Raw genomic sequence first — 64,693 nt, 5'->3', positions numbered from 1 at the left:
TATGGTACAAATATAACTCAACCCTGAGTGTTTCAGTGTGAAGCTCCTTCATAGCCACGAATCCCAAATAATAGTTTTGATAATAGCAACGTTTTATAATCTAAGCTTATTGTCTTTTGTAATTATGACATGATTCAAGAGCCTACAATGCCCAATAAAAAGAGGACTGGCTTAACTGAAAGTTTAAAAAGTCATACTTATAATTAGGATTTGAACCAACTTGTAATTCTGATGCAATAAGTCCACTCTGCAACATATGAGGCCACTTCTTCAACCTGATCACTAGAAAGAACTATTAGCAAATCTCACAAATATAATTTAGAAAAGACCAATATGGTACAGCCGACACAGAATAGCAATTTAAATCTCAGTGAAAAGCGTTTTTTTTTGTTTTGGTGACTGCTAATTATTTACCTGTTTTTTGGAAGTAAGCTTTATGCCAAGTATCAGACAGGAAATTGGCAAAGATGAGTGAGAAGAAATGAACAAATGTTACTAACAGTTGAGAATCCAAAAAAAGTATGATTCTCCATGGACTAATAGTCTATGCTCTGCCATGTGAAGGACCATGTGAATTCTTAGGAAAGGTATGGTTCAAATCAGTTGACAGGTTTGTCTTTCAGCTTGCATAATTGTTATTCGCATTGAAGAAACTGCAGAAGACATTGATTTACAGTTGATGTAAAGGACTAACGAGCCATTGTTTTGTGTAATGAATGTTTGAGAAGGATGCATAAGGGCCTACACATGCACAGCCACTAATGGGTGACAGGGGGTGGGGCAGAGCTGGTTCCTTAATATTTATGGATATTTTTATTCAACTGAAAAAAATTTACTCTTTGTAAGCAGCCAAAATTTAGTTTGAAGTCAAAAGTCCATAAGGCTTGAAAGTCACTAAAGTGAAAGTCGGACTGCCTGCAGCTTTCAGCCATGTCACTTCCTTAATGCTCTGCCTCTGTTCTACAGGGCTTCCTAAAGGCTAAATGGCTTGCTTTTAAGCATTAGAAGTGTCTCAGTCCTTTCCTTGCCAAATCCTTGCAACTAGGGCATAACCTGACAACCTTCAGCTCCAGTTTAATGACACTTTGTTTCCACCTTAATCAGACCACTTTTTTAAATAATCAAAATTAGAGACTAGCCTACTGCTTTGATCTAAACCCTCGAATAATCCATGGCAACCTCATAAATATACGTGTCGGGAGTTGGCCTTTCACAAAACAAGCTTTACTTATTTCTCTTTTTGACCCTAACAATTGTGTTTGTTGATATTGGTAAGAAACTGAGCTGGCAAAACCTATCTTAAAAAAATATGAGGTAAAATTAAGTTCTGTAGAAAGTTTTTTAATTCTTATACTTTTACTACCATTGACTTTTCTCAACTCACAGTAAATAGCATTTACTAAAGCCCCCCAAAAATAGTTAATTCTGCATTAAATTTGTTATATATTACAATTAATTCCCAGACATATATGAGAAAATCTAAGATCAAATAACCAGAACAACAAGTTAAAGCACATCATAAAAATACTTCAAATAACCCCAAAATGATTCCATGGGCCAAACCAAGTACTGTGGTCTCCAGTAATAAGTTAGCACACTAAAATTAGAATGAAAATAGCTGGCAAGCTTGTGACTGTTGGAAACCTTATATTACTGAAAAGATTTAAGCTCAGATCAGCTTCATCCCACACACCACTTTAGATCATTTAAGTACAGGCCTCTTCATTTAACATCCATGGACAATATTGGAAGGCTGTAAAACAAGGAGTAACTGTGAAATCCTCTAAAGACACTAAGATGTGTTTTTAGTTTAGCTCCAATTATATTGTCTGCTTTTAGATATGTTTAAATAAATGCACATAAATCATACCACCTTGTCCCTATACTGTACATCCTTCACAAATGTTTAAATAGTTTTGTCAGATTTGATCTATGGCACCTTCTACAATTGATGGTTTGATCAACTCGTCCCAAAGGAGGGAAACAGTGAAGCATCTGTTTACACTTGTTTGCTTAGTACTTCTATGTGTCACAGGTATGGAAATAACTGATTTTCCTTCCAGCATTTATCAGTTTTGCAATGTTCTATTGTTCTATATAGCATGTATATTTATAATTTTTTGTTCCAAGGACTAGTGGCGTTATTGATTAGTAGAAAGTGACATTTTTAACCAGCTCTTTAATGTAATACAGTGCAGTCAGAACTGGACAGAATTGCTTTTAACTTGAGTCTGCATGAAAAACAAAGACATTTCTTAAGTAGCTTTCATCTCATCCTTAGTATATTTTTAAGCGTTTTTTTAGCTATGTATTTTATTTTTCTTAAGTGGTGCTTTTTTTTTTTTTTTACAGAAAATAGTGTTTCACATATAAGAAGTCATTATACCTAAAGAATCAAAACGAGAGTAACTAAAGAACCTTGTGTTTTACTTTTATATTCATATTATATAACATCTATTGTTTGGAAAGGATTTGCTGTATATTTAGTTGAACAGAAATTATTCATAAACATTTATATACCATCCGTTAACGAAACTCTTATAATGTCACACTTTAAACCAACCTTAAATGCTCTTTAATTATATTTCCAGATGAGATTGATAAAACAGCTTGTGTGCTGTTAAAGACAAACAGAAGGAAGGTTGGGAGGGGTTTGGCCTGTTTAATTGGTAGGCATGTTACCGATTTTAAAGATGGATGGAAGAAGGAAATGCTCTGTGTCAACCTTGGCTCTTGAAGTGTTCATTGTTGCTATATGTGCAGAATAAGTCTATGGTATTTGGTGATCTTGCCACAACTTGACCTCTGATGTCACAGATGTGGAAAGGGACGCACAGTTAGTAGGGTGTGTTGAAATGTTACCATAGAGACCAAAACCCACGGAAGGCACAAGATAAAATGTGATTTTTTTTTAAATATTGACTTAGAGGAAAGGTTCACTGGTACATCTATTGTTCTCAGCAGCTGAGGGGAAATAGCCAACTCTCATGTAAGGACATTTATGTGGGTGAGACATAAAAGATTTTTGTCTTTTCTGATCTTTATCAGATTAAAGCTGGCTTTTAAATGCTTTCTTACTTTATAAAGCTAACAATAAAAAAAACAAAAAACATACATGTTTTCAATTATCTGAATAAAAGGAAATAAATGTGTTGTTTAAGCTTTTTTTTTTTTTTTATTAACATGAGCTATTTTTATCACACGCTTTTAAAATACTGCTAAAATGGCCCTAAGTGTGAATAACCATCTTGTTAGGTTGAATTTTAAATGTGTGATTTTTTTTTATTAACAACACTATCTATTATGAAACTGGTAGCAATTAAAAATTTCATAAAATAATATATAATGGAATTTTTTTTTTTGTCTTTCTTGTTTGTTTTTAGTTCTTTCAGGATGACAAAATCTGCTGTAGGGTCTGCCTTAATGCTGTTTGCAACTCATCTTTGAATTCAGAAATATTTTACTTCCAACTGAGTTATATCTTAGGATACTGAGTAACGGTATCACCTTCTAAGAACCCAACTTTACAAAAAGAAGGATTAGGAAATGAGTTAGCAAACCCAGCAAAGTCAAATTCTTCTTATGCTAGTCCTGATTAACTATCAGGTGTCTGTTTCCTCAAACCTGTTTATGTGCTGGTTGGAAAAATTGCATTATTACAACTGGTTATTGTGCTAGTGGCTATAGTAGACTCAATAATGGTGTTGTACGATTCAACCTTATATAACTTGTAAGCTTGTATCTGTGTTGTCTTTCAATAGGCTTGTCTAAGGTACGGTACTATGCCTGACCAGATTACGGCACCAATTCAGCTCATGTAGAATGTTTTATTCCTATTGATATAAGCGTTTTATTCCTAACCTGATTCGCACCCATCCAAATCTGAATTCTGATTGTTTCTTTGGATTAGGGCAAATTGAGCTGACTATGGAGAACATGACACCAGCGCTGGACAAAACAGATTTTTTAGGTTAATTTCACTCCGTTCTCTAATCCTGTAATGTATGAACAGCATTGAGTTCAAACATTGCTGAACCCGTAGCTCTATCCTGGAAATAATAATGCATAAAGCACTCTGAAACAAAAGCCTGCATGTCCTTGTTTCTTTTTTTGTCTCTTTCTGTAGTTGAGTCGTGTCTTACTGTATAATTTTTTCAGGGAAATTCAACAACTCTGCACATGTCAGAGTTATTCCCTTCTAAAAAAAAAATGATCCAAACGATTATATCAACAATAGTAGAAATGCTTTTAACTGACATCTGAAGGCTTAGATGAGCCATAAAGGTTTGCCATAAATAACTACACAATGCCATTTTTGAACAAAATTATTTAATTGCAAGAAAGTTATAATCTTTCCACTTCCCTAACTGAACAATCCAGGATCTTGCCTATTTGCCAGAGCAGTGTATTTTGGACAGGTATATGATATAAACTGGCTTTTATTCTGAATGTGTATCATTTAACTGCCTAATCCAACCTTTTTTAGATTAGGCATTTAAAAAAATAAGATAGGCCATTTCTCAATATGAATACTTGTGCGTTCTCATGTTCTCTTGAAACATCATCAGGCTTAGCTCCAGCGCTGTTCCAGTTCACAAGAATACAAGACCAAGAACGGACCTGATGTTGGATTCAGCCTCACTCTTTACAAAGCATGCATCGAAGCAGACTTTTGTGTTCTCCAGAGTGGCAAATGTCCCAGCATGCACCTTGGTTCAAGTAGCTTCCAGTGGAGATCTCACAGAGTATTAAGTCAAAAGTCAATTTTTTTTAACTGTTGTTCTACAAAATTACTTAAGATTAATAAAGGTGAGAACATTATACTTTTAAGCTTCACTATATGGCCCATTTACTGATTTAGTGCAAAATTATATTTTTTTTAAGTTCCAATATTTAAAGGACCGTGGCTACCAGCGGAGCCACGGTCCTCTAAATGTTGGAACTTAGAAAAAAAAACCTAACCGCAGCCATGGCTAACGTTAGCCCTTCTACTACAGCCCTCCCTTGGCATACTGTAGCCACTTGTGAACTACCACCGGCTCTCAAAGCGTTTTTTTTTTGTGATTAACATTAATTTGATTTGTATTTATCAGACTGTAATAATCATTATTCATCCGTTACATTAAGAAGTAATAATTTATTATTATCTAGAGACCATTTATAACAGGAGGTGAAATGCAGGTCCAGAAGAGTCTAGTTCCAATGACACAGATTGGCTCTGTGTCTTCCCATTCTACTCGAGTCTGTACTTTCTTATGTCAATATCAAGAACCTATCTTGCGAGAACACGAGTGCATAGTGAGTGCATAGTGAGAAACAGCCATAGTGTTTTATAAAGGTGGTCTATTCCATTCTGTAACAATATTTGCCTTAAAATGTACTTTCTTTTTAAATAAAGGACTGTGTTCCACTCTCTCATCTGGCCTTCTTCCATTTATATATTTATATGCAGTAAAAGTCTGAGCCTAAAAGCAGGATAAAAGCTGCAGCTGTGAGAGAGGCAGACTGTCAAACAAAAGTGAATGGAGTCATTCTCCAAATCATGGCCACCTCACTGGACTTTTGCAGTTGTAACCCAATTACTACCAGGCCACATGTTTCCAAAGCTGGAACATCAGGCAAAAGAGGGAAGCCCTCCTTATTTTCTCTGCAGTCACCCTATAAAACACAAATACACACAGAGCAGGGTGAGAGAACCAGAGTGTGAAAGAGAGAAGGTTAAAACGTGCCATTCCTCATGACTTCAGTTCAAACTCAGCTTGAACTATTTTGGCCTGACATATTGCAATTTGACCCACATGGAAAGATGGCTAAAAGGTGATTCTGCTTTTTTTTATTAGGTTGTTTAATGAATTATAAAATTTAATTATTAATTTCATTATTTGATAAGATTCTTGAAATTTTCTGATGAAAATTATGTAATACTAATAGTAAAGCAAGCAAAAGGGAAAAAGAACCATAAAATATGACGCACAATTTAAACTAAATGAGACTCCAGCCCTAACATCAATAAAGACGACTGCTTTATAGAAGAAGGATGTGGTTTGCTGTTGGGGTTTTTTGTGGGATAACTAATGATGTGAGGTTGAGGTCTTATTCCACGGATGTGTGTGGGTAAGTTTATAGCCCTTGTTTATTAAACCACCCCTGTCCATCTTACACAGTTACTCTATGAGCTGAAGGAATGACAGACAGTATTTATCACTAAAGGTCAATGGAAATGTAACTATTTAAATGTGGTGAGATGGAATTCTGGGTTTAATTAATGCAAGAGATTACATTCTCTGAAAGGACAATGGAAACTGAACAAAGGAGTGTTTCTATTTACTTCTTAATGCAGTTGGGGGCAGCTGTTAGTTTTATCAAATTTGGTTATTTGCAGTTGGTAAAAAAACACTTTTAATGCAATTGACCAGTAATTGCTCAAGCTAAGATACATTTCAAACTGCTGTCTTGTTTTCAAACATCGTTGAAAAATAGACTAAAGCAAATTTCAAGCTTAATTCTTTAAGAATTGTCATGTTTGAAGCAAGGCCCACATGCAGAGAACACACAAGGAGAAGGATGAATTCATATCAAAAGGTTTTATTTTCCATTTGAAACTGATAGCAAAAAACAGAGAAGGAATAAATATTGTTATGGAGGAGCCACTGGAGCTGCATCATCCTTACACTGAAGGCAGAGAAGGGGAGAGGTTAGAGGATGGCTTAGACTCAAACTGGGAACCTAATTCAGATAGGAGCTTATTGAATAAGCGGGGTGTTTCCGCCAGGGAGGACTGGAGTAGGGAGCTGGAGGTTTGCTTGGTGATCCCAGGTGGGCGAGTTGTTGGAGGGCAGGCAGGTCTTTCCAGGTTGGTGGCAGAGAGAGTGGTACCTTTCTGGATAAGGAGGTTTTTCCAAGAGTTTCTTCATCAGAGGTTTTGTTTGGGTACGTGCTTTTCTCAAAATTACAAGAGCAGGAGAGGTAACCTGTTAAAATGCATACAGGGCAGGTTCAGGTTCAAATAACTCATGAGATCTTTAGCTCAGGGGAGGGCTATGAATACCAGTAGTGATTAACACACAAGTGCTGGAGATCGGGCCGACCGCTACTCTTATACTGGAAAAGATGGGGCTGATTGCACGCAGGTGTGCAGAAACGTCCCTCCAAGCCGATCGCAGCCTAATGGCTCAACCTACAGGGAAAAGCAGACTCCAGCACCCAACACGAATATTATACAATATATTGTTCTGAGACAAGACAACTCATGTATTTTTGGCCCATCTACTGATAGGTATTCCAAGTTCAATGCCTCAAAGTTACTCAATCAAAGTTACTAAATCAATTCTTCTAGTTTATTTTTTTAAGAGTTTAACCTCCTTATATATCTTTTCATTTTTTATATGCAGGCAGCTCTGCAGAAGCAATAACAGCATTTAGCATCTACTGTATCTCCCCCCCAAAAAACTCCCTGATCAGCTTTTCTGATTTGTTGACAACCTGGCATCCAGCGGCAAAAGTTCAATTTTCTGAACTCCAGTCGAACACTCGGATGCTTGGACGCTCTGACGCCCAAAACGCGTTCGGTGTAAACGCACATTTAGAGACATTTAAAACTTTGACTATTAAGTTGTTACAGTTAAGAATACAAAACATTTCCTTTGTAATCATGACTGCAGAGTTATCTGCATGGGTGTTAAGATCTCCAACAACAATAACAAAATCAGAATTAGTACAGAAACACAGAAGCAGTCCAATAAAAACCAATAAGTGAAGCTGCAACAGGATAACAGACAACTTTTATTTTACAACTAATTTTCCAAATAATACCATTGAGGATCTGAGGAACAATAGTAAATAGATCATAGAAACATTAGCAGATTTTTTATTTTTTTTGTCTCTTTGAAAGCTTGGATATATGCATTTGCACTGCAGGGGCCTGTTTCAATAAGGAAGTTCAACCAACTCTGAGTTAAAATTTGAACTCTGAGTTGAGTTATCCTGAGATTGGAAACTCTGAGTTTTGGGTTTCAGAACAGCTGAAATGAGTTAGTTCAATCAACTCTAAATTGACTGACTCTGAATTAAGCGCGTGCACCACAACTATAAAAAGCCATTATCAATGGAGCACAGATATTACGAGTCACCATGGCAACAGCGTCAGACAAAAAAAGGTGTGCATATTTCTCACCAGCAGAACTGGATGTGCTTATGCAAGCATATGCAGAATTTGAACATGTATTTTTTTTTAAAAGCAACACGGCTGCAGCGGCGAAGGAGAGAGAGTTAGCTTGGGTGAAAATAGCTGCTAGAGTCAATGCGTAAGTTTACATTTTAATTACTTTTATACAGTGTTGGGTGTAATGAATTAAGTTACTTAAGTCATATAAATACTGTAATTAAATTAAAGACTATAAAACAATAGTGGATTTAATATTAAATTTTAAAAGGTATATTTTGATTTGAACTTTCTCCCTCTAGTTACACACTTTGGTCAATTTAAGATTAATTCATGCAATTGAATATTGTTTATTTGAAAGCATTAGAGGTGCATTTTCTTGTCTCTCCTTGTATTGTTCAAGTTGTTGAGGTTGATTTGGGATTTAGAAAGTAATTAATAAGTAAGTAAAACAAATTAGTAATTAGACCAATACTTTCTAGAGACAGTAATTAATACATTAATCTAATTAGACTTGTTGAAGATCAAATTTGTAGTTAGTAATTAAGAACTATTTTAGAGTAACTTACCCAACTGTTATAATATCAGAGGTGAAACTGGAGGAACAGTATTTTATTAAACCTAATTTAGTTTTCATGGATAGGTGCATCCCAGCAGGCATCAAAAGAACATGGCAGCAGCTGAAAATGAAATATAAAAACATACTTCAAGCAGGTAAGCCTTGAGCACATCATGGGAGTAGAGTAGCTACCTGGCTTTACAAACAGGATCATCCATAAAAGGACATGCCATTTCATTCCCTTTGATGCGCTCTACGTGACTGAAATGTGTGCAATGAATACTGTATGTCCCCAAAGAATCAAGGTGTTTAAACACCACTTCCTCTTTAAAAAAGGGGAGGAGACCAAAATAAACTCCGGATTTTCTGAAGAAAACCTGCTCCCGACCAGGTTAGGTTCACAGAGTAAATTGCCATGGTAACTGACTCTGAGTATAAGTAACCTCTCTTTCAGAAACGGGCTTGACTTACTCTTCTTTCTCAGGTTTAACTTACCTCCCTTTCTGAAACAGACAACCCAGAGTTTCCCTCATTTCAGGGTTAACAAACTCAGAGTTTTCACTTAACCTCCTTTCTGAAACAGGCACCAGTACTATATTCTATTTGTAAACAGATTATATGATGTATATATATCATGTATAATATAATAATATGTTTTTAAACACAAGTGTGCTGGAAAAAACAAAACAATTATTGATTAGGCTTTACAAATATGGCTTGCTTTACAGAATTAGTACAGTATAATGTTAAACCTAAAACCCTGAAATGAGCAGACAGTGTTTACTCCCTCCAATCGGGACTGAAACTGTTTTGCTTTCAGTCATGAAATCTCATTAATGAACTATTTGCATGGTCAGTGATTACTGATAAATGATGAAAAAGTGGGATTAAAGGTTAGAACTTTCTTTTGTGCCTCTCAAAGCTTAGGGACTTATTTTTATATTTTCCCTCAGATTTTATTTTTTTCCTCTGATATTGAGTAAATCACTTTTGATTGCTTTGAGGATCAATGGATATATACAGATGTACTAATTTGGTTAATAAAAAAACCTTAAAAAGTTTCAATAAGTAAAACATTTTCAAATATAATCCCAAAACAATTTTTTTTCGTGACTTAACATTACATACAGCTGCTGCATATAGATTTAATTGTCTTTATGTTCATAAGCAAAGCTAAATCCCCCTAAAAACCTAAGCATTCTTTAAAAATAAATACAACTACAAATTATACTCACATGTTGTTCAACAAATGAGTTGGTTTAACAAAGCTCAACATCAAGCTATTTGTGAAGGCTTTTGTGTCCACCATGTGGTCACTTATAACCACTGCAACAGTGACAGTGGATCGCCAGCAGTGAGTTGATATGTTTTAAAAGAAATACCTTTTTGAGTCAGTTGTTGTGATAAAAATGGAGATTTATTAAAGAATTATTTTCTTAAAGCTTTATAGTCAAAGTAAGAATAGTTATAGCAAGTGGAAACCCTATCTCAAAAAATGGCTAAAACTGCAACTTTGTTCCCTGACAGGTTGGATATGAGTCCCAGATGGAGAACTAGATACCTACAGAAAAGTTTAAAGTTCTTATAACTCCTAACCTGGTTTGAACCTCTCAGTCAAATCTAAACAGACATCTAATGAAAATCAAATAAACATCAATAATATAAGCTTTGGAGAGCAGAAAATATAGATAAATACATAGAAACAACTTGTCATTACATCCACAGTACTTAAATGCATAATTAGATGCAGCATGGATGGCTAGTCATCTCAACACAGGTATTTATGCTTAATTTTTTGTAGCCCTTTAAATATACATCTTTTATGTTTGCTTGAAATTAAAGGCACATTGTTTGACAATTACACATATTGTCTTATTCTTCTCTTCGCTCGGCAGCATCCTAAGCAGCCAACTTTCTGGCGGCCCGAATCACTCTGATGTCAGAGTACACAATGTTATCATCAGTCTCATCTAAAAAAACAGAAATAGACACAGAGGCCAAATCTTGTTAATTAAAATGATATTGCCTTGGTAACAAAAAAATGTTAACCTCATAATTAGTACAGTTTAGTGTAAGAGAATAGCTTCGGTAAAATTGTCTCACCTTCTTTAAGACTTGTGGGGCGCTTTATTTTACACAATTTGACTGCGAGAAGGAGGATCAAAAGAAGAAGTGGGAAGTTCAGACTTGCAAGAACAGTAAGAGTTATTGAATGCGGCCCTAGAAAAAATAGACATCAAGTCAAATGACATTTATTTACTGCAAAGACTTTTATATGCCTATGCAAATCACACATTTAACATTGCATTTCTTTTACAACAATGCGAGCAAGGAAAACAACAAAAAAGAAAGGAATTAAACTAAAAAAAAAAATACATATATAAGAATAGCACATATTACCTTGGCAGCTTGTAAGGTATATTGTGGTCTGTTTACTGCTGACTTTGTTTTCTACTTTACAGCGTAGGTTTCCTGCCAGCTGACCATTCAAGCTGATGCTGAAACTTTCATTCTTTTCTCTGACAGCTTTAGTCTGTATTATTAGATTGTCATCTACAGAAAAAGAGAACTCTATGTCATCTCCATCTGCTGAGAAGTTGATTGTCCTTAGTTCTGGTGACAAACATGTAGCTGATAAAGCAGGTTGTGTTACAGAAGCTGAAAGAAAAAAAAAGAAAATAATCAAACTTACAATAATATTCCAAATAGAACTATTATATTTCTAAGTTCTAATTTCTTGTTCATAAAAGTTGTGCTTTATGCTTTATGTAACTTTTAACATTAAATAAGTTCCAGAAAATTTCTTGAATTACTTGAAGTTGCATTTGTTCCTACCTAAAATCTGTATGTTGATGTTGGTCGTCTTAAATATTTTACCATTATTCTCATATAGGACAAGTCGGTAATCTCCAGAGTCATTCTTTGTTGTGGGGTTAAACACAAATGTTACATTCGTATAGTTTACACACTTGAAGATCAAAAAACTATCTTTATACAGATCCATCCTCAAAAAATTTGGAAAGTTAAAAACCAGAGGTTCTCCGAAGGCTCCATAACATTGACGGTTTGTATCATGTTGAGATAAATTGCATTCCATAAGTCCTAAAAGGGAAACATTAAACACAAGCACATAAAAAAAGAGACAAAGCAAAAGAAAAAAGTTATAACGTGTTCGTTGTCAATGTAATATAAGAAATATTAAAAGGTACTATTACGATAGCAATTGGCTTTAAAACATTTTATCTATAAAAAGCTTGTGTAAAATGTTCTGAAATGAGAAACATTATCTGTATAATAATAATAATAATAGTAATAATAATAATAATAATGTATTACATTGTATTCATATTTATCACTATTTGGATTTGCCTAAATGAAAAATACATATTCAGTCTGAATATGAAGAAGCCTCTTGGATAAGAGGCGAAATGTCTTCTAGAAAATCTCATGTCCAGTTTGCGTAGACTGAACCTTTCCAAGCTTGACCATGATCTGGATGACGGAAAAGCTTCACAGATATTATTAATTACTTTAAACTAGATAAATTGCATGAAATATACCTGTTGCCAAGGTTGCCATTACCAGAACTGGCATTATTATGTAGATTGAAATCATTTTCTGTGAAGATAAAAAAATATATATATCTATAAATAAATTATGATCACAATGTGACGGACAACACTGTATAGATTAAATAAAATTTTATTCAGCCAGATTAAATAGTTTTTATATTAGAAGCATCTAATAGGTCCAGAAGCATTGTAAAATAGATACACTTGTAGCTTTAAGGTCCTAAACAGGCCGCTTTTATCTGTGTGAACAACTATGTTCTATGTATAAATCTAATTTATACATGGCATATATTCCTTGTTCTTGTTTTATAAGTCTAGTTAAATGGCTGTCTGTAGTATGTTTCACTCATTGAGTAAGATTTCTCTTTTGGGGCAAAGGTTGCTGTCTTCTTCTGGCTGTTCTTTATTATAAGAAAGAAGTGTAATTCGTAATGTTTTAGAGGTTTGTTGTAACAAATTATGTTTGCCGTGTTTAGAAAAACAAGAAGGAAATATCTTCTAGATGTAGTGGTACTGCAGTATTCTTTTTAATTCTAATACTTGTGTAAAATACTACTTGTGGTAATTATTGTCAGTATTATTAATAACTTATTTACTAAACGATATTTTGAAGTAATTCTACTAAAGTTGCATTTCTGGCTTCTCTAACCTGCTCAAGGCTGGAGCAGGGTAGAGAAGCCAGGGTGGAGAAGCCGGTGTTAAACAGATGATGTTTTGAGGTGGACGTTCTTACTTTACAGTATACTACAAAAAACTTTACAGTACAGTATTTCATTTTTTTTTTTTACACGTCACTATTATATTATTCTTATACACTTATCTAAGGTCCACATTTGTGTTACATTTTTTCTATATATTTTTTTCAGCTGTAAACATCAGATTTTCCACATTGTTGGACAATAAAGGGATTTTCTATTCTGTTCCATTGTATTTAAAAACATATAAAAACTACTTTTTACAAGCTTATCTCAGCAAATACAGCTAAGAGCGGCTCTCTGCCATTAAACATAGGTGCAGCGGAAGCATCAGACGCATCTGGACACATTTTAAACACCTTAATGTGTACACTCATCAAAAATTAAGCAGCAGGCATTTTTCGCTGCTCAAATCGTGGTGTGAATGTAGCATTAAACTTTCCGATTGTTTGAATTAACATATGAAACATAATATTGTACCTAAAAATTATCTCATGTCTTTCTTATGAAATGTCAACCTTTAGCCAAGCACACGTACTTCCCATAATGAGGACAAAGGTGGTGTTGTAACAGAGATAAAAACTTAGCTGCATTCCGCCTTTAAATGCAGGAAATAGCATTTCAGGGAGTCTTCATTTCTAAATTTTCTCAGTAAGGATTCCCTTCAAACGCCCTACAACACACAAAGCCTAAAGAGGTGATACACCAATGTGTACACCCTATGGAATGTTTGTAGCTAAAACCTGATTTAAAAGCTGTCTAATCAGCATTTTATCATATTCACAAAAATATAACTTTCACATGCGCCGTTTGTCTTGCATGGAAGGACCTGCATTGATTAAATTATAATGATTTCTCACACTCAAACATAATATAGACAATAAGGGTTTTATTACTTTCTTCTCTGATCAATCACTTACTCTCTGTTTATTTCATTCCTTTTTTCCCCTCACTGAAACATATAGACACACAATTAATGTTGAGCAAAGACTTCTTACTAGGGTTGAATTGCAGAAATATTTTTAGTAATTCAATTACAACAAATTGACTTGCTACCAAGTTAATGTCCTCTTTAACTGATTCCTATTAACTCTTTTGTGTGATTGATGTGCTTTTAAAGAGTTTGCCCCAGTTATGTGTAAATAGATTAACTATGTTTGGACAGAACAGATTTTTGAAGTGATAAAGGTTTTGAGCAAGGAAACATTAAAGGAATAGTACACCCAAAACATGATTAGCCTTCATTTTCTACTCACCCCCATGCTGAACAACACTCTGGAGTACTTTTTTGATATCTCAAATGCATCTGGAGATCTGGGAGGCTTCTTGCTGTCTGCTGACATTCAAATAATGGAGGTCTATGGTGCCCGAGGCAGAAAGGTCCATAAAAGTCCACAAAAAACGTTTCAATATTCCTCCATACTGCTCGTCCAATGTATTCCAAGTGTCCTGAGTGGGTAGCATCCAGAATTTACTCGAAACGAAGTCATTTAGAATGTTTTTAGAGCATAAACAGTAGTGTATAGGATTTCCTGAAAGCGCGTTCACGACGCTATGGAAACCGCGGCAGACCAAACCGGATGAAAGTGCGCATTCAGCTCGGCAAAGAACTCATGCTCTTCCTCAACACTGAAGTCCTCAGACATTTTTCTTTCGTTGTTTCTTTCTTTGCACAGGTAAACAGCAGATTTGTTCTTCTACGCTTGCATTATTGGCAGAGCAGACGCTGAATGCGCACTTTCATCTGGTTTGGTCTGCCGGCTTCCGTAGCGTCGTGAACGCGCAGGCTCGCTCTTTCGGGAAAACCTACACACTACTGTTTATGCTTCTAAATGACTTCGTTTCGAGTAAATTCCGGATGCTACCCACTCAGGACACTTGGAATACATTGGACGAGCAGTATGGAGGAATATTGACACGTTTTTTGTGGACTTTTATGGACCTTTCTGTCTCGGGCACCATAGACCTCCATTATTTGAATGTCAGCAGACAGCAAGAAGCCTCCCAGATCTCCAGATGCATTTGAGATATCAAAAAAGTACTCCAGAGTGTTGTTCAGCATGGGGGTGAGTAGAAAATGAAGGCTAATCATGTTTTGGGTGTACTATTCCTTTAATAGCATTTTAAGTGTTTACCACGCCGAAATAAAAATGGTCTAGGATCTGATTTGTTTAACTATATATATCGAATTTCGAAATAAAATAACCTTTCACTGAGAAACAGAACAACAAAAGGCAGTACAGAGGTACATGCAACATTACGAGAGATAAAGTAGATAAATATAAAAGGACAATTAGAAAAAAAAATCTTCTTGCAAAACCTTGCATAAAGTGTCAACATGTGCTTATCTAAAGAAGGAAGTAGCTAAGTCGCTGGTAAACCACACTTTAGCCTCACCTCCGCTAGCCTATCACCCCACATTTCTAATGTTTCTGACTCCTTTGGTATGTGTGTATGTGAATCACCTTAATTTTCTATTTATGGATTTGATTTTATTTATCATGTTTTATGCATGTCTGTTTTAGTTTTTACAACTTTCCATGCATACATTAATTATGTCAACATTATTATACAACAAACATGATATTAATCTCCTTTTTGTGCTCTATTATAAATCCTCAGTGGTTTAACTTTTCTGCAGATACCTATCTGACCCCAAAGCTCACACTTAGAAAGAAGTTAAATACAAACAGTTTCAATAAAAAAATAAATTAAATGTGTACTATTTTTTTTTATTTTTTTCATTTTAAGTGTTAATTATGCTTACTTTTAATTATACTTTCTTACAAATAAAAACAACTGTCAATTGTCATGAAGATGACACTAAAGATTAAAAGTTAACATATAGAAGTTAGTAATAACTAGTTTTATTTAAGATCACAGGAACTGACATGGGAATTAATGCATATAATGGGCTCACTAAATACCTTTTGTTCCCAAAAAAATATTTGTGCCAACGAAATAAAAAACTGTGATAAAACTTTTGGGGCTTTAGCTTTGCCACCATGTTTCTAATTCAATCAGTTAAAATGCCCATTACGGTTTCACTTCCACATCCAAATAACATTTATTCAACTATTGAAACCAGTTAGCTCAGTCAGCTTCACCATGTGTAAATATGCATTATGAGGCTTCCTGTAACAACCGATTACGAGGAGAAACGATCTCTGTTCCAGTTAGACCCAGAGATTGCTGCTGCTGTAAATGTTAAAATCAAAGATCACAAACTCCAACAGTACAGAGGAGTAAAAGGACGGAAAGAAACCGATAAAATCTATAGCTGGATCTGGCGTAAAGGTGCAGCATAACAAGCTCTGCTTGCAAAAAAGGCCTGGGCACATGGAAATAAACTCGGACCCCTTGAGGTTTGAGGAAACTCAGGTCTAGTTAATGATCTAAAAGTCCCTCTGTGGCTTCTTGAGACTGCAGGTAATCTTTGGGTAGACCATTGCATTTTTTTCTGTCATTCTAAAGGTGTTCACTCCAAAACGTAATTTCTCTTTTTATTCTCCTCTGCTTGCATCTTCTCAATAGTGATCACATCTGCCACAATGGAACAAATTAAGGCTGATGCACATAATACTATAAGACAAGTAATTAATTCACTTATTTGCTACCTAATTGGATCTCTCTGCACTAAACATATTTGCATCCCCTTCTCCTTAAATTGGAATTTGAGCTGAATAGTGATATGTTTGAGAAACGCACACTGGACAGCAGCAGGTGTTATTATTTTTCAGACTTAAACTTAGACAGACTTTATTGTAATTTTGTACACAGAGTGTTTTACAAAAATAAATGTCGTTCAGTACAGCACTTAAGAAATTTTCTATTTTTAAAGTGCAGCAGTGATAAAATGTAAAGATAAGACTGTTATGTGGTATACAGTTTTCAACATTCAGTGCTTTTTTTTTTTATAAAACCCATTTAGCAGTGTAATGGCAGTGGGGAAGAAAGTGTTTTGGAATCTGCTGGACCTGCATCAGATGGTTCTAAGTCTCTTCGCAGAAGGCAGCAAGGAGAACAGTCCATGGTGGGGGTGTGAGGGGTAATTTTTAATGTTACCGGCTTGGGACACGCAGCGCTGGGAAGAAATATTACAGCATAGCACAGCACACATCTGTACATCTGGTCTTGATTCATACCTGGCTATTTAAATGCCTCACTAATGAGAAATACTTGCAAAGCCACGCTGGTCAGAATCTCTCTATAGCTTATCCTCTGCATAAAACAAAACCCGATCAGAATATCCTTTCTATCCTGGATTATGTTTAATAATTTTGTATGCATTATACACTTATGCTGTGCTAACAAATACGTACATCATGAGAACAAGTTTGCGCACAGAAATAATTAGAGAGAAATAATTAGTGTTCGGTGGGCACAAATTTGTATTTGTCAGTTTCTGGGCTCCGTACTTAAGTTACTTTTGGTAAAAATATTTCTTTCAGTTTCAGTGCTCCATACTCTCATCAATTACTTTTAAAAAGTCATTAGGAATTGTCGGTACTGTTATTTGAGTAAAATCTTGAAAACTCAACCCACTGTGTGTCTGTTTACTGAAAAAAAAGACACTTAAACGGCAGACAGTTTAATTTTTACTAAAATTCGTATTTTCTTTTACACATGATCTTTGTTGTTTTATATTACTTTTATTTGATGAGACATCTATGACATGGAGAAAACATATATTGTCAAAAGAGGTAGTTTACTCTGAGTACCTTCAATACTTTATAAAAAAGTGGTTTATATGTCAAAAAAGGATTTTGAAAAGTGTTCCTTCTGCATGAATTTGTTTTTATGTTTTATTTGTATTTATTACTGTCTTTAACTCTTTGTAACAAAGTTAGTTTGTACATAATTATGGACTGACTGAATTATTGCATTTAAACAGTAAAACATTTATCCATTTATTTTGTAGCCTACCAAGTACTTTTTACTCTTTGGATGGCTTTTTAATTTTACTTGAGTGGAAATAGTGCTACTAAAGGAGAAAACAAAAGATGGCAATTATGATAGAGGTTACATAAGCTTAAGGTAAATTTGTCACTAAAAAATTATCTTATCTTAAATATATAAAACATTTCGTTTTTAGAGATTTTGATCAAAAGCTTTAGAAATTATAGAGGACAGACTAAATGTATATTCACCGTAACTCAAAAACAAAACTTGTGCAATCTATAGCAATTTAAAAAAGGCCATCTGTAAGTCTGTTTTGCTTAAGAATTTTACAATAATTATGAAATAATTTTGTTTAATTAAGTTGCATTGCCTTTTTTCAAAATCTTTTAAAAAGCAATGTTTGTCATTAATTTGTCAAACAACATACTTACAAAAAATGAAAAGCAGGGAAAATACAACAATACGTTCCAACATAATCTTTACAAATAGCTCAGTTGTAAAATTAGGATCAATAGGTATAAATCGCCAAAGTTAAAAGTAAAGTTTTCCGCTCTTACTTGCAATAGAAGATTGTTGTCTCTACAGAGGCTGTTTCCTTTTTCAACTGGCAGCAGGGAGGTGTAGCAGAACCTCTCACAGTTTGTATGTGAATGAATGATGACTTGGTGGTTGTCTTTCTTTTTAATATTTGATCCATATGTAAGACCTGTACATTTCATTAACTACTTAGGCAAGGCAGCGTTTTTTGTTTTTTGTTTTTTGTATAGGACATTTCACTAGCAAGAAAATTAGACTAAATTAAAGTTTAAAATGACAGATTAATACGAATTTCATTAATATGAAAAAAAAAACATACAAAAAAATTGAATTGCTGTGACATAATAATGTAGCCATTCATTAAAATTAATATTGTTTCACTAAATAGTTTAAACACATCTTTTAGAAACTGCTGAAAATTAGTTGGTTTTAACTTTGATTTGAAAGGACTTGGGTTGATTTCAGAATAAATTAACAAACTAACAATATCAACCTCCATTTAAATTTACAATTAGCAAATGCTGTGGCCCTATTTTGTATCACAGGATGTCCCAGCATTTATTATACCACGGCAATATTGAAGTTCAGTGTTATTACAGCTAAAATACAAAAAGTTCTGGTCATGGCATAGTAAAAAGAACAGATTAACATAGCAAATTATGGACTACAAAGTACTGAATGTTTATTATAGTTACTTAGGGGGACCATATTTGGGTTTCTGAAAAGGAGCACACTTTTTTTTTTTTTTATGGTATGGGGACTGGACCGGACCGGACCGGGCATTCAAACTGAGCCATCTGCTCCTGGGCTGGTCCCATTCCGGAGCCAGCCGGGGACAGAGCGACTGAATGTGAGGTTATGCAAAAATATACAAAGGCTTGAAATGGAATAAAAATGAGTGTGCCCCATCAGCCTAAAGTAGTAGAACAATTTGACACAGATTTGGAGTCAGTGGGTCACATGACCTGGAAGCAATTGAAGAAATCTAAATTATTTTTGTGATAAGAAATGTTAAAAAACATACAAAGGCTTTAAATGGAATAAAAATGAGTGTGCCTCAACACGCTAATGCAGTAAAGCTATTTCACAAAGAATTTGAGTCCATAGGTCACATGATCTGGAAGCTATTGAAGAAAAGTCCCAACTTTTTTCTAAAAATTGAAAATAGCTTAAAATTGCATAAAGGCAAGTGTGCCTTACATATATTATTTATTGGCATGATTTTATAATAGTTTCATCTAAGCTGGTCATAAGATAAGGAATTTATTGATTTTTGTTTCTCAAGACTGCTTGGTTCAAAGATTTGTTGATGGTCCCTAACTGCACCACTGTTGTGGTTCCAGATTGTGTGGGTAGTTTTGTGTTCTTTTTCAGTTTCACCATTCATCCACCAGACGGTACCATTGGTTCACTTCTGACCTGGAGAGCTTCTTTCCTCGTCTCAATTACCCACACCTGCAGCAAATTGGTCATCGCCTCTGAGGAGTATTTGAGCAGCTGACTGTCACCACCTCGTCACCAGAGTGTTTGCCAGTTTTGGGTACTCTAGGCCCCCTGAGTTTATTCTGAGTGACTACATGCTCTTACATTGTTTTGTCGTGGATCTTTGCAGGAAATCAACTGATCCTCTGAGCTTAATCTGGTCCTCCAATCCCTGGAAGGATTCCTCTCTTGAGAGTCTCACTGCTCACCTTATCTGAACCCCTACCTCTTCCAGGAACCCAGTTGACAGTCTGCACTGTTTCCTCCATAAGTCTGCCTGTCCGCCCTCCAACGACACCTCCACTACCTACCAGCCAAGGCCTCCACAAACAGGAACCCCAGCCTGTCCTCCAACTCAAACTGTGAGTCCAAGCTACATCTGAGTTTCAGTCATCAGCCTTTTATCCCACCGACCTTGAACTCACCAAATCACTCTCTCCTCTGTGCAGTCGCTGCAGGTTTCCTGGTCGCTGGAACCCCCCAAGCTGAGATACCAGTTTTCTGTCACCGTGTTTTTCTATCTGAAAAAAAAACAGTTAAACTCTGATCCTCTCTCTGTGAGTGTGGGCAAAAAAAAAAAAATAAGACCCATCTTGTGTGGGAAGAGGGAGCAGCTGAGAGACGCTGGCTTACATCGGAGTGCCTCAGTCGGATCAACCATTTGCTAGATCCCGCTGACTCCGCGGAGCTTGAATATCCAATATCCAACTTCAAACCAACTTCACCACGGTGCTGACGGCTCTGTTCTGCTGCACTGTAGTCGACCAAAATCCCGAACAATTTAGAAATTGCTCCCGCACATTTTTTTTTTTAGGTATGAAAAGTAGGACATGTCCGGGAAAAAAAGGGGCTTCTGGTCATAGTTTGTAGTCTACTCATAAATTACTGTATTGTGAAATGTAGATGAAAGTAACTAAATCATCCTCTTACTTGCAAAACCAAACATTCTTAAAATACTGTTTTAATTACATTGAATTTTTCAAACATTATCAGAGCATTCATTTTTTTCAGAAATTTGATTCAATATGAATAATATACATTGCATAATATACATTGAATATTCAATTCAGCATACATCCATGGTGATGGATGTATGCTGATGATACATTATTACCGACATAGTAAGAAAACTCTAAACAACAAACTACTTTTAATGCACGTTTCAATCAACATTATCATTGTCATACTCTCTACTGCCAGACTTATTGTACTCTAAATTATGTGGACTTAGCTTTAATAAAGGAAGCGTGCTTACAGACTCTAAAAGCTTTTCACACGCTTCTTGAAACCACTTGTTTTTCCATTCTCTGTATGTGCGCTTCCTGCTAATGAGTTTCACCAGTTATTTTTAGGTGTTTTAAAGAGCAAAGGGTTTTATGTGCACCAAGGTTTGGTTTTGGTGTGAACAAGGAGAGTATTAAATATATGTAAAATTTGTGTTGTGTCTGCTGAACTTTTTATCACATTACAACCATAAATATGATCTGATATCACAACACAGAGTAATAAAAAAATGCTTTATTTGAATAAACAGTTTATTTATGCATGCATTTCCTTTTTTTAATTTATTAATTATTATTTTTTTTATTTTTTTTACATCAAGTACCCTCACGTATCTTTAGTTGTTGGCACATTTTATTATCTTGAATTTTGGGCACTTTCGTATTTCCATACCTGGTGGGATTAAAATTGTTCTTTTTTTACATTTCTCCTTAAGTGTCTTATATGATTTAAACTTAAAATGTCATGTGACAATGGTTATTTCTAGGTAACAAGCAGTGTTGTTTTCGTCACGATGAGGATGGTGAAATAATTTAATTGACACTCCTAGTTTTCATTACGATAACGAAAACTGACGAGCTAAACACGGATCTTTGAAGACTGAAACGTGATAAATCATAGGCTTGAGTTTTAGTCAACAAGACCAGACAAGACTGAATAAAAATTAGTGGGTCATCGGTAAGATGTTCAAAATGCATCATTTTGCTGTAATCAGCTAAGTAATATCAGCCGTGCTGCTGCGTCTTGTTTGATCCTGCCGTTCACCTGCCGCGCAGATCAGATGGATCATGGCAGCAGCTGTAGGGTCTGAGAAAATAACCCGGACTGGTCCGGTACTGCACGCTCAACTCTGACAAACTTTGCTTTGATCTTTCATCTTGTCCAGAAATTGGTCTTTGTGGGTGAAAAACTCAGAATTTGTGCTCTACTCTGATGGTTCACTCCCAGCAGTCTGACTCTTCCTGCTCTCGCTACTTGATAAACTATATGTGGCTAATCATCCTCTGCTAAGTGTAAGAAAAAAACTTTGCCTTAATATCAAGATTTTATTTCTTCCAGCTCACAAGAGGTGATGCTAAACATTCTTTAATTTCTACCAAAAGGAATCCCTAAGTTATATCGGAAGAAAAAATTACATTGCACTCTGTTTATTTTTATTATATTTATTTTTGGATAAAGAGCCAGGTGAAAAGGTACATAGATCTTTGAATAGTTCTCTCTCATTGTTCTCGTTTCTATCTTTGTATATCTAAATATAACGTAAATGTTTCCTTGTATTGATGTTAAAATTGATGTCTAAAAGTAGAAGTAAAATATTGTCTAAAAAATAATTACTCCAAAATGTATACTTAGTATTTTTACTTTGTCACTTGATACCTCTTAGTATGCACTTCATATTTTCAAATATACTCCAAACATAAAATAATGTGATACAATTTTTACTCGTTTCATGTCTTATATTAATATACATATAAACATTACATGAAGCTGCTGCATATAAACTACATTGTCTGTCTATTCATGATCAGAGCTAAATCTTAAAGGAAAAAAACCCAAGCGTTCTTTAAAAATAAATACGATTACAAACCATACTTTCATGTTGTTGATGAACAAATGAATAGGTTTAACAAAGGATCCACATCAAGCTATTTGTGAGGCTTTTTTCCCCCACCATGTGGTCACTACTAACCACAGCAACAGTGATAACTATGTTTTCCTAGCTGTGAGTCGATATGTTGTAAAAGAAATACTTTTTGAGTCAGGTGTATTAAGTTGTTATTTTTTAGTTTTATAGTCAAAATAAGAATGGTTATAACAACGGAAACCCTTTCTTAAGCAACTCCTACCCTTGTTTCTACCCGTCAGTCAAATCTAAACAGACATCTAATGGAAATCACATAAACATCTATGCTTAGGACAGCAAAAAAACATAGATAAATACATCTAAAAGCATTTTTAAATATCTAAAACATCCTCAGTACTATAAATGCGTCAGCATTGATGCTTAATTATTTAACTCACTTACACATATTGTCTTATTCTTCTCTTCGCTCGGCAGCATCCTAAGCAGCCAACTTTCTGGCGGCCCGAATCACTCTGATGTCAGAGTACACAATGTTATCATCAGTCTCATCTAAAAAAACAGAAATAGACACATAGAGACCAAATCTTGTTATTTAAAATTATATTGCCTTGGTTACAACACTTAACCTCATTAAAAGTACTGTTTAGTGTAAGAAAATATTTTTAGTGAAATTGTCTCACCTTCTTGAAAATCAGTGGGGCGCTTTATTTTACACAATTTAACTGTGAGAATCAAGACCAAAAGAAGAAGTGGGAAGTACAGGCTTGCAAGAACAGTAAGAGTTATTGAATGCAGCCCTAGAAAAAAATAGACATCAATTCAAATGACATTTATTTACTGCAAAGACTTTTATATGACTATGCAAATCACACATTTAACATTGCATTTCTTTTGCAACAATGCATAGCCTGTTAAAAAGAAAACAACAACAAAAATTATGAAGAAAACTAAAAGGGAAAAAATGAAAAGTAAGAATTGCTCATATTACCTTGGCAGCTTGTAAGGTATATAACGGTCTGTTTACTGCTGACTTTGTTTTCTACTTTACAGCATAGGTTTCCTGCCAGCTGACCATTCAAGCTGATGCTGGAACTTTCATTCTTTTCTCTGACAGCTTTAGTCTGTATTAATATATTGTCATCTAAAGAAAAAGAGAACTCTATGTCGTCTCCATCTGCTGAGCAGTTGATTGTCCTTAGTTCTGGTGACAAACATGTGGCTAATAAAGCAGGTTGTGATACTGAAGCTGAAAGACAAAAAAAACTCAGATTTACAAATATTACACAGTTCAAAATAGAACTATTAAACCTCTTGGTTTATAAGTTTATATGTTTTAAAAAATATTATTTTATGTTCGTACCTAAAATCTGCAGATTGATGATGAGTGTTTTGGTATTTTTACCATCTTTGTCATATAGTTCAAGATGATAATCTCCAGAGTTATTCTTTGTTGTGGAGTTAAACTCAAATGTTGCATTGAAAGTTGCATTGTTGTTTACAATCTTTTTAATCACATAATTAGCTTTTTTCAGTTCAATCCTTGAAACAATTGGAAAGTAAAAAAACAGGGGTTCTCCAAGGGCTCCATAACATTGAGGGTTTTTATCATTTTGAGATAAATTGCATCTCATAAGTCCTAAAACAGAAACGTAAAAAACAAGCAAATTACATAGAGTAACGGCAAAAAAAATATTATGTTTGTTGTTAGTGTAACACAATAACAGTAAAAAATACCATTACAATAACAGATGGTTTTCAACATATTTTCAAAAAATGACTTTTGTTATCGTTTTATTCCAAAATGACAATAAATATCGGTAAGAAAAACATTGTTCCAAGATGTATTAATATTTTATGCATTTGCATTAAATATACCTGTTGTCAATGTTGCTATAACCAGGACAGGCATTGTCATGTAGATTGAAATCATTGTCTGTGAGGACAAAACAAAAGAAAAAATAAATAAATAAATTATGATAAAAATAATATGGAGCAGATTGTTTTTGTTAATATATATTTTAAACAAAATTACCAATTACCTCCTAGTTTAACAGATTAATTTATTTCTATATTAAATGCTTCTAATAGGTCCAGTGACAATGTAAAATAGATACACTTGTAGCTTTGAGATCCTTTTAGATCCATACTAATTTTTTAAACAACTCTATTCTCTTTATAAATTCAAATGTGTCCTGTCTTTATAGATTAAGCAAGGATATAATAAGAAGGGTATAATAATACAGAAACATCAGCCTATAGTGATTTTTTTGCCCTAACAGTGTGAGCACTTGTCCATTTTTTTCATGTTGTTCTACCCCAAGGAGTTGGGGGAAAAAGGCTAAATTTCCAACTCTGCCTGTTATTCTGATTCGCACCTTATGTTGCCTGTTTAATGGCAATGATTAGTTTTTAAATGATGCTATTGCCACAATGGCATGTCTTCTTTCCTTTTTTTAAATACCACAGCTAGCATCTACAGAAAGCCCGAAGTGAATCCGGCCATGGGTCATTCGAGGCCCCAGGAGCACCACACCCCCTGGCAGGAGCCCCAGCCGGGCCCCGGCTGGCCAGGCCCCACGGAAAGCCACCAGGAATAAGCTAGTAGCCACCCGGGCATGTGTTTCACTTACCAAGCAAGGTTTCTTGCTTGGTGAGTGAGATTATTTTAGAAAAAATTAAAGAAAATTAAATATATATGTTCTAGAAGTATGGTGTCTTACTGCACCATACTTTTTACTTCTAATACTGCTGGGAAATGACTGGGCTGTGAGGATCTGCCCTGATAGCTGATCAAGTTATTCACTTCACTTACCTGCTGTACCCTCCCAGTATGGAAGTAAATATGTGCCATCAGAATTTGAATAAAAAATACCTCTGAAATTTGAATGTTGTATATTAGTGCTTACTTTTTCAGTATTAAAAAAAATTCAGAATATATTTTTAACCTAAAAAAAATTCAATGTCAATATTTGTACATTAAAAAAAAAATTCAGTGTAATTTTTTTTACATGGTTGCAATTTTCAGTTATTAAAAAAATTCACATTCCTATTTCAAACTGATAAAATTTTCAATATACATATTTTCACAGTTTAAATTTTCAGTGTTAAAAAATTCAGCATATAAAAAATTCAACTTTTCAAAATTCAAATGCAATATTTTCGTTGTCCTCCAATTCAACTTGCTCAAATTCACTGTCTCAAATTCAGCGTCTAAAAATTCGCTGTAAAAATGGCCACGGTTACTTCAGGTCACAGACATTAGCAATGGATGTCCAATTCCAACATCCACCTAATCACGTGACACAACCGTCATATTGAAGAAGTTCCAGTATCACCCAGGCTGGCGACCATGGAGGCGAACTCAAACCCAGCGGTGAGTTTAATGCTTTCATATTTCTGTAGTATATTTTATTTTGCGCATGAAGTTTGATACATTATCTTAAAGCCTGATTTAAAACACTGGTTTGGGCCGTTGTTAATCTTACACCGTGTAGTGCCGGCATATTACTTCTCGTGCTACCTCCGAGCACCCCCCCCCCCCCCCCTCCCAATTTCCCCCGTTTTATTTCAAAAAGAAATACTACTTTTCCAGGCAGTCTTAGTAAAGTCGTAGTAAGCTAATATGGCTGCCTTGTGTGCTTCAAAGAGGGGCTGTGAACAGTTCCGACCCCACTCTGATCAGCTACTGTATTGTTAGGTGACTTCATTTATGAATTAATTAAGAAATTTATTGTCATTACAACATCATTCAAAATACCAGTTACCTACCAAATTGTAGATTTATTTGTGCTTGATATAGTTTCTACAATTTTAATGGGAGAAGAGCACAGTAGGCATCGACTGCTTGTCTCAGTCTCACCTAAGACAACATACAAACAACCCAGAAAGTCACCACCCATCAGTTCTTTTTCAAGATTCTAGACTTGGCGCAAGGGGTATTTCTTTTTGAAATAAAACGGGGGAAATTTGGGGGGGGCGAGAATTAATATGCCGGCACTACACGGTGTAAGATTAACAATGGCCCAAACCAGTGTTTTAAATCAGGCTTTAAGATAATGTATCAAACTTCATGCGCAAAATACAATATACTACAGAGATATGAAAGCATTAAACTCACCGTTGGGTTTGAGTTCGCCTCCATGGTCGCCAGCCTGGGTGATACTGGTACATCTTCAATATGACGGTTGTGTCACGTGATTAGGTGGATGTTGGAATCGGACATCCATTGCTAATGTCTGTGACCTGAAGTAGCCTTGGCCATTTTTACAGCGAATTTTTAGACGCTGAATTTGAGACAGTGAATTTGAGCAAGTTGAATTGGAGGACAACGAAAATATTGCATTTGAATTTTGAAAAGTTGAATTTTTTATATGCTGAATTTTTTAACACTGAAAATTTAAACTGTGAAAAATATGTATATTGAAAATTTTATCACTTTGAAATAGGAATGTGAATTTTTTTAATAACTGAAAATTGCAACCATGTAAAAAAAATTACACTGATTTTTTTTTTTTTATGTACAAATAATGACATTGAATTTTTTTTAGGTTAAAAATATATTCTGAATTTTTTTTAATACTGAAAAAGTAAGTACTAATATACAACATTCAAATTTCAGAGGTATTTTTTATTCAAATTCTGATGGCACATATTTACTTCCATATCCCAGCCTACTAATTATCATTCATCTTATCCACCTGCTCCTTCTGCTTTATATATGGTTCAGCAAAGCTATCGGGGCCAGATCACTATGTATGTTTGTATGTTAGTTCTTTTGTTTGAGTTTGGTTATTCCAGAATTCTTGTTCCCATTCATATAGGCCAGTGTTAGAGAGGTTTTTTGTTGTCTTTTGTTTGCTGATCGTGTCCTGGCTCTTCTCCACTGATTGTGCCGTTTCCTGTTTTGGCTCGCCAGGGGGGAGCTATTTTAAAGTCCAGTAGGCCTGGCTCTTATCCACTGAAGCATGCCCTATTTCCAATTTCGGCTTAGTGGAGGAGTCCAGTTTAAAGTTCTGCAGTTCTCCTGGAACCTTGTCTTATCTTTTTCTCTCAACCACTGAGCCTGCCTGTCTCCATCTTAGCATGTCTGCCTGAGCTCGTTGCTGGTCTCATGGAGCTCTGAACTTGCCTGAGCACTCTGTGGATTCCTGGAACCCTGTCAGTTCCTATTTGGATTGGAACCCCCGGTCGGGCTACGAACTCCTGCATCTCAGAACCGTACTTGTTCTGAACTGTTTTCCTGACTGCTCCCTGGGGTTACTGCATGGGGGTCACTCTGGGGCGGCTCTGCGCTGCATCTCATTTGGTAGTCCACCAGCTGGATCCCGCCTTCCTCGGAGAATATGGACTGAACTGTTAAGCCAGGTAAGTGACTCGCATGGCTAATTATCTTCCGTCAGATTATCGTGGTCACTTAACTGTGTTTCTCCCTGAACCAGAGTGCCAGTGATAGGTTGTGCCCCTCCTTCCCCCACAGCCACTGCGTATCTGTATATCCATTAGCAGCCCCCTTCTGTTCCGTTATGTGTTTTGATAATAAACATTTTGAAACATCCCACTGTCTGTGTCGCCTGAATACTGGGTCCTACATTTTGGGTTACATGACGTGCGCCTAGAAATTAGTAATAGTACTGCTACTTTGAGGTAATGTTACATTAAGGGTACTGGTTTTAGTTAACTGTTTTTCATAAATTATATCTAGAGGATACAATTGTACATGTCATCACTTAAGATAGAAAAGATCTGGATAACAGTAAAATTTTACTTTCTCTTAAATACAATACCTTTTATTAATAAACAGAAAAACAAAAAGTAGTACTGGGGAGGATGTAGCAAAATGAGAGAGAAAGGAGAAAATCATGACAGGATTATTGGAAGTAAAAAAAAAAGCCTGCACTGCACACTGTGTCAACAAGCGTGGATGCACAGAAATACACTACTCAAAAAAATTAAGGGGAGCACTTTATAATCAGAGTATAGCATCAAGTTAATTAAACTTCTGGGATATTGATTTGGTCAGGTAAATAGCAGAGGGGGTTGTTAATCAGTTTTAGCTGCTTTTGTGTTAATGAAATTAACAACAGGTGCACTAAAGGGGCAACAAAGAGATGACCATCAAAACGAATGGTTTTACAGGTGGAGGCCACTGACACTTTTTCACCTCCTCATCTTTTCTGACTATTTTTCACCAGTTTTGCATTTGGCTTGGGTCACTGTCACTACTGTTAGCATGTGGCGCTACCTGGACCCTACAGAGGTTGCACAGGCAGTCCACCTAATCCAGGATGGCACATCAATACGTGCCATTGCCAGAAGGTTTGCTGTGTCTCCCAGCACAATCTCGAGAGCATGAAGGAGATTCCAGCAGACAGGCAGTTACTCCAGGAGAGCTGGACAGGGCTGTAGAAGGTCTACAACCCATCAGCAGGACCGGTATCTGCTCCTTTGTGCAAGGAGAAGCAGGAGAAGCACTGCCAGAGCCCTACAAAATGACCTCCAGCAGGCCACTGGTGCGAATGTCTCTGACCAAACAATCAGAAACAGACTTCACGAGGGTGGCCTGACATCCTGTGCTCACTGCCCAGCTCCGTAGAGCTCAATTGGCATTTGCCACAGAACACCGGAATTGGCAAGTCCACCACTGGCGACCTGTGCTTTTCACAGATGAGAGCAGGTTCACCCTGAGCACATGTGACAGACGTGAAAGGGTCTGGAGAAGCCGTGGAGAACATTATGCTGCCTGTGACATTGTTCAGCATGACCGGTTTAGTGGTGGGTCAGTGATGGTCGGGGGAAGGCATATCCATGGAGGGACACACAGACCTATAGAGGCTAGACAACGGCACTGACTGCCATTAGGTGTCAGGGTGAAATCCTTGCACCCATTGTCAGACCCTATGCTGGTGTAGTGGGTTCTGGGTTCCTCCTGGTGCACGACAATGTTTGGCCTCATGTGGTGAGAGTACTCAGGCAGTTCCTGGAGGATGAAGGAATTGATACCATTGATTGTCCCCCACGCTCGCCTGACCTAAAACCAAAACACCTCTTGGACATTATGTTTCGATCCATCTGACGCCGCCAGGTTGCACCTCAGACTGTCCATCCTTTTGTTCCTAACACATCACCCAGCCCATATCAGTATAAATAAACAGCATGATTTTTCCCCCCAATGAGATCTAATGTGTTTTCAAACTGTTCCTTTAATTTTTTTGAGCAGTGTATGTTTTAGAGCAGTGGTTCTAAATCCTGGTCCTCATTTACAACTAAACTGCATATTTTTGATTTTTCCTAGCTGCCATATGCCTGAATTATACAAATGAATAATTGACAGGCTTCTGCAACACATGAAGTCTGTTAAGGAGGTCATGCATCTAAAAGATGCAGGCTAGTATGGCTTGATGACCAGGTTTGAGAATGACTTATGCAAAGAGAAAGGCTGCATGTGGCTGGTAAACCACACCTAAGTCTCCCACCCACGTTCCAAATGCTTCTAATGCCACTGGTGTGTGTGGGTGTGTGTCTGTGTGTGTGTGTGTGTGGGTATATATATCACCTTTTATACTAGGCATGCATTTGTTTGTTTGATGCATGCCTGTTTTACATTTATAACTTTCCATGCCTACATAATGTATGGCAACATTTCTACACCAGTGTGTCAAATGCACCCAAGTCTCATGATATTTCTGCTCCCCTGACAAATAATGGAGAATATATATCAATTGCATAATTATCCGTAAAACACTGCCTCAGAAACAAAACTTAGGAACTTTTATTTAACTGAGTTTCACTGCCATTTTTCAAAATTTTTTCAAAAAGCATTTTTTTGTGAGTACTTTCATAGAATTGTGATTAAAAAGAATAAATGATCAAATTTAAAATAAAATTTCTGGCACTTACTCAAAATAGAAGATTGTTGTCTCTACAGAGGCTGGTTCCTTTTTGCACTGGTGGCAGGAAGGTGTGGCAGAAACTCTTATCGGAACTATAAAACAATTTAATGAATGACGACTAGGAGGCTTTCTTTTTAACATTTTATCCATATGCAAGAACATGATTGGTAGCTAAAATAAAATTTTTATGTTAGAATATTGTGCATCCGTGTAACTTTTGTGTTTCAGAACTACTTAGGCAAGGTACATTCTTTGTATAGCACATTTTAGTACCAATAAAATTCAAAGTGCTTTTCTAAAATAAAACATGAAAAAATAGATTGAAAAGGTATTGTAGTGCCATTATACTGGCAGGTAAAGGAAAGTTGAACCACAGATTAAAATCAATATTGTTTTGGTAAATAGTTTTAACCGAACCTGAAAGGCAGTTCTAAATAAAAGGGGTTTTAACCTTGATTAGAAAGGACTTTGGATGGTTTCAGATTAGACAGTTCTGGTCATGGCAGAGTAAATGCAATGGTTTGAAATGGTCTATTATGGAATACAAAGTACTAAATGTTTGTTATAGCTTGGAGCCTATAAATAGATGACTGTATTGCAGAAATGCAGATGAAACTAAGTCATCCTTTTATTGACAACAACCAAATGTTGTTAAAAGCTGAAACATGTAGTTGAAACATATTCAGATAATTATATCTTGTAGACTTTTTATAGACACATAGAAATTTTAGAAACTTGATTATGAATAATGTACATTCAAAGTAACTAAACACATTAATTAAATTCAATATGCATTTATGCAATTATACATACACACTCTGGGTGACAGTGGTGTCGGAAGTCAGAGTTTGCCCTGTAAACGGAGGGTTGTCAAGCCCCGGATCCGGCATTCAGTGTCGTTGTCCTTGGACATGACACTTCACCTGCATTGCTTACTGATGGTGGTCGGACGGACTGGTGGCACCAGTGTACGGCAGTGGCTTCTGTCGGTGAGCACCGGGGCAGATGTGGCTACAATGTATTTTGGGTGAATGACTAAATATAGTAAAGTCCTTTGGTCGAGTCTTCTCACTTGAAAAAGCGCTATATAAATACAGGACATTTACGATTTATTATAAGAAAACAAAAAGATAAGAAAAAAAACCTGAACAACAAACTACTTATGAAGTGTGTTTCCTTCAACATTACCAGCGTCATACGCTCTGCTGCCAGACTTATTGTAAATTATGGAAACCTATCTTTGATAAAGGAAGTCTGACTACTGACAGGAAAAGCTATTCTCAGACCTGTTAAAACTACTAGTTTTTCCATTCTGTCTATGTGTGTTTCCTGTTTTATTTGTGCACTAATGTTTAGTTTTGGTGCGCATTAGAAGGGTTTTAAATGTTATCATATGTAAAAACTGATCAAGTACCCCCAACTGTCTTCATTTGTTGCCACATTTTAATGTAATGACTTTTTGGGTCCCTTTGGCTTCTCATACCCGCTGGGATTTAAATTGTTCCTACTTTAATTTCTGCTTATGTGACATGTTTAGATTTGAGCTCAAACTGTCATGTGTTCTATGGAATTCGGTAGGTGGCTGGCCTAAGCAGGCTCCTCTAAGCTAATGTTAGTTAGCTTCTTTTCTGCATGTTTTGTAGAATGTTCCATTTGGTGTGTTAGTCAGTCATTTAATTTGTAACGCACTACACAACTGATATTCATATTTATACAGCCATAAAGATGGCTGTATTTTATAAAGAACCTCTCTTACCCAAGGATTATTAGAAGGAATGTGACATGCTTGGGTCATAAGAGATGCCATATACGGCTTATAGTGAATTGGGGAGAATTGTTTGAGCATATGCTTGACTGAGTTTTGTGACCATGTCACTACCAGACCCACTCAATTTAGGGGAAGCCCAAAGCATGTGGGTACCGTATGTTTGGCTGAAGAGTGTCCACACCCATTACAAGTTTTTGGCTTGTTTGCATTTGTAAAATGTACTTTATAAGATATTTTACACATGGTCAGGACATGTCAGGCATAAATTAAAGATCTGTGCATTCATTTTAAGGCCGCTTCCCAATGTTCCTCTTTCACCAAGCTCCCCCTCGCATGCAGTTTTTACTAAGGCCTTGAAATTGTAGACCTTAATACTTAAGGAGTTATAAAAAAAAAAAAAAAAAAAAAAGAATTCTAACATGGATCTGTGTCTAGGCAAGGCAAGTTTATTTGTATAGCACAATTCAGTACAAAGACAAAGTGCTGTACACAAATTAAAAAATAAAATACAAAGTCAAAAATAGACGCAGAATAAAAGCAGAAGATGTAAAAGCATGATAGAAACAGGTAGAAACGGATAGTAAAACAAAACAGTTTGACCACAACCTTAGGATAACAATACCTCAGTTAACAGTTAAACTTCAACAGTCAAAAGAAGTTCTAAACAAAAGGGTTTTTAACTTTGACATAAAAGAACTCAGGCTTTTAGTACTTTTGGATAAATGGAGTATAGGAACTAAATGCTGCTTCTTAATGTTTGGTCCTAGTTCTGGTTGTAGAGAGAAGGCTTGATCTAGAAGACCTGAGTGGTTTGGGAGGTTTTTACACTGATGACAAATCTGTTATGTATTTTGGTACTGATCCATTCAGTGATTTATAGACTAAAGCACAGTCTCTGTAAGCTGGCTGGCGGAGGGAGGGCGGCGACGAAGATGCAGCCAGACCCTTAGTGACAGAAACAGGACCCAAAGAGTCCGCCAGGCCCTTGACGTTCCTGCTAGTACCCCCCTTCCATAATACAGTATGCCTCAAGCCAATTGTAGCAGCGAATCGTCTGAAGGTTCTTGTTTGTTTTTTTTAGTTTTTCTTTTTACAAGAAATCGTGTTGGAAGAAAAGTACAGACATCTTTCCCATCTACAAATGCAAAAGTGCTTATCTTTGCTCCTATTTAAACAAGAAATTGTGGCTATCCTCACTGTGGCTGTTAGTGAGGATGGATACCAAAAAGAGGTACTTAAGCGGATTCCAGAAAAAAAAAAGGAAAGTAGAGCTGCTGGAAGAACGGAAAAAAACTTCCCAAAATAAACACGTTCTTTCAAAGAATTGGAGAGGGAGAGGTGGACGTTGGTGCTACAGTGAGTAAAGGTTGCAACCAGGAGATGAATGGAGAGAGCGTAGGGTTCGATAAGCACTTGGGATGTCTGTAACATGTGGTGCGTTGTCACCAATGGTTCTATTCAAGGTGTGCAGTCACTATTTTTCCATGTGTGATCATATACTACTAAGAATTGCGTATCTTCTTGGCCGATTTATGGAACTGTCACCGTATCCTGAATGGTGTTCACGTGTTGTACTTCATATGGGGCCAACCCAGATGCTTACGGGCCTATTGTTTTGTCGTTACGCCATAGACCAAGTCCAACCACAAAGAAATGAATGGTCTGGGTGAAACAAATTATTTTCATGGTTTTTGTTTTTTTAATACCAACAGGCCATAAAGAAAATTACACTAAATAAAACAAAACAAAACAAACGGTCTATTTTTAAAATGTAAGAAGAAAGTACAGATAATTGCAAGTAAACGTAAGGAGTAGAAGTAAAAAGTTGTCTAAAAAATAATTACTCCGGTGAAGTATAGATAGCCAAAATTTATAATTAAGTAAGGTAAAGACTTATTTCTACTTTGTTACTTCACAAATGGATTTACAAATCATACTTTCCTGTTTTTTAACAAATAGTTGGTTTAACAAAGGATCCATGTATAGCTATTTGAGAAGGCTTTTGTCTCCACCATGTGGTCACTAATAACCACAGCAACAGTGACAACTATGTATTGCTAGTGGTTTAATTTAATACATTGGGGGGGAAAAAATACTACTGTCAGTTGGTGGGAGAAAAAAGCAGTTGTATTAAGGTGTTATTTTCTTGAAGTTTTATAGTCAAAATAAGAAGTTATAACAAGCGGAAAACGTTGCAATTTTTTCCCCCCAGACATGTTTGATATGTGTCTCGAATGGTAAAGGCAAGGCAAATTTATTTGTATAGCACAGTTCATACAAAGACAATGCAAAGTGCTTTACATGATTGAAATATAGGGAAATAAAACAGAATCAAAACAAGTAGGAAAAAAAAACTAATTACCAAGAGAAAAGTAGTTCATCTGTTTAGATTCAATGCTTTCATTGTTCTTGTTTTATGAAGCTGATCATTCTTAAAACTCCTAACCTGCTTTCCACCTCCCAGTTAAATCTAAACAGACATCTATTGGAAATCAAATAAACATAAGTAATCTATGCTTAGGACAGCAGAGAACAGGTAAATACATAAAAAAGCATGCTTAAATATCTAAAAAGCAGCAGATGCAAAAGCACTTTTCATTACATTTACAGTATACATGCATATTTAGATGCAGCTTTGATGCCTAATAATTCCTCTCAACACAGACATTTATGTTTAACTCTTTTTTGTAGCCCTTTTAACATCTTAAATTCCACCATCCAATATGGGTAAAGTTTTTTCTGCATAAAATATCATGCTAATATCAAGGTGAAACCCAGCATATTACACCTGTTTAGAATCACACAATCCTGAGAAAAATGACCATCAACTGAACTGTAAGCCAACCGTGCACTACAAAAACAATTAACTTATCATTTGTCATCAACTTAAAATTCATAATTATCATTTCCTGCACTGTCAAACCGAAACAGAATCAATGATAGCAAAAACAGGCTAATTTTGTCTATAACATTCCACAGAAAAGTAATATCCAATTGTATTTCCCAAAAAATCAACTTAAGCCTCTTCATAAACCACCTAAGGTTTTATTTTTTTGGTTTTTCTTGCCATTGAAGAGTTAAAGCAAGGATGAAAATATACAATCATCTCTGTAATGAAACTTTTCTGCCATTTTAGATCATCTACCTTGCATATTCACCTAGCCACTTACTCCAGACATCGAGTGTAACTTCCATTTTGACTATCCACAAAAGTATAGAAGATTCCTATCGATCTGGAAAGATCTTGTTTACTAATGGCTGGCTTAATTGCTCATTTCATTCACCTAACTCTGCCTGGTTCCTAATTACTGCTCATCTCATCCACCTGTGCCTGCCTCTATTTTAGCTGCTTGCGTCCCAGCCATCAGTGCCGGATTATTTTTGAGCCTTTGGTGTCAGAGTTTTCCAGCCTTTCTATGAGTATTCATATTGCCTGATCCTGACCCGTTTCTGTATTTGAACCTTTCAGTCAGCCTGCCCATGTTCTGATCTGTTTGCCTGATCTGTCTTCCGATTCTGTTGAATTTTACTTTGGACTGAACCTGAAACTGCCGGTTGACTTTGCCCTCTGGATTATTCTGCCTTCCTCTGCCATCCACTGCATCTTGTTAGCTGACTGGCTGGATCCTACCTCATTCTCTGTGCACAGACTTAACTGTAAAACCAGGTTAGTGACTCAAGCATTCATAATCATCCTCCGAAAGATTATCGTGGTCAATAACCTGTTTTTCTCTCCTATAGATGTTCCCGCCTTAGATGCCCTAGCTGCTGCTACTGCAGACCCACAGATTAGTTTTTTTAATAAACACTTCCCACTGTCATTCTTGCCTTGAATACTGGGTCCCTCTGTTCTGAGTATTACACTCCACGTGCATGCATCGCGAAATTTGTTCCGCTTACGCTCAACAACATGGTGAGTGATCGACCTTTGACTTATTTTATTAGTCAATAAGATAAGCTTTCCAATGATATATCAGAAGGGTAGGGGCGGGCCAAAAATATAATATTTTTTTTTTCTCTGCATAAAAAGTGAAAGTAAGAGGAGAACCTAGTGGTTATGCATGGCGTGGACTTTTGTGCTTCAAAATTGGAAACATTGCAAGGAAAAGCTCTTAAATGATTTTTATACTTTATATTAATAATTGTATAAATCATAGAAATGTGATTGTTTTTGTCAAATTAGTCATAAAATGTATATAAATCAGTTTGAAACACTTGGTCCGAATTTGGCACAATTGTGTCGAATGGACCTTTTACATGCAAAAGGGGTCATAGGTCATGCTTATGACTAGATATCTGAAATTTTACAAAGTTGTTCTCCACAACATGAAGAACAAGTGTAGTAAGTAGGAGAGGTCAACTATAAATTATACAAAAGATATAAAGTAAAAATTGTGTTTTTTTACTTGAGGAGAAACATGTTTTTTTTTAGACATGTTTGAAGTCAAACAGCTCTGGTTCTGTAAAACCTACGAGTCTGTATACATATTTCCAGAAACTAGAAGGTCATAGCTTTCAAATGAGATATCATGAGCATGTGGTACAGTAGTTATAATATTATATTACTGGCCAATGGCATTTTTTGTATGCAATACTTTTGTGCACAAGGGATTAATGTACGGCTATTATGTTTACACTTGAAATTAAAGGCGCCTTGTTTCACAATTACACAGATTGTCTTATTCTTCTCTTTGGTCAGCAGCATCCTAAGCAGCCAACTTTCTGGCGGCCCGAATCACTCTGATGTCAGAGTAGACAATGTTATCACCAGTGTCATCTAAAGAAACAGAAATAGAGACAAAGAGGGCAAATCTTTTCAAAATTATACTGCCTTTGTAACAATAATTTAAGCTCAATATTAATTACTGTTCATTGCAAAAAATAATCTTCAGTGAAATTGTCTTACCTTCTCTAAAACTTGTGGGCCGCTTTATTTTATACAATTTAACTGCGAGGATCAAGATCAAAAGAAGAAGTGGGAGGTTCAGACTTGCTAGAACAGTTGCAGTTAATGAATGCACCCCTAAAACAAATAAACATCAAGTCAAATTGCATATTTATCTACTGCAAAGACTTTTATATGCCTATGCATATAACACATTTAACATAGCATTTTTTTTGCAACGATGCACAGCCTTTTAAGAGTAAAACAACAAAAGAGAAACAAATGAAGCTAAAAGGAAAAAAAGGATATGTTAGAATAGCACATATTACCTTGGCAGTTTGTAAGGTATATAACTGTCTGTTTACTACTGACTTTGTTTTCTACTTTACAGCGTAGGTTTCCTGCCAGCTGACCATTCAAGCTGATGCTGGAACTTTCATTTTTTTCTCTGACAGCCTTAGTCTGTATTAATAGATCATCTAAAGAAAAAGAGAACTCTATGTCGTCTCCATCTGCTGAGCAGTTGATTGTCCTTTGTTCTGGTGACAAACATGTAGCTGATAAAGTAGGTTGTGTTACAGAAGCTGAAAGACAAAAAAATATATATATATTTTGCAAATATTATGCAGTTTCAAACAGAACTATTAAACTTCTTGGTTAACAAGTTTATGTGTTTTTCGAAATTTGCTTTTATGTTCCTACCTAAAATCTGTAGACTGATGTTTATTGTCTCGGATTTTATACCATTTTTTTCATATAGGTCAAGCTGATAATCTCCAGAGTTATTCTTGGTTGTGCAGTTTAACTGAAATGGTACATTGAAAGTACCATATGTATTATTTGCATACTTAAAAATCACAACACCTTCTTTTTTCAAAAACATCTTTGAATAATTCGGAAGGTGAAAAACCAGAGGTTCTCCAAGGGCTGCATAACATTGGAGGTATTTATCACTTAGAGATAAATTGCATTCCATAAGTCCTAAAAGAAACATTACAAACAAGAAAATTACAGAGAGACAAGGCAAAGAAAAAAATACAAGGACAAAAATTATATTAAAATTGCAATAGTAATTGGCTTTAAACACATTTAAATATCAGGCATTTGTTATTGTTTTATTTTATTCTGACAGGAAATGAGATATCAGCAAAAGAAACATTCTTCCAAAACATATTTTTACTAAATATCTTTGCATGAAATATACCTGTTGCCAAGGTTGCTATTACCAGAACAGGCATTGTCATGTAGATTGAAATCATTGTCTGGGAAGCAAAAGAAAAAGTAAATACATAAATAAATAATGATACAAGAAATATGTAGAAGATTGTTTGTTTTAATGTTAATTTATATATTACATAAAATTATCAATTACCTTTAAATTTAAGAGATTAAATTGTTATTAGAATATAAGCTTCTAATAGTGACAATGTAAAAAATAGATGCACCTGTAGTTTTTGGATAATTTTAGATCCATATTAATATTTTTAAACTCTATATGCAATTTATAAATTCCAGTGTGTCCTGTTTTATAGATTAAGGAATGTTATAATAAGAATTGGATAATAAACAGAAACATCAGCCTAGGGTGATTATTTTGCCCTAACAGGGTGAGCACTTGTCCATTCTTTCTTTTCATGTTGTTCTACCCCAAGGAGTTTGGCAGGTGGAACCATTATTTTAAATGTCACCTTGCCTGATTTTTAGGGGATTAAACAAAGAAAAAAACAGAAAATATCTAGCCTCACGAAAATTGTCTCCAAAAATAAACACTGCAAAACACCATAAACCCAATTTTGTTTCCACAGCTATAAAACAAAAAAAATTGTGAAATAAATATTTTGAAAGATGCTTTAGAAATTTTAAAGCCCCATTTTGAAAGGCATGTGGGTGAAACACCATGTGCCTGTGTTTTGGCCATTTCTATAACTGGATCCACATGAGGAGGTGTCAGCTGGGCACGGTACCTGGCCCGCCGTCTCAGGGTGTTATTCTGACTCACTCACTGTTGCCTGTTTAGTGTCATGCATCGCGCAGTTAAATTTATTTTCTCTTCTTTACTTTCTTTAAATGAAATTAAAATTTATCTCCCCTTTAACTATATATATATATATATATAGATATATATATATATATATATATATATCTATATATATATATATAGTTCTGACTGTGTGTATGAATAAAAAGGAGGGAATTCAAAAAGTCAATCTGCCATTGAAATTTACTGGATTTCCTTAGATAGAAAGTTTTAACAGACCTGTCTGCATGATTTAATTGAATTTACCCTGTTTTGAGCAAACATGTTTTCAATTAGTGCTATATAATTATAATAACTTGATCTGAAAAAACAAATGAAACCAAAACGTATACAAAAAAAAAGAACTAGCAGAGATTACCTATTAAACATAAGAAACATCTCTTTTCTTTTATGAGAACATGATTTAATCATAATTTATTTATTGGGTCTGCAGAAATTGAATGGCCTTGGCATAATGGTTATTCCTCTTTCTTTATATATATATATATATATATATATATATATATATATATATATATATATATAAGTCATTTGTCATACATAGTCATTTGTACTGTGTTTCTCTCACCAAGTAAGTTTTCTCTGGACATGCGTGAAAGAATTTCCATTATGTAACTACATTATGTTTCCAATGACTTCGTCAGAGATTCGTTGTAAGTAGTTATATTTGCTGTGCTACATTTCCGTGTCTTAGTGCAGATGACGGATATATAACTTTCTTATTTAATCAAAATATGAAAATATCACTGTATATCATGGAATTTCTCACAAAAGGCTTTAATTATAAGAGGTTAACAGTAAATAATCGTATTCAAGAAAGCAACAACTTGTTAAGGGTACTAGTTTTAGTTAACTGTTTTTTATAAGTAATATCGACAAAACACAATTGTACATCACATCAGTAAAGATAAACCACACTTAAGTCCCCTACCCCAGTTTCAAATGCTTGATATGTGACTGGTGTGTGTGTGTGTATGTATATATATCACCTTTTATTGTAGGCATGCATTTGTTTCCTGTTTTTTGTTTGATGCATGCCTGTTTTACATTTACAACTTTCCATCCATACATAAATTATGGCAACATTTCTACACTAGTGTGTCAAATGCACCCAGGTCTCAATATATTTCTGCTCCCCTGTATAACTCCTCAGTGGCTGAACTTTTCTGCAAATACTTATCTGATTACAGATCTCATTCTGCCTATCATAGCTAGACTGCAACAAGACAGTAGTTAAATTCTAATAAAAAGTAAAATTCAATTTGCACTTTTAATATAAGTGTTCATTGGTTTTCTTTCCTTAAAATGAAAACAACTCATAATTGTAGAAAATAACACTAAAGATTAATTAACATGATGCACTTCAAACTTAAATATTGTATGTATATATTATTGCTACTGAGAATATGTATATCTTTATTAAGATATTACAATAATAAATTACAAAAGGATGAAATTCACTCACCTTTGTTGTTTTACTTCTTCAAAAAAAGGAAAAAGCAAAATTCCGCAATTAGCCCCATCAAAACATACTATCGGTTAGATAAGAAAGTTATAAATACGACACAATAAAAATAATTTTAGATGAAAATCATCTTGTTAAATTATGGAGAATGTATATCAATCACATACTTCTCCATAAAACACAGCCTCAAAAACAAAACGTAGGAAGGATATAATCCAAACAAATTAACAAATGGCCATATTTGATTCTGTTTTGAATATTAGAATTATAAAAATATTTATTTTTGACCACGTTGCACTGCCATTTTTCAAAGTCTTTTAAAAGCTATTTCTACTTTCGTTAATTTTTAAAACAACCTAATCACCAAAAACTTTAAACTTGGGAAAATACAATCACACGTTTAAACATAATCTGTACAGATAGCTCAGCTGTAGAATTGTGTTTAAAAAGAATAACTGATCAAATTTAAAACCTAAGGTTTGCGCACTTACTTGCAATAGGAGATTGTTGTCTCTACACAGGCTGGTTCCTTTTACCACTGGCGGCAGGAAGGTGTAGCAGAACCTCTTATCGGAACAAAAGATTTTTTTAATGAATGATGACTAGGTGGCTTTCTTTCTTTTTAACATTTGATCCATATGCAAGAACATACAGTAGTTGGTAGCTTAAGTGTAATTTTTATGCTAGAATATTCTGGATCTCTTTAACTCTTGTGTTTCAGAAAACTTACTGTAGGATATGTACATGTTTTGTATAGCACATTTTTATTAGCAATAAAACTCAAAGTTCTTTTTTTTTTCCAATAAAACACAATGATAAATTCAAAAAATGCATTGCAATCACATTATACTGGCAGGTAAAGGAAAGTTGGGTTACAGAGTGAAATCAAAATTGTTTTAGTAAATAGTTTTAACAGAACATGCAAAGCAACTATAAATAAAAGCGGTTTTAACCTTGATTAGAAAGGACTTTGGTTGGTTTCAGATGAGACAGTTCTGGTCATGGCATAGTAAAGGCAACGGTTCGAAATGATCTATTATGGAATACAAAGTACTGAATGTTTGTTATAGCTTGGAGCCTATTCACTGTATTGCAGAAATGGAGATGAAAGTAAGTCATCCTCTAATTGACAAAACCAAATGCTCTTAAAAGCTTGTTCATATTACATAAAATTGTTGAAACATAATCAGACATTTCAATATTTTAGAAACTCGAGTATGAATAATGTACATTCGCAGTAACTAAATGCATTTATTAAATTCAATAGGCATTTATGCAATAATACATACACACTCTGGGCGAAAATGGTATCGGATGTGGGATTTGCAGTAAAGCGTTTTCGTTTCAAGACCCGGCTCCGGCATTCATAGTTGTTGTATCCTTGGACAAGACACTTCACCTGCATTGCATACTGATGGTGGTCGGAGGGACTGGTGGTGCCAGTGTACAGTAGCCTCGCTTCTGTCGGTGAGCCCCAGCTTTGGCTTAGAGATGGTGACTCAAGTATGGAACTCGTACTCGAGTTGCACTTAAGTCACATATCTTATGACTTCGGACTCGACTCAGACTTGTATTTCAAGGACTTCAGACTTGACTTGGAGTCGTGATTTCAGGCTTGTGAAACATCTTTTTTTTTCAATGTTTTTTGTTTTTGTTTTACCATTTTGAAATTCTGATCGCCACTCTGTTTTTTTTCTTACCTGCACACAGTAGAGGCAGGACATAGCAGAGGGACTGTCAGGCAGTCACATAATAGCGCAACGTGACGCGGCTTCTCTAGGAAATAAAATTTGCTGGATTTTAGACACTGGATCCACCAAATCTAACTTTATCTGCCATCTGAAACACCACCCAGAAAGCTTAGTGACTGTGTAATAGGTTAGCTCTTTGAACTTAAATGCACAGGCATAACTTTCTGAAGGACTGATGTGGACATGTCCCCACCAATAATTCCATTAAACTATCTGATTATAATGAGACAGTAACTCAAAATATTGAGATACTATCTCATTATAATGCAACAGTATCTCAAAATAATAAGATGCTCTGTATATGTGTATACCATAACAAGATGAGATAATATCTGACTTGTTAGATGTTGTGTGGACCTGAGTGATTTAGAGAAACTATGCCCTAAACCCATTACTGATCATTTAATGGAGTCTTACATAAAGATTAGTTATTTCATACAGATCATCTGTCATTACCAGTCTGTGTTCTGTCATGAGTTCAGTGCATAAGTGAAATGCATAGACATCACAGGGAGTCCTTAAAATGACATTCTTCTATACATAAATTCAGCATTATTAGACTAGCAGACTGTTAAAATGTTGGAACCCCATACAGGTTGGGAACACCATGCATTAATGTGGGACGACCATGAGGAGCCCGAGGATTATTTGTAGATGGTATACGATGGTCATTACATGGATGGGCAACTTGATCCAGGTCCATCTGTTTGATTAAAAAAACTGAAAAAATAAGAAAATAGTTTTTATTTTTTGAAACGTATTTCAAATTTGTGTGCTGAAAGCAAGAAGTAAATTTAAAGTACCTGTGTTGTTTGTAGGAAGCAAAACTGGATTAGTGATTTGTCTAGAAAGTTGTCAACAAAATAGCCATCAGATTTAAGCTGGTCGAAAAGGTCCACCCAAAACTGGGCACATTCACTTCTTATACAGGTGCTGGTCATAAAATTAGAATATCATGAAAAAGTAGATTGATTTCAGTAATTCCATTTAAAAAGTGAAACTTGTATATTATATTCATACATTACATACAAACTCATATATTTCAGATGTTTATTTTGTTTAATTTTGATGATTACAAATGACAACAAATGAAAATCTCAAATTCATCATATCAGAAAATTAGAATATTACTGAAGACCAATAAAAACAAAGGATTTATAGAAATGTTGGCCAACTGAAAAGTATGAACATGAAAAGTATGAGCATGTACAGCACTCAGTATTTAGTTGGGCCTCCTTTGGCCTGTATTACTGCAGCAATGCGGCGTGGCATGGAGTCGATCAGTCTGTGGCACTGCTCAGGTGTTATGATAGCCCAGGTTGCTCTAATAGTGGCTTTTAGCTCTTCTGAATTGTTGGGTCTGGTGTATTGCATCTTCTTCTTCACAATACCCCATAGATTTTCTATGGGGTTAAGGTCAGGAGAGTTTGCTGGCCAATTAAGAACAGGGATACCATGGTCCTTCAACCAGGTACTGGTAGCTTTGGCACTGTGTGCAGGTGCCAAGTCCTGTTGGAAAATGAAATCTGCATCTCCAAAAAGTTGGTCAGCTGCAGGAAGCATGAAGTGCTCTAAAACTTCCTGGTATGTGGCTGCGTTGACCCTGGACCTCAGAAAACACAATGGACCAACACCAGCAGATGACATGGCACCCCAAACCATCACTGACTGTGGAAACTTTACACTGGACTTCAAGCAACGTGGATGAAGTGCCTCTCTTCTTTTCCTCCAGACTCTGGGACCTTGATTTCCAAAGGAAATGCAAAATTTACTTTCATCAGAGAACATGACTTTGGACCACTCACCAGCAGTCCAGTCCTGTTTCTCTTTAGCCCAGGCAAGACGCTTCTGACGCTGTCTGTGGTTCAAGAGTGGCTTGACACAAGGAATGCGACAGCAGAAACCCATGTCTTTCATACGTCTGTGTGTGGTGGTTCTTGAAGCACTCACTCCAGCTGCAGTCCACTCTTTGTGAATCTCCCCCACATTTTTGAATGGGTTTTGTTTCACAATCCTCTCCAGGGTGCGGTTATCTCTCTTGCTTGTACACTTTTTTCGACCACATCTTTTCCTTCCCTTCGCCTCTCTATTAATGTGCTTGGACACTGAGCTCTGTGAACAGCCAGCCTCTTTAGCGATGATCTTTTGTGTCTTGCCCTCCTTGTGCAAGGTGTCGATGGTCGTCTTTTGGACAACTGTCAAGTCAGCAGTCTTCCCCATGATTGTGTAGCCTATAGAACTAGACTGAAAGACCATTTAAAGGCTTTTGCAGGTGGTTTGAGTTAATTAGCTGATTAGAGTGTGGCACCAGGGGCCATCAATTTTGAACCTTTTCACAATATTCTAATTTTCTGATATGATGAATTTGAGATTTTCATTTGTTGTCATTTGTAATCATCAAAATTAAACAAAATAAACATCTGAAATATATGAGTTTGTATGTAATGTATGAATATAATATACAAGTTTCACTTTTTAAATGGAATTACTGAAATCAATCTACTTTTTCATGATATTCTAATTTTATGACCAGCACCTGTAGTGCATCACCATTGCCCTATCCTTTGATTTCTTGTACTTGGACAGAGAATAACAGAGTCAAAACCATACTGACTCTCAGTGTTGTGCAGAAATCTTTGCATTGCTGCCACATAAGTGTTCTCTGTGCCATGATCTATTCGTATCGTTTGTGGAAATCCATTTTACTCCATGACAGTGTCAATGAAATAGCCAGCAATAAAGTGAGGGTCACTATTAGTCTTATATGCTTCTAGCCAGATCATTTTTTCTCGAAAAGCGTCTATGCGTCCAATAATACATATCCTATAAGGCGTTAATTTGTCATACTCATGGATGTGCAGGACATAGTTTGATCACATATAAGCGTTGTCTCAAGTGATTTTGTTCACGCAGGTCAACCCCGCTGGGATCCAATAGGCGCATCAAAAGATGTACTGTTTCTCTGTCTGCGACTATGCCAACCATCCAACATTTTTGGTCCATCCACCTGTAGCTGTGCTGTCTCCCAGATCCTTGTTGCTCAATAAAAGAGGCCACTTCTGCAACCTTTGTCTTATTTTTTTCTACGCCAAAGGCGCTTCTTTTGCGGTCTTCTCTCCAGCATCTGGCGACTTAATTTAACATTATGGGTTTCTTCCAAAACTCGGAAAATATCAACAGCAGTAAATCCACTTCTGAAATATTGGTCATTGATATTATAAATATCCATTTCTTTCTATTAAATTGAGCATATCTCAAACTATAGGGACAACTCAATTTATCTCATAATGACATCTCATTATTTTGCATTACTATCTCATTATTATGAGTTAATATCTCATTATAATGAGATACTATGTTATTATTTTGAGATAGTATCTCATTATAATGAGATAGTATCATAGTATCATCGGAGAATCTGCTTAATAGTGCGGTTCATGGGGGATTTAGAAGTGGGTATATGTAATGCCCATAGAAAAATAAGTGGGTATATGCCGTATAGCTTTTTTGTCATTACACTGTCACAAATACAGAGCAATGAAATGCACTCTCTGCATTAGTAGTAGTAGCAACCATTCAAAATGGCCCTTGCCAGTCAAACACCAACCCAATGGCAGCCCATTTCCCTTCAATTCCGACCGGAATCCCCTACAAATTCCAGTCACCTGAGTGACCCCCTCCTTCTTCTGGGCGTGCATATTTTTTTGTACTCTAATTCCACCCTTTCACTGAAGTCACTGGGATTGGCGCTTCTCTTTAGATATTAATGTTCACAAATCATAACAAAAATAATATTTTAGTACAAAGATTGATGTTTAAAAAAGAATTGTAGGGGACCAGCCCAGGCCCCATCAAGGAAAGTGGGGAAATTCTGAATGGCTACTACTGTAACCCATCCCCTTGGGGAGCAGTGGTCTGCCATTGTTTGGCGTCCGAGGAGCAGTGCTGGGTTAGGGGTCTTTGCTCGAGGAGCAAGAGTGGCAGTCCGTTGGAGTGGGGCTCAAAATCGGAACCTCAGGATTCCAAGCGCAACGCCCTAACAACAAAGCTGCCACTCCCAGTTAGCATGATGAGTCTTGAGGCTTGACTTGGACTTGCAAAAAAGAACTTGTGAACATGTCTGCTGATGTACAATATAGGTTGCCTCAATGAGTGAATGCAGAATGTAGTAAAGTGACTTGGACAAGTCTCCTAACTTGAAAAAGCACAATTTAAGTACAGGCCAAATAGCATTCATTATAAGAAAAAAAAAAAGATAAGAAAAAAAAATTTAAACACAGTACTTATGATGTGTGTTTCCTTAAACATTACCAGCACATACTCTCTACAGCCACACTAATTGTACTCTAAACTATGAGTAGGAACTTGTCTTTAATAAAGGACAGGAAAAGCCATTACCAGGCCTGTTAAAACCACAAGTTTTTTTTCCATTTTTTCTGTGTGTTTCCTTTTTCATTTGTCCACAAATGTTTGGTTAGGGTGCGAATGAGAAGGGTTTTAAATGTTATATGTAAAAATTGAGGAGTCATAAATGTAACTGTGTATCTTCACTGCCTCTGTCATGATCAGGTAGGTTTTACTAGCCCAGATGCAGAACTCAACAGACACACAGGCAGGATAAAAGTCCAATAATTTATTGGATAAACACAGGTTTCTGCCTGGAAGGCAGAGAGGACAAGCAGGTTAGGTTCAGGTTCAGGCTCAGGTAAAAACAGGTTCAGGTTCAGACAGGCAGGGTGGCTCAGGCTTGTTAACCGTGGCTAAGTCAGTTCAGTTCAACAATCCGGCGGAGTGGAGCTCTCACCCAGCTTATATAGGGAGAGCTTAATAATGAGCTGATGGGGATCAGCTTTGAGCGCTGAGCACCAGCTCCCAGGAAAGGATCCACGGCGCCCTCTGGTGGGCAAGCCTCTGGATCCCAACAGATAAACAGAAGCCCACAACAAGGGATCCACATCGCCCTCTGGTGGGCAAGCCCCTGGATCCCAACAGTAACAGAAGCCCACAGAAAGGGATCCACGTCGCCCTCTGGAGGGCAAACCTCTGGATCCCAACAGCCTCACGAGTTTTTGCGCCTCCTGATCATTTCTATCTTCACACTACAACCATAAATTGAATGTATTATATTTAAGGTTGACCTGCTATTCCAACACTAAGCAGTGCATAACTTAAAGAAACAAAAAAAAGGCTTTATATAAATAAACATTATGCAGTAAAAAATCTGAACTGTTTATATATATATGCATTTCTTTATGATTTTTTTTTACGATTTTCTTTTTTGTTTCATTTAACAAGTATGCCCTACTGTCTTTAGTTGTTGCCAAATTTTATTGTAATTAATTTGTGGGCCCTTTTGGCTTTTCATACCTGTTGGGATTTAAATTGTTCTTTCTTTAAGCTTCTGATTATGTGACACTTTTAGATCTGCCCTCAAAATGTCATGGGTTCTATGTCATGAAACAGGACAGAAGGATCCAGTATTCAAGGTGAAACAACCAGTTGGAAAGTTGAAACCCTTTATTAACATAAAAGCAACAGAACCAGAACAGGAGCGCAGGACTGTGGCTCATGGCGACTGCAGGAGGGGGGTGGGGTACAGCCCAATAACAAACACTCTGGTTTAACAGATCGGTCCACTCAGGAATGGCCTGATCCGGGTTCCAGGAATCCATCAGAGTGTGCAGGCAGGTTTAGACAGGGACAGACAGGGCCAGTGGGTGAGAGGGAACAGAATCAGGAATACAGAATCACTCTGGAAATGCTGAAACACTTTCACCACTGAAGGATTAAAAGTAGCCTGAAGACATAGGCTGAAAAATAATCTCCTACTTGAAATGGGGAAATGAACCTTGAAAATAACTAAAACTGACAGAGAGGACACTGACAGAAGGCAAACAGGGAACTAACAGAAATCCAACAATGACCTGGCCATGATAGCTGGAACTGAGCCCTATATAAGGGAAACCGGCAGCTGGAGGAGATGAGTGATTAGGAGCTGCACAGAGTTAAGCAGGTGAAAGGCATGAGTAATTAAGGTGAGCTATCAGGGCAGATCATGACATTCTATAAAAATTCACTAGGTGGCCACCCTAATAGTCACCAAGGTCATCTGAGCTAATGTAAGTTAGCTTCTCATCTGCATGTTTTGTAGCATGTTCCATTGTCATGGAATGATAGCTATTGTTAGAGAGTAGTCAGTCATTTGTTTATAATGCACTACACAACTGATAAAAAACAAAATAAAATTAAATAAGTATATTAATTTTGAAGTGATTAAAATAAAGATGGCTTTAGGTTAGAACCTCTCACACCAAGGGGTCATGGGAAGGAACCTGAAAGGCCTGGGTCATGAGAGGTGCCATATACTGTATGGTTAATAGTGGATTGGTGACCAAATTATTTTTAAAATATAGCAGAGCATTCCCCCCCTATAGATACTGCTAGTATTTTATCCAGCTTAACTCCTTATCCATTGAAGTTTTTTTAGTAGCAACTCTGCAAGTTCAAATCCAAGAGCATATTACTACAGTTTACAAGATCAGAACAGATACTTTGGTATCATTTATAGTTTTAGAAAATCTTACAAAAACACAGGCACTGCTGATAGTCAGCAAATGAATTTTGTGAAGCAGATATTTCAGAGTATTGAGAGTACTGCACATATATATTTACTCAACACTTACTGTCAGCAATTTTTTTGCAACTTTAATCATAAGAAATACCAGAACAGGCTAGTGAGGAATTTATTGAAAACTTCAGATAAAATATAAGCAAAAAAATGTATTTTCTTTTTATTGCCGTAGTTCAGTTTAATTTGTATGCAACTTCATGGAAAGATTTATGACGATGCAGAATATAAAGGTTTTTCTTCTCCTTTGAAACATAATGTTAGGCTGAAAAGGCCTGATCTTCAAAGATTTCAAAACATATTTGTGAGTCAAAGCAATGGCGATGGATGATATATTTGTGAAGGTGACTTTGTGGGGGAACAGCATATCCTCAGAGCACATCTTCACCGTTGGTAATGTTTTTAACCACCTAGTCACACTGCTAAACCCAATGAGGTAAGCATGCTTGTTTTCTTGTCAAAATTGTACACGAAAGTCGAAAACACTGAAAACTGGGGTATAGTTGTTTTTTTATGGAAAGCACAGCTTCACTAGAGATAATTCAACTTATTAATGTTTTTTTTCCTTAATTTTGTATTTGTCGAGTTAAAATAATATCCATAACAAATGGAGTGGCCTGTAAACACACCAAAAAATAAAAAAAATAAAAAAAACCTGTCTTCGAAACATAATGTGTGGCTGAAAAGGCCTGAACTTCAAAGATTTCAAAGAAGGAGAGGTGATTTTTGTTGGCAGAAACTTTTTGGTGCATACAATTGTTGTAGGAAGGAGGAAACATGGTTAAGTATTTACAGTATTTATTCCGGGCATGTTTAACAAAAAATCAACCATACAAGCACAAATTGCAGAGGAAGAGCTCACAATCCGTCAGGCCCTTACGTACCGGCTATTTCCAGGGAGAAAAAAATAAATCTTCAACACCAATAAAAACAGCAGTAGGCTTTTTTTCTTTTTTTTTGTCTGTGGCTGGGTCTTAACCCGTAGGTCCAAAAAAGAAACAAAAAAACGGACCAGAAATTGTTTAGTGAAGATCTTAAGCTATCTTCTTACACAAACTATTGTGAGGTTTACACACCTCATTTCTGTATTATTTCTTTAGTCCCTGGTTTGCAAAGTTTTACATTATTGCCACATAAAAAAATAATGGTCTTTAAAAAGAAGTTGTCAAATAAGGAAAGGGACAAAAGAAGGATTGAGATTGGCATCGCCCTTCCAAAATGGAGAGCAGAAGCAGCATTACCTTGACTTGAAGTCAACTTATCTCCTCCTGGACAAGTAACTGCATGAAGTCAGATATTTGTTTTTATTAATGTAACAGTGTTGCTAGAATTGAGTCTTAATGGTGAGTCTATACACAAACAGCAATTTAAGCATGTGTGTTGTGTCTTTTATTGTAAATCAAATTGACAAGAAGAGGGAAAAAATAGATCAAAAAGCACTTATCAAAATAAATTCAAAAACATAATGCAATAAAGGAAGTCGCAGGTTATATCAAGCAGCAAAATGTATAGTCAGTCTGACTTTCACAAGAGGAATCAGTCATATCATTATTGTTGATAATATAGTTATTAATCAGTATAACCAAACTACCTCCTGTGTCATGCGATTAAGCTTGATAGAAAATTTTTGCAAAATGTAGCATGTTTTTGGTTTACAGACACTGCTAAACAACATCTAGTGGAAAAATTCTGCTTACTGCTCCTTTGAATTTGATATAAAATTTACAGTTTAATGGAGCCCATGGTAACATTAATGTTTTAAATGTATGGTAACATTTCATAAATAATTTCCTTGAAAAACACCAATATCATCTTGAGCAATACTCATTCTGCCTTTGATGTCTTATTTAGTCCTTCTTGTATCTTCCTATATATCTGCATATATGGTGTCCTCTTCTGCATTACCTGGATGAAATCAAGATGAAAAAAACAAACTTTATAATAAATACATGTTTATGGTTAATTAAGAAAAGTTTTGACAGATGGTTTTACCTTTATTATGTACCATTTGTCTTCTTTTTTTCCAAAGTTTGATTAAAATGAAACCCAGAACTACAGAAAGAGCGACAGTGGAACAGGCTATTGCAGTAACATTAGCACTCCTAGAACCTGGATAATACAAGGAACATAGTATGAGATAATAAAACTGTATAATAACAAATACTGTAACAAGCATTTGAAGATCTCTTTAAAAGTTCCATATTTTGTCTTTTGATCTTCTTTCAAGATCTTCTTTCAAAAGTTAAACTATGGTTTACAGCTAAACATATTGTTATGCTGTAATGAATTTGCAACAATCTCCAAAAACCTTTTTCACATTAATAGAGTATTCTGTTTAGAATTCTGTTAAAACAATGCCCACTGGAAAAAGACTGAAGCAAAATTAAAATCAGAAGCTAATGTCACAAATGTCAATGTAATTGTTCTGAAGAACATTTTATTAGTGACTGAAATATCACCTTTATAGAAATTCATAATAATATCTAAAATCAGCCGAAAAGGGAAATACTTTTTTGTAAAATACATAAAATACATAACAGCGGAAAGTAGCAAATTTTTTTCAAGAAGCTTTAATTAACCTACCTTCTACTTTTAGGACGACCTTGACTGCTCTAATTATTTTTCCTTTAGCGTCATATTCTTGCAGGAGGTATTCTCCAGAATGTTTCTTCAAGGCGATGCCCAGTGTGAATGTTCCAGGTTGGATTTGTTTAAACTGGTTAACATAATCCTTATCAAGAGTCACTGTTCCACTCTTGTCTATCCTTAAAATTATATTTATATCATCCTTTGTCAGTCTAATTTCACTAATATTTACCTTTTGATGATTAAAAATAAGTTGCTGTCCCTCTTCTACATAACATAACTGAGTTCTAGTAGAGTCGGAAAAGCTGCACTCAATAGATGCTGAAAAAAGAAAGAAAATCAAAAATGAATCGAAAATGTTAAAAATTGCTGTAAATGCTTTATGCAAATGTACAGTGCATTAAATACTATTATAAATAATATAAATTATTACCAACGAAATAAAAAGAAATTATAGCTACGCAGGTTGCTTATTAGATTAAAAGTATATTTTCAAAATAAGTTTCAAGCAGATATGAAATACACATCAAGTGGTTTTTTTTAACCAATAAATACACCAAAAGCCCTTCATAAAGATAACATAAAGAATTGAGGGATACCTTTTGCCAGAGCTGCCGCAGCAACAGTTGCGATGGCCATGAAGATTGTTATCATTGTTCCTGTAACAACCCATTTAAACATTTAAAAGCCATCATTTTTTGTTATTCTGATTAATTCTCCATATGTAATTATCAAATATGAAGCAGAAACAACAAAAAAAATCAGCTCTGATTTTTGTAGTAAAATATTGTTAAGGGAAAACAATCTTTTCTTCTTTACAATAATTCAAATTTCTTTACCAAAAACTTACCAATCTCACAGTGGAGTGATGCAAACCTTTCTGTTGGAGACAGACCTGTTAACTTTCTGCAGACAGATGGTTGGTTATGTTCCACTTCCTTTTTTGCTCTTGAGTTATATTAATTAAGGAAGCAGTTGAACCATTGTTGGCTTCAACTTAAAAAAAAAAAAAAAGCCACCCCTTAAAGTTACCATGGAGGTTTCTTTTTAGCCATACTCATATAAAGAAAGCAGACCCAGTTCCTGCTTTGATAAATCAAGTGTACATCTTGAAGAGTACAAATGTACATCAAGTGTACGTTTTGAAGTACTTTCAGAAAAAATGTGGCATACAAAAAGGGAAGGGCATTAACTTCTAAAGGCCAGAGCTGTTTTTGTCTTTCAAACTAAAATGTGTATTCGTTTTTTTACAAATAATTTCATATGCAAAATCTTTGGTCTACAGGTGCTGGTCATAAAATTAGAATATCATGAAAAAGTAGATTGATTTCAGTAATTCCATTTAAAAAGTGAAACTTGTATATTATATTCATACATTACATACAAACTCATATATTTCAGATGTTTATTTTGTTTAATTTTGATGATTACAAATGACAACAAATGAAAATCTCAAATTCATCATATCAGAAAATTAGAATATTACTGAAGACCAATAAAAACAAAGGATTTATAGAAATGTTGGCCAACTGAAAAGTATGAACATGAAGAGTATGAGCATGTACAGCACTCAGTATTTAGTTGGGCCTCCTTTGGCCTGTATTACTGCAGCAATGCGGCGTGGCATGGAGTCGATCAGTCTGTGGCACTGCTCAGGTGTTATGATAGCCCAGGTTGCTCTAATAGTGGCTTTTAGCTCTTCTGAATTGTTGGGTCTGGTGTTTTGCATCTTCTTCTTCACAATACCCCATAGATTTTCTATGGGGTTAAGGTCAGGAGAGTTTGCTGGCCAATTAAGAACAGGGATACCATGGTCCTTCAACCAGGTACTGGTAGCTTTGGCACTGTGTGCAGGTGCCAAGTCCTGTTGGAAAATGAAATCTGCATCTCCAAAAAGTTGGTCAGCTGCAGGAAGCATGAAGTGCTCTAAAACTTCCTGGTATGTGGCTGCGTTGACCCTGGACCTCAGAAAACACAATGGACCAACACCAGCAGATGACATGGCACCCCAAACCATCACTGACTGTGGAAACTTTACACTGGACTTCAAGCAACGTGGATGAAGTGCCTCTCTTCTTTTCCTCCAGACTCTGGGACCTTGATTTCCAAAGGAAATGCAAAATTTACTTTCATCAGAGAACATGACTTTGGACCACTCACCAGCAGTCCAGTCCTGTTTCTCTTTAGCCCAGGCAAGACACTTCTGACGCTGTCTGTGGTTCAAGAGTGGCTTGACACAAGGAATGCGACAGCAGAAACCCATGTCTTTCATACGTCTGTGTGTGGTGGTTCTTGACGCACTCACTCCAGCTGCAGTCCACTCTTTATGAATCTCCCCCACATTTTTGAATGGGTTTTGTTTCACAATCCTCTCCAGGGTGCGGTTATCTCTCTTGCTTGTACACTTTTTTCGACCACATCTTTTCCTTCCCTTCGCCTCTCTATTAATGTGCTTGGACACTGAGCTCTGTGAACAGCCAGCCTCTTTAGCGATGACCTTTTGTGTCTTGCCCTCCTTGTGCAAGGTGTCGATGGTCGTCTTTTGGACAACTGTCAAGTCAGCAGTCTTCCCCATGATTGTGTAGCCTATAGAACTAGACTGAAAGACCATTTAAAGGCTTTTGCAGGTGGTTTGAGTTAATTAGCTGATTAGAGTGTGGCACCAGGGGCCATCAATTTTGAACCTTTTCACAATATTCTAATTTTCTGATATGATGAATTTGAGATTTTCATTTGTTGTCATTTGTAATCATCAAAATTAAACAAAATAAACATCTGAAATATATGAGTTTGTATGTAATGTATGAATATAATATACAAGTTTCACTTTTTAAATGGAATTACTGAAATCAATCTACTTTTTCATGATATTCTAATTTTATGACCAGCACCTGTATTATTAGTCAGATTTAGAACTTTTTTTTGTATACTCTCTCTCTTTGTTTTAATTATACCCACTATTAACTTTAACAAGTGAATGAAAAAGAAAAGTGTCCATCATATTTTTAAAAACGTATATATGTGAATATATTTACTATGGATGTCATTGTGTGTTTAAAAAAATCTATTTGACTATATCCTTATTTATCATTTATTCGACTAATTTCCTCAGCTGATGAAATGCCAAAAATTACTAAATTTAGCAAGAAAACCCTAATTTCTTTTAAAACTTTGAACTACAAGCTGTTACAGCAGAATAAATGCACATTTTTCGTCTGAAAAAAACAAAAATGAAAAAACAAAAACTTTATATTTGAACCAAAATGTGAAAATGGATAACAAACTGTTCTTTTGCTCTTTTTCTTTTTTTTTTTTTGTACAAAATAATGGAAATATAAAGGATAACGAGCACATTTCTCATTTTAGAGTATCGTATTTTGACAAGTAGCTTGACCCATGAGTCCTCTCTGCCGCATATACGCGATGAGTCTTACATAAGTCATAAAATATATTTCCTTATCTCTCACAAGACACCTTATATTCTGATTTTTCATATGGCAATTAAAAACTAAAAAATACAACAACAAAAAATACCTATTGTCTGAAAAATCATCGTCATCATATTTGTTTGGTCTTCCTCTTGACAAGGAAGTCTCACACACATCAAAGTTTTTAATAATCCTAAAAAAACAGTACTCAAAACCCAGCGCTATTATGTTGTAGATAATAACAATATTAGACATTATTCAAGAAAAAGTATTAAAACAAAATCTAAAACTGTTATACAAGCCACAAATTAAAAATGAAAATATACAATTTTTGGGTTATCACTGTGCCCTTAACTATTGCAGTGCTATGTAAAGAGCATATAGATAACATGGATAACTTAATATTCTCCTCTTTGCTGGCAAGGAATTGCAAGATTATCTGTTTCAATGTCCAGACTACAAGCCATAAACTGTTCCTCAGACACTGATCCCTGTAACTGTTCCTGCTGCTTTGACCCATTTTCTGTTCCTGGACCTCAGAGTTCTTCTCCCTGCTGTACTCACTTGGAGCAGAACTCTTGACTGCTTTGTTTCAGGGTTTTAAAAATATCTCCCGCATTCAACCTAGCAGTCTATCTCTACCTGTCAGGCTCTCAGTGACATCATACTGCAGTCACTACCATGTTGGACTAAGTAGCTGAAGTTTAGTTTCCCTGCTCTGTTACTGATTGTAATGAGGTTAGTGGCTTTATTTCTAAACCTATTCACATTGTTAAATTCCTACCCAGTGATTAACCTTCGTATCATCCTCCAGAGGTTTCTGACTCTGGTTGTTTTCCAGGGGCGTTGCTAGGCACAAAGCTTTACTGGGGCACTGGCCCCCTACCGCATATGCCCCTCCTGCCATCAGTGTTGGGCACGTTACTTTGAAAAAGTAATTAGTTATAGTTACTAGTTACTTCTCCCAAAAAGTAACTGAGTTACTAACTGAGTTACTCCACAATAAAAGTAACTAGTTACTAGTAAAAGTAACTATTGCGTTACTTTTGCGTTTCTCGCCCCCGTAAACCTCACCACCCAGCCCCCACCTTCTCGCCGTGTGTTTCCAAAGCCAGCTGAATAGAGAGGACGACAAAGACAAGAACCTGCAGACAGTTTAGCATTTATTGCAACTCAACGTAAATGACATCAGGGGGAACGCGATGTGAAGTTTTATAACAGGACATTCAGATCTGGTGAGTATATGAAATTAATAACTGGGGATGTCTAATTCTGAAATCCTGTGTGTTTGGGTTGTTATAGATACTGCAACATCTATCTATCTATCTATCTATCTATCTATCTATCTATCTATCTATCTATCTATCTATCTAGATGTATACTCTGTGTGTGACATAAAATATGGATCTCCATCCCTGCCACAAAGGCCATCAAATAATGTTTAAAATAAAAAATACAGTAGGTTGAGAAGGCAGAGCATCCATCCATCCATCCATCCATCCATCCATTCATCCATCCATCCATCCATCCATCCATCCATCCATCCATCCATCCATCCATCCATCCAGATTTCTCCCTTTCTCCATATAGGCTATCATTTCTGGCTGTTGTCAGGTTCATTTGATCGTTCACGCTCTCCATACTTCTCCTGTGGCGCGAGCACAGAGCGACTGTTGCGCGCCTTTAGCGAGCATGCGCGTTTCCTGTCGCTTGCGCGGTGACTCGTGCCGCCTGCGCTGTGTGGAGATGCAGAGGAAACCGTTATGTGATGGGGAAACGCAGCTCTACGTAACACCGGTATTTCCATGTGGAAAACGCTGTTTTGCTGCTGGAGTCATCCTCACTCTCCATCTCTCTGTGTGTGCTGTACGTTAACACCCGCCAGCAGAAACACCCACCTATTCAACTGACAGACGGAATCTCATCCTCCCCTCTCTCATGACAAGGCGCGCACCTCTGGATGACCTAAAAAAATAATCTTTAATATCTCTTAAACAAAAGTAGCACAAACAATATTTTTTTCTGCACAAATCTGCACTAACGTTGCACTAACCATTCAGTCTATTTGCAGAGTTTTTTGACGTGGGTGGGGTGTCAGCTTCACGCAGCTGCGCACGAGTCCTATCATGAAAAAAGGTTCATTGCGCGACCTAAGTAACGCGCAGTAACGGGGTGCCTGCAATGGTAACTGCGTTATAGTTACAGTCAAAGTAATTAGTTAGATTACTCGTTACTAAAACAAGGTAACGGCGTTAGTAACGCCGTTACTTTCAACGCCGTTAGTCCCATCACTGCCTGCCATACACAAATACAGACAAGCACACTGCCCCACCCTGATACATTCCTACCAAAATTGAGATATTAGTGAGTGTAAGAGCATATTTGTTTTAACAAACATGAACATTTTCAACATAGCAGCTATAAAAAAATAAGACATTACCAACTTTAAAAATAAAAAGTGTCCTTATACACATTCTGAAGTAATCATTAATTCCTAGGTTTCAGAGTTTTAGTTCAGGGGAAAGTTTAACTCAACCCGAAATAAGTTTTTCTTTTACTTTTTGAGCATTAAAGTGTAACTCCTATTTTTCACTTTTGCAAAGCAGTCAATCACTTGACTGTGACTCAGCTTAGAAAGTTCTTCCTTTTCAACTGATAAAATAGCAAGATGATGGAGCCTGTCTTGTCCCATTGTGCACCTCAGCCAAGTGTGGAGCCTTCTCAACACACTGAATGACCTTTCACAACTCCAGCTGTTGATTATGATTGTGAGGGAGATCTGGATGACCTGCGTTAGTGTTGGGAACATAGTGTTATCAAGCAAGTTGAAAACACACTGCATATCCTTGATGACAAGGCATTCTTTTTCAACCAGGAAAAGCTTTCAAACCATTTTGAATTAAATGAAAGTTTTTTTTTACTCCAAATTTGTCCTGGGGATAGTGGGACAACTTAACTTGTTTAGGGCCATCATGCTTTCCCCCTAAGTCACTAATGTCCCCTCCTTGTTTGTGGAAGCTGGTTGTTGCTCCCTCATCACCTTCATGGTCCTGTCTCTCCTGTCCTTCACCTGTCTCTTGCCTGTCAGTCTCGCCTCCTCCTCCCTTTCCTACTCCAGCACCTTCATTCTCATTCTCTACAGCAAACATTAAAAAACTTAAATTTATAATTATGTAAATATCTATCATATTGCTAATAACGTTCCTAATGTAACTGCTTAGCTTAAATCACTAATTCATTACGGGACCTTACCTCCCTCTCTCATCTTGTTTTACTGCTTCCCCGTCTCTGCTTCGTGTGAGGAATTTCCTGATATCCATCTACACATCAATGCAGTAATTTTCAGTTAGTAGCCTATAATCATGTGGTTTCACTGGGAAAATAATAAAATTGACAAGTAAGAAACGTTACCAGAACTAAAAATGCGTCGCGGCCGCACAGTGTCCCATCCAACTCAGTTGAGAGCAGCGCGTTCATTTATCTGCAGTTCATGCAGTGACATGCGCTGACGTGGAGGCGCTAATACATCCTTAATTTGGAGTTAACAACACACTTGCTATGCATTTGAGGTGAAATATACATCTCCTCCCGTTGGAATTATCTAAATTGATGCATTGAAAAAATGTATTGCTGTTGCAAATATTCATGAGATTTATACTGGGGCACACCTCATTTATACTGGGGCACGTGCCCCAGTAAATGGGGTCTGGCAACGCCGATGTTGTTTTCATCTGTTTCCTGAGTTTAATTTGCAGTAGGTTTTTGAATCTTAACTAATGTCTGACTGAGCTTTCAGGTCCTTCAATTTGATCATTACCCAAATAAAAAAAATGTAAACCTGCAAACACAAAAAGAACACACAACACATGTGAGAAAACCTAAAATCTACTTGCAGCATTTTTCATTTGAATGTGGTTTGTGTGTTAGCATCATTTGTGTATTTTCAGCAGGTTTTGTGGTGGCAAGCTGTTTCCATTTTGCTGCTCTGTTTTTTTGTGATCACAGCTTTCTTTCTTTGTAGCATCTATTATCTTTGCACGTCTTCAAGTGTTCTCCATTTTCTGTGTGGTGTTGTGGGTTTGTGTCCTCTTGTTTTTAATACATTCTTGGGCCCAGTATGCTGGTGAAGATTCTCAGTCATAGAGGTCATAGTTATTCCAAAGAATTAAAAAAACAAACCACTCGATTTTGTTTCCAAATTTTACTCGATGCTATTTCTGACATTTGAATTGAAAAAGCTTCCTGTATGTGAGGCGAAACATCTTCAGACTTGGACACAAAGTCCAGTGGTTTGTTTTTTAACCTCTTAACATCCACCTTATTTTGGGTAATCCTCGCCTATTTTGCATACCCAAATGGAAAAGCAAATAACTTAGAATTGGGTGACTAGAACACAGACCAACCTGCATCAGTTCAAACATGACTCAAAGTTGTTTTTTGTTTATTCTCGGAAATTATAAGTCTTTTTTGAACAGCTGTAATAAAGACATTCTTGAGAAAAGGCAGGTTTTATTGTATTATATTTGTTCTACATCATGTCAACCACAAATGCAGAACATTTCAGACCTCTAGCTATAACAGAGCTGTGGGGTATTGAATTGCTGGTGTCAGCTTGGAGCTGCGCGCAATGGCTCCACCTGCTGGTAAAAATGTTACCGCTGGAATTTTATGCATTCTGAATTATTACCTCCACTTAAGGTTTTAAGAGTTTAACATTTTTGGAATTCTTGGGCCCATTTTCAGGGAAAAAGGCATGTTGTTGGGACCGACTGTTCTTGTGGGCCCCGATGCCTGGAACTCACACGGGGAATTGCTGTTTTGGGGTAAGGGGTCACGTTTAGGTCTGAGGTGTGAATTGAGTTTAGGCCAGGCTTAGGTATGAACCCATAATGGTTAGGAAAAGGGAAAGGGTAACAGTTAGGCTGCAGAAATTAATGGACGTCAGTGGAAACTCCCCTTAAAGATAGTGAGTCAAGTTTGTATGTGTGCTTTTGAGTGTGTGTGTGCGTGTGTGTGTGCAAGCCTTTTTGAATTACCATTTTTATGTAGTTTGCAACCTTGGGTCACCGTGGGAAACATTTAAGAGCTTTCAGTTCTCTGGATGGTTTGCAGTTATAGACTTTGTCCTCCTGGTTGTTTTTGTACTTTGTTATACTTTATTGTGACAGGAGCATGAACAGTTTGTAAATGACAGCACACAGTCAGAACACCTATCAGTATTTTTTTTATTTTTATTTTTTTATCTCTGGCTGTTCAACTTTATGTCATCAAAAGTATTTTCCTATCTTGATGCTACTTATTAAGAGATGGGTGATTCTGAGGGGTTGATTTACCATGTCACTGTCAGATCTCTTGGCCATTATAGTCACATAGCCATGTCGGTCATTAGAAGTGAAGCAGCAGTCGATGTGAGTTGTACTCAGTAGTTTTCCCTTTAGGTTTACTTATGGAGGGTTGAAATTCAATTCAGTTCAGTTTATTTATATTAAAAACACGTCATCTCAGGGCAATTTATTGAGACAATTATACCAGATCATATAGTCTGACTAAAATGATTTAGACATTGTATTTTTGTGTAGTCATTTTGCTGAACTATTGTTTCACTCCTGCAAAAGCATTGGCTGTCATTATCAGAAACATTGGACCTAGTATTCGGGGCAGACAGACTGTTGGGTTTCTCAAAAGCTGCAGTGACCAGCATTGGCATCTAAGGCAGGAAGAGACAGCAGGTTAGTGACCACGTGTATCTGGGGGAGGCTGATAATGAATGTGTGAGTCACTGACCTGCTATTATAGTTCAATCCAGTCCCAGAAGATGAGGTTGGTTCCAGCCGGTCGACTGCCAACAACAAGGAGAGTCCCAGACACTGATGTACCGGAGGTCAGAGGACATGCAGAAGATCAGAACTGAGCAGAAGGAGCAATGGCATAACAACACAACAATAGGCCCATAAGCAACATTATCTGGGTGGGCCCCATATGAAGTACAACATGTGATAAAGGTTCAGGATACGGTGACAGTTCCATAAATCGGCTGAGAAGATACAATTATGCCCCATACATACCCACTTCATCATTCTTCACCTTCACTAGACATGGATATACTTTAATATATTCTGGTAAAGCAAGTCTTATCGGGCTACCTTCAGCTTCACAGCCCCCTCCTCACCCACACTCTCTCCATTCATCTCCTATTCAATCTTTACTCACTGTAGTAGCAACGAGCTACTCAACGAGCAGCTTAAGTACCTCTTTTGGTTATCCATCGTCGCTAACACACTGTACGTAACAGTTATGGTTTTAATCTACGCTCTGGGTTACCCATAATTCCAAGTCGTAGTGTAAAAAATAAAATATTCAAATACATCATTCTTTTATGTCCTTGTGGACAATTGGGAAGGGGGCCTACCAGGTGTCAGTAATGGGGCCCCTAAGAGGTTGTGGGCCCGTAAGCAACTGCTGTCCCTGCTTACCAATATTTACAAAGGAGGGCAGGATAATCCAGAGGCTGAATCCAAGGCTGGTGTTGAATATGTGCTTGGTAGTCAGAGCCAGGAGATCCGAAGAGGTGCTGAAGGGAAATCCAGAATGGAGTCGGGGAACAATTCCAGGTTTGGTCCACCGACAGGAAGAAATCCAGCAGGAGTCTGAAGACAGGCAGGCTCAGAGGTCCAGAGACAGAACGGGTCAGGATCAGGCAATCAGAACGCACAGGTACACTAGAGGTTTCACTTTAGAAGATCATTATCAGATAGTGCAGTTATAAATTATGAAAGAATATGTTTCACTTTCTCTCTCCTCTGTGTCGTTGAGCAGTGATGAGGAGGGAAAAAGTTAAGTTTATTCAACTTTAAAGGTTGATGAATTTGTGATGGGGTTGCTAGTTTTCTGCATACTACCTTAGACAATGCTGCCCCTTTGAAAAAAACAAAACAAACTTTAAATATAGAAAGCCTGCTCCCTGATTTAATGCAGAGCTGCGCAGTATATGCTTCCAATCGGTAGAATTATTAGACAGCATTGGATTCATTAAAACTGTTATGCTGGTGATACTCAGCTATATCTGTCTATAAATCCACATGAACCTAACCCACTACATTGATTACAGACATGTCTTGAACACATAAAAACCTGGATGACTCCTAACTTTCTGCTCCTGAATACAGACAAAACAGAAGTTATAGTCTTTAGACCAGAGTTTTTGGAAAAAATAAGCCGTTTAGTCGTTCACTTCCTTTGGATGGATTAAATCGATCTCAGATAATAAAGTAAAAAATCTTGGTGCTATTTTTGATCAGGACCTGTGATTTAAATTCCATATCAAAGAGCTTTCTATTGTCATTAATGCATCCTCAGATGCGCACAGGTGGGCCACATCACATTCATTTACACAGTTGTCTGGAGTTAAGAATATTTGTTGGACCTGATGGCGCACATGTAAGAACCCGCAGTAGGAGAGAGTGTAAGAGAAAGTTATGACAAGAATGCAAAAAAATGTTTTGCATAAAATTATCCAACTTTGAAGGTTACAAGGCCTGGTTTCACTACAACAATGCCTTGTTTTTTTAGTTCAACCAATAAGTAAAACATTAAGGCTTTGTTATTACATTATGTAAGATAATGCACACTTGAATAGCATGCAAGAATCAGTGCTGGCAATTTCGCTATGGGTTTAATGTCAAACTAAGGGCGGAGGAAATCCTGGCATTCAAATGAAGTTCCGCTGGTTTGCTGTATCTTCCTCAGTCTGACGGAAATCGCAGGAAAATCGTTAGGAGAAAGAAAAAAAAACATTTATTTTATATTTTTTATATTTATTTTCTTCATAAAAGGGAAGGTCCTCTTTGTAATAGTTATATTACATAATACCATATCTACAGCCGTGCACATATAACACCTTTCAGCTCACAGTGCATGTCAGAGCAAACAAGAATCATGAGGTCAAAGGAACTTGCCAAGGTGAAAAAAATATTTCTGCCGCACTCAAGGTTTCTAAGAGCACAGTGGCCTCCATAATGCTTAAATGGAAGAAGTTTTGGCTGACCAGACATGGCCGTCCAGCCAAACTGAGCAATTGTGGGAGAAGACCCTTGGTGAGAGAGGTAAAGAAGAACCCAAAGATCAATATGACTGAGCTCCAGAGCTGCAGTAGGGATATGGGATAAAGTTCCACAAAGTCAACTATCACTGCAGCCCTCCACCAGTTGGGGCTTTATGGCAACTGTGTTGTTCTGCGGTGGGGTGTCAAGTAGGCCCTATGTCTATGTTAACTGGGTCTGACCTAGCAAACAATCAAATAGTTATATTCAATATGGATTTTGTGAATACTCAGAGACTTCCTGTGTTCAGCTCAACTCAGACACCAATGGCAACTTCACTTAAGCTGCAATAAGTAAAAAAAACAAACAAATATGAGCACAAACTATGAGAATGACTGTGCAGTTCTGTGTTTAGTTCAGTTGGCAATATCATTAGCAAACTCCCTAATATCTCTTAAACATATTTTATGTATAAAATACTGAAACTGATGGTGTTCAAGCATTATGCCTAACTAAATTAGTACAAAAATTAAAAATATGCTACTGTAGCATATGTGAATACATAATGAAAAAAAACAAAAAAAACTTGCGCTGCTAAGTTTTCATTAGAGAGTTCAAAGCCTTATTTAGGTCCAAGATTGCAATATGTTGTTGCTTGTGAAAACCAGCATAAATATTATCTTAATCATTCCACATTGTTTGTCATTGTTTTTTGTTATGGAGAAAGTTTGAAAAAAAAAAAAAACAAGGGCTAAATATTTACCATAGAATTTAATAATTTAATCCATTATTGATATCCCTCTTGGTAAGTAGACAAAACACAGAGATTCTTTTAGATTTTATGCAAATTTCATTTAATTCGAAATGTCTACCAATTCCTATTAACCCCCCTTCTCCCCCTCAGACAAATCTGATACCATTGTGTGTTCTAACTTGAGATACAAACAATTTGTAATACATATTTTACACAAGCATATTGACAAAAAAACCATAAGACACCATCTTATTTGAATACCTAAACCATGATTATAAGAGCACTTAAGATTTAATTTAACATTGTATATATGGAAAGAAAAAGAAAGTTGTTGCAGCATAAATGTTAATTATTGATCTCTACAAAAATATTAATATTTCATTCGTTTCTCCGCTGATATACAGCAGTCATGTTTACACAATATTGAAGCTCCCATGTTTTACAGGTGACACTTATCCCGTTTTTCTTTTGTATGGTCAGCAGCATCCTAACCATGTTGCAGGTGGCCCAATGCTCTTAAGACATCCGCGTACACAATTTAATCTTCAGTGTCATCTAAAAGAAGCAGTAACAGATCCAAAATAACTGCAAATTGTGTTGTTTTATAATGTTAATATGAATGCTCTGAGTTATTTTAGTATCAAATGTTTTGCATTAATATCAGTTCTCTGAACAATAAAACAAACTT

The 64,693-nt window shown here is 36.2% G+C and overlaps 4 long non-coding RNA genes across 4 annotated transcripts; all 4 read right to left on the bottom strand.

The window, feature by feature from the left end:
• Window positions 1-11,152: 11,152 nt before the first annotated feature.
• On the bottom strand, window positions 11,153-18,533 carry LOC119794609. Its single transcript, XR_005282238.1, has 4 exons — window positions 18,447-18,533; window positions 12,281-12,338; window positions 11,556-11,822; window positions 11,153-11,378 (listed from the first exon to the last, which is right to left on the bottom strand). It is a non-coding gene; the product is annotated as an uncharacterized LOC119794609 (long non-coding RNA).
• A 4,675-nt stretch (window positions 18,534-23,208) lies between these two features.
• On the bottom strand, window positions 23,209-23,996 carry LOC119794607. The gene is made up of 3 exons (XR_005282236.1): window positions 23,763-23,996; window positions 23,455-23,571; window positions 23,209-23,323 (listed from the first exon to the last, which is right to left on the bottom strand). It is a non-coding gene; the product is annotated as an uncharacterized LOC119794607 (long non-coding RNA).
• A 224-nt stretch (window positions 23,997-24,220) lies between these two features.
• LOC119794611 lies at window positions 24,221-30,711 on the bottom strand. The gene is made up of 3 exons (XR_005282240.1): window positions 30,671-30,711; window positions 24,650-24,707; window positions 24,221-24,410 (listed from the first exon to the last, which is right to left on the bottom strand). It is a non-coding gene; the product is annotated as an uncharacterized LOC119794611 (long non-coding RNA).
• Window positions 30,712-51,190: 20,479 nt separating this feature from the next.
• On the bottom strand, window positions 51,191-52,729 carry LOC119794606. Its single transcript, XR_005282235.1, has 4 exons — window positions 52,635-52,729; window positions 52,384-52,443; window positions 51,782-52,105; window positions 51,191-51,307 (listed from the first exon to the last, which is right to left on the bottom strand). It is a non-coding gene; the product is annotated as an uncharacterized LOC119794606 (long non-coding RNA).
• Between the last annotated feature and the right edge of the window lie 11,964 nt (window positions 52,730-64,693).

This window comes from Cyprinodon tularosa, unplaced genomic scaffold (genome assembly GCF_016077235.1).
Source record: "Cyprinodon tularosa strain WSP-4 unplaced genomic scaffold, ASM1607723v1 ctg484, whole genome shotgun sequence".
NCBI lineage: Eukaryota > Metazoa > Chordata > Actinopteri > Cyprinodontiformes > Cyprinodontidae > Cyprinodon > Cyprinodon tularosa.
The sequence above is the reverse complement of the archived record's forward strand: the minus strand, read 5'-3'. Positions and strand labels throughout refer to the sequence as shown.